Here is a 72089-nt window from a genome sequence, read left to right as displayed (position 1 = left end):
GCCTATGGATAAGATTGGTTCTGTTGCTGGAAATAAGCAGACTCTTTCTCTAATCCTGGGCAGCCCCTTAAAGGGGTTCTCTGGTGCTTACACATCTTTTCCCCTATCCAAATGATAGGGGATAAGATGCCTGATCGCAGGAGTCCCGCAGCTGGGGAACCCCCGGGATCATGCACGCGGCACCCCGTTTGTAATCAGTCCCCGGAGCGTGTTCGCTCCGGGACTGATTACAGGCGACCACCGGGCCAGCGGCGTGTGACATCATGCCTCCGCCCCTCAATGCAAGCCTACGGGAGGGGGCGTGACAGCTATCACGCCCCCTCCCGTAGGCTTTCATTGAGGGGCGGAGGCGTGACGTCACACGCCGCCGGCCCGGTGGTCTCCTGTAATCAGTCCCGGAGCGAACACACTCCGGGGACTGATTACAAACGGGGTGCCGCGTGCATGATCCCGGGGGTTCCCCAGCGGCGGGACTCCCGCGATCAGGCATCTTATCCCCTATCCTTTGGATAGGGGAAAAGATGTGTAAGAACCGGAGAACCCCTTTAAAAAGATAACACTTCCCACAATGTATACCGTTCATGTTACTTTGTAAACTTATATTCATTCTCCTTTGTGGCATATGGTCACACTATGGAATCTTGTTGGAGATTCCGAGGGCGGCCTGCACCGACTGAACCAGACATTGCCGGTCTACATAGACGGCGCGGTATATTACGCAAAAGAATTCCAGTTTTCGGAAAGCTCTGCCACTGAAATTCTGTAGTATGCACTGCGCAGTGGAATCCCATTGACAGCAGTGGGACTCTACTGCACCAGAATGTTCGTAGTGTGATCATATCCTTATAGAGTTTGGTTGTGACAGTTACTTCCCGGTTGTCACCATCATAAAACATTATGGGGGGGTATTTATCAATTTTGCCTGTTGACAGTTTCTTTTTACCCTTTTTTTTTTCACTTTCGTTTTCGTGGACACGCACCAAATTTATCACCAAATTTGGTGCAAGTTGTTAGTAATTTTGGCTCAAATGTTGAAATCAGCTGTTCACAGCGCCTTTTACACCGAACTTACTCCCACAGAGGACGCGTATTTTACCCCTTGTGCAGCCATTTCGGGAGTCCCTCCTGCAGTATATCAGCAAGCGACATGAGTTATTTTCTTTTGTGTGGTTTAAAGTCACCATGTGAAATGGATTTTATTTTCAACTTGAGTATTTTTTTTTTGGTTACTTTAGTGCAGTGGTCTTCAACCTGCGGACCTCCAGATGTGGCAAAACTACAATTCCCAGCATGCCCGGACAGCCAACGGCTGTCCGGGCATGTTGGGAGTTGTAGTTTTTGCAACATCTGGAGGTCCGCAGGTTGAAGACCACTGCTTTATATAATACATGGCAGGAGGTGACAGTGACTACAGGACATCTGAGGTGTCGTTACATTGTGTTATACTGGGATGCTTTATATAACATGGCAGGAGGTGACTGACTACAGGACATCTGAGGTGTCGTTACACTGTGTTATACTGGGATGCTTTATATTATACATGGCAGGAGGTGACAGTGACTACAGGACATCTGAGGTGTCGTTACATTGTGTTATACTGGGATGCTTTATATAATACATGGCAGGAGGTGACAGTGACTACAGGACATCTGAGGTGTCGTTACATTGTGTTATACTGGGATGCTTTATATAACATGGCAGGAGGTGACTGACTACAGGACATCTGAGGTGTCGTTACACTGTGTTATACTGGGATGCTTTATATTATACATGGCAGGAGGTGACAGTGACTACAGGACATCTGAGGTGTCGTTACATTGTGTTATACTGGGATGCTTTATATTATACATGGCAGGAGGTGACAGTGACTACAGGACATCTGAGGGGTCGTTACATTGTGTTATACTGGGATGCTTTATATAACATTGCAGGAGGTGACTGACTACAGGACATCTGAGGTGTCGTTACACTGTGTTATACTGGGATGCTTTATATAACATGGCAGGAGGTGACAGTGACTACAGGACATCTGAGGTGTCGTTACATTGTGTTATACTGGGATGCTTTATATAACATGGCAGGAGGTGACAGTGACTACAGGACATCTGAGGTGTCGTTACATTGTGTTATACTGGGATGCTTTATATAACATGGCAGGAGGTGACTGACTACAGGACATCTGAGGTGTCGTTACACTGTGTTATACTGGGATGCTTTATATAATATGGCAGGAGGTGACAGTGACTACAGGACATCTGAGGTGTCGTTACACTGTGTTATACTGGGATGCTTTATATAATATGGCAGGAGGTGACTGAGTGTGGGAGTTGTAGTTTTGCAACATCTGGAGGTCCGCAGATTGGAGACCACTGCTTTAGTGCTTATCTTTCCTGAACCTGTGCGGCCATGTCCAATGCTGGCTCAACGGAGGGTGAAGGTTCCTCAGAGACAACTATTTCGCAGGATAGTATTGCGCAGCCCCTGAGGAGTCGCTGCTTTCACAAAAATTTTTTTTTTTATGTATTTTGACGCCTTTACATTTTCTGACATTGTGTTTTCAAGTGTGTTTTCCATGTGCAAAATTTCTTGGCAGTGATTTGCGCCCCAAAAAAAACCTATAAGGCGCAAAATTGCGCCAAAGATCGATCGGCGCAAATGATGAATTACTGACTAAAGTTAAAATCACACACAGGTCCGTGTGATTTTGAGAAAGTTGTAAAAATGACAGTGGAGAAGAGGCGCCAAACTTTGGCGCAAAAAGACACTGCGCCAAAGCATTGCGCCAAAGTTACGTGAAAAAAAACACAGAAATCCTTTGATGAGATCCTGACCTGTCTGATTTTTTATCTTTGTTCCCCGGATCAGGCAGCAAGTACTAGAGACCTTGCCTTTCCTTCAGAAATTGGACGGAGAGACCACGAGAGACTCTGCCAGTAATGATGAGGAAGAGGAGGATGGGAGTATTAGTGATGACAGTGAGGAGACATGTCTGCCCTTTGATGCTTCAGGTACAGTAAGCGGTGTCAGGGCCACATCCAGACATTCACACATGTATCCGATAGTGCTAGACATTTGATACCGACCCATTATCGAGTACTGATGCTGATGTGAATCAGTCATTTTCATGCACTCTTCTCCTTAGGCGGGCTCTCATCTGTGAGTCAGGAGATAATACAAAGGTCCTATCAGAGAAGGCGCAGGGCGCTGAGAGAACATGAGGAGCGCCTATCTGAGCTCAGTGATATCCCAGATAAACAGCTACTCATTTCACCCAGAGATGACGCTGTTAATGCAGTACCTGAAGAATGTCCCTCCACGTCTCTGCAGCAAGGGACCAAGCCGCAAAATGTTATTGTTCATTCTGAACAGCAGCATCAGAGTTCTGCTTTAGTCAAAAAGCAACTTCGAGACCAGCGGAACAATGCCACCTGCATGCCAGCTTCCAAAACAATCACTAAAGATCAAGTGTCTGCCTCATCCTGCCGGTCTGGGCCCGAACGATCAGGTCAAGGACTGAACATTACCTCTTCTAATAAACGACCTCAATCAAGACCAGATACTCTTTCCACAGGAAAAACTCGCACAGTTACTATTTCTAAGGACAGACAGGCTATATCCGCTCCGTCCACCAGGATCATGCATGTTGTGCCCAACAAAAATACATTGCAGGCACCCATGAAGACCCCAGCTACACACAACCCAACCACTACTGCTGTTAGACCCCAAAATGTCAGACAGGCGACATCGGCGCCCACCAAGAAAACGTCACAATCAAAAGAGAAGCTGCAGACGACTCAACTCAAAGTCACTTCTAGTGCTCAGGGACCGAGAAGAAAGACATTGGGACTGTTTTGATTTTCAGACGGTTTTATAATTGGTGATTGTTGTAGCAACATGAGTATTAAACAGATCACTATCATTGTTATTACTGCCTGGAACAGTGATGTCACCACACGGTGCTATGTCACCACAGGGGGCAGCAGAGGGAGCTTCTTAATTGATTTCCTCTTTGTATAATGCAAGTTCCTTCTCCACGCAGACTAGAAATAGGTCAGACAGGTCTGAAGGGTCCGGAGTCAGTGTTCCACTGAGAAGGTTGTTGATCAGTGAAAGATGTTCAGCTTCCATCTTATTTTGCTTGTCCTTTAGGTTCTGTTCAGTATCCTGTATGAAGAAAATAAAAGCATTGATGCTCTGACTGCCTCGGTATTTACAGGTCCACTATATCATACGGTACATTCACACAGGCACAAAAAGCACTGTTTTTCTCCAGTTTTTTTTTTTTTAGTTTAGCACCGAAGTTCCCGACGATGGAAGCTTCATGGCGACCCCCACCTCCCACACGGCTTAGACATGCCCTGAATTTTTTGCACGTATGAACCTTCCTATATACAGTAAGGAATACCCTCATTTAAAATGGGAAGCTTCCTCCTTACACAATCCTCCGGATAGATTCCAAACAACATGGTCTCCCCGGATGGACTTTCAGATCACCCCAGTATACAATGCACTTTTTGCAGTTCATTTCTTCTTGTATGGTTTCATTTGGGAGGTCACCCTCAATTTGCCTCTGAGACTTCCCTTTGCTGATTACTCCCCCATCTTTATATCTTTTTCCTGAATTTTTCCCTATTCTGCTTTTTTTGGTTTCTTTCTTCTGCTGTTTGCCCTCCTTTTGTGTCTAGACGTAAAAAAATAAAATAAAAATAAAACAAAAGGGTGAGGCTAACCCCTTTTGTGTCGTACAGGTACTGATGTTTTCATTGTGTGCTCTTGGTTTTTTATGGAAATGTTTCCGGTTTAAGCTTATAAACTTTAACACATATTGTGCAATGATTCTATAGGTTGCTATATATATATATTCATCCTGTTCCTTCATGCACATTCACAACCTCCTCAGCTGAGTGTACATGTTTTCTGAATAGAGAAACTGGTGCAATATAAGCTTATTTCCCCGCTGAGAACCACAGCGTTGGACATGTTGATACCCAGCATGGATGACCCTTCCTTCCTCTGACAACTGCTGCCAAGGCAGAGCTGAGGGGCTTTCTTACGCATTAGATTGTTGGTCTATCTTGCCAAAATAATGTGGATGACCAGCTATAGTCTGACCGATTCCCAAAAAGTTTATACTTAGTACATAAGACCTATGGTACTGTAAAAGGAGACGTCCTACTCATGGGTATGACCAGACATCTTCAATAAATGTTATGAGTAGTGATGCAACAAATTTGCAAATAATATTTTACGATTTTATGTAGGGATCGACCGATATCGATTTTTTTTAGGGCCGATACCGATAATCTGTGACCTTTCAGGCTGATAGCCGATAACTTATACCGATATTCCGGTATAAGTTATCGGCTATTTCTCCAACAGCCCCGAAGAAGCGGCTGCAGATCATTGATTTAAAGCGGGCGCTTTAAATCGATGAACTGCAGCGGCTTTTGCGGGGCCAGAGACCGCCGCCACCCGCTTCTCTCCCCCTGCCTGTCCTGGCATCCTCCTGAGTCCAACCCCCCCCCCCCTCCTCTGTCCAGAGACCGCCGCTGCCCGCTTCTCTCTCCCTGCCTGTCCTGGTGTCCTCCTGAGTCCAACCCCCCCCCCTCCCCTATCCTCTGGCCAGAGACCACCGCCACCCGCTTCTCTCGCCCTGCCAGTCCTTAGTCCAACCACCACCGCTGTCCCATTGCCTCCCCCATCCCCGGTTTTATAATTACCGGGGTCTGCGCTACTTCTGGCTCCGGTGGCGTCCTGAGCTGTCACTTTGCGCACTGACGGTAACGTAGCGTTGAGGACGTCACTTGTCATTGCGCAGCACAGCAATAGCGCAGGAGCCAGAAGTAGCGCGGACCCCGTGCCCCGGGAGCAGGTAATTATAAAACCGGGGATGGGGGAGGCAATGGGGCAGGGGGGGCGGTGCATTATTGGATTATCAGCAAGGTAATTGCCGATACCGATAACGCCCAAAATTGTGAATATCGGCCGATAATATCGTCCAAACCGATAATCGGTCGATCCCTAATTTTATGTATATAGCTGCTGTGCAGGCCTGTGTCTCTCAGTGGTTACAGACTACATTTTAGCCCTGAGTATACTCTAAGCCTGTGGTCTCCAACCTGCGGACCTCCAGATGTTGCAAAACTACAACTCCCAGCATGCCGGAAATTGTAGTTTTGCAACATCTGGAGGTCCGCAGGTTGAAGACCACTGCTCTAAGTCTTTTCTCTGTAGGTAAGAAGACAGGGCAGTAGAGTTTCACATGACTGCAAGACCAGACTACAAAGGGTTTGTTTGTAGTCTGCAACCATGGAGACACACAGGTCTGCTAGGAGCTACATAAAACAGTAGGATATTGTTAACCTAGATTCTATGCAAAGTTGCTTAATTGTAATTGGACCAATAAGAATGGTTACAAAGCTGCAGGTATAGCATGAGAAGCGTGCCCTTTCTGTGTCCATTAGGATCCAGCAATCTTTCGTACCTTACTTCCTTCAGATGCCTCAAGTGCCCTCTGGTGATGCTTGTAGAGCTCATGTCTTCTGTCCACCTGTGTCTGAAAGCGAGGAATTTGCCTGAGAGGGTCGTTTTCTCCAAAAGTGGGTGACATCACCCAGGGCACTTGTGTCAAACGTGAACCAAACACAAAAGGCTTAAATACAGACCTGTGAGCAATGGGGACACGATCAGCCATACATTTTCTTTTAAAGGGGTTCTCCACCATAAGGTGATTTTAGTACGTACCTGGTAGACAGTAATGGACATGCTTAGGAAGGATCTGCGCTTGTCTTGTGGCTAAATGGCTATGTTGTGAGATTACCATTGTGGCTAGCTTTTTGTAAACTTGTATTTCCTGTGTGACTTTTCTTTTTTTGACTACAAATCCCACGATTCCATTTTCCTCCCTCCCACACATCAGCCACCCCACCCATTGAAACAAAAGACCTGTGGTTTTCAATCAGGGTGCCTACAGCTGTTGCATTAGTTGCAGATTGATCTCTCTCCCACCAAGCGATCGCTCCACCCATTGAAGCAGACAGGCTCCCTGTCATCAGCAAGAGACAACAGTCATTTTGTATGCTGTTAAAAATAAATAATGGGGTGAAAATCACAGAAGAATTGTGAGAAAACCGTCACACACAGGTACAACTTTACAGCCCCTGTAGCATAGTCAAATAAAAAAAAAATCCTGGAATACCCCTTTAAAGGGTTGTACAGGATTAGAAAAACATGGCTTCCTTTCACAACTGCATATGAGCAATACTATATAAAGTTTGTAGACAAGAGATTTCTGAACTTTTTATGTTGGTGACACAGTCCTTACCGCACCACCAATTGCACGTATCCCATTGGGTGCCCTACCACACATGACATGATACCAGTGTCAGCAATACAACTGTGGCTGTGCCATTTCACCTCTCCTTGATCACCCCCTGCCATTTCATTCCCCTCATGATCTCCCCCCCCGTGTCACTTCATTACATTGTTAGTATGGTTGAAAAAAGACTTACATCCATCAAGTGCAACCAAGGAATTGAAGGGAAGGGGTATGGTTGGATAAAAGGGGAAGGGATGTGATTCTATATTTCTGCATAAGCATTAAGGTTATATTGTTTTAGGAATGGATCTAACCCTGTTTTAAAGCTTTCAACAATTCCTGCTGTGACCAGTTCCTGAGGTAGACTGTTCCATAAATTCATAGTTCTTATGGTAAAGAAGGTGAGTCGCCCCTTGAGACTAAACCTTTAAGCAGTTTTTCCCCATATTTTTATAAGGGCCATTTATTTACTTATGTATGTTGACCATATCCCCTCTTAAACGTCTCAAGACTAAACAATTGTAATTCTTTTAATCGCTCCTCATAGCTAAGATGTTCCATGCCCCATATTAGTTTAGTTGCACGTCTCTGCACCTTCTCCTTATCCACAGTGTCCCTTTTATGAACTGGTGCACAAAACTAAATAGCACATTCCAGGTGAGGCCGTACCAATTCTTCATAAAGGGGGAGTATTATGTCCCTGTCCCTCGAGTCCATGCTTCGTCTGATACATGACAATATCCTGCTGGCCTTAGAAGCGGCTGCCTGACATTGTGCTGTTCTGTAGTCTGTGATCTACAAGTCACCCAGATCCTTCTCTACCAGTGACTCTGCCAGTTTAACCCCCCTAAGACATAGGATGCATGCAGGTTTTTAGCCAGATGCATAACTTAGACACTTAGTCTATCCAAGTCATCTTGTAACCTATACACATCCTCTATAGACTGTACCGTGCTACAAAGCTTGGTGTCATCTGCAAAGATAGAAACAGAGCTGTTAATACCATCCTCTATATCATTAATAAATAAATTAAACAACATCGGGCCCAGTACTGAACCTTGGGGTACACCACTAATTACCGGGGACCAATCAGAGTTCGAATCATTGACCACCACTCTCTGGATACGATCCATGAGCCAGTGTTCAATCCAGTTACAAACTAAAGTTTCCAAACCCAAAGACCTTAATGGGGTACTCCACTGGAATTTTTTTTTTTAGATCAACTGATGACAGAAAGTTAAACAGATTTGTGAATTACTTTTAAAATCTTAATCCTTCCAGTACTTATAAGCTGCTATATGCTCCACAGGAAGTTCTTTTCTTTTTGAATTTCCTTTCTGTCTGACCACAGTGCTCTCTGCTGACACCTCTGTCCATTTCAGGAACTGTCCAGAGCAGGAGAGGTTTACTATGGGGATTTGCTCCTACTGAATGCCTGAGGAAGGGGCAAGCTAGCCCCGAAACGCGTCACAATCTTGTATGCATCGGCAATAATAAAGCTCTTTGGTGATTATACCATTATGGACTTTGAATTATTCCTGGAAGAAGTAGCACTTGGTTCCCTGGTCCTTTTTTTCTACTTGTATCTGCATTTTACTTGTATCTGCAATAAACTCAAATGTCCCTGACAACTTAAGTGGCTCTTGAGCAACACGGCAGTGCTGGAGGTAGGTAACAGTATAGCATATTTGCTGCACTTTAATCTCATTGATCTCTCATTATCTTAGAAGTTGAGCTGCATGAGGAAGGTAGGTGATGTAGAATACTCAGAAGTGAAAATGGACTTTAGTTATTTTAGGAACACGGCAAAAGCCCCTGAACCAGTCTGCAGCATTTATAATTCAATGGTAACATCAGTGGTCTCTAACCTGGACGGATCAGGTGTAGCAGTCAGTAGATGGATGCACGGTAAATGAGGACAGCGAGGAAGCACAGACACCATGCTGGATGTGGTACGGAAGCCCCCCGAGTCCATACAGATCCCACTCTCCTTATTCCTCAAAAGCTGCATCATTGACTCGGCTGTGACGTGCCCTAGAAGATAAGGTTACGTGGTCGTTCCCGCTCTGTTCAAAAGGTTTTATTGATTCGATAAATTGAGAAATGTGTACAGAAAACAGTTGCTCAGCTGCATTCCCTAAGATTATGATGCTCCTATGTTTTCTCCTCCACTGTTATGGGGGCACTGTGGGATCTACCATGCCCAAAAAATGTTGTGCCATGTATCTACTAAAATCCACACTGTTACAGATAATAAGGTTGGCACTGCTTCTCCCCTCACCCCTATGAGTCTTCATGGTGCAGACCAGCGTTTCCCACCCAGGGTGCCTCCCGTTGTATAATAACTACAACTGAGAGCAGCGTGACTCACCGACCCGCAGGAAGCGGAAGAAGACAGGGACCAGAGAATGGGACACCGACATCGGAGCAATGGGGGAACATAGGCAGGTGAGTTAAAGTTTGTTTTGTTTTATTTTGCAGACCGGACATATATGGTGAATAAAAAAAATCGCCATAGTACTCCTTTAAAGACCCGTTACAATGTCCCGTTAAGAAAACCCTTAAAAATGTCCGTGAAAAAAATCCCATTCAAGTCTATGGGATTTTTGGATTATCCGTCATCACCCGTTATAGCCCATTATGAATAACGGACGTTATTTGTGATGGGAGAAAAATAAGTGCATCTAACGTTTTTTTCTCCCGTCACACATAACGTCCGTTATTCATAACGGGTGATAACGGATAATCAAAAAATCCCATAGACTTGAATGGGATTTTTTAACGGCCATTTTTAAGTTTTTTGTTTTTTTAACGGGACCTTGTAACAGCTGATAGCAGCTGTTTCTCACCGTCTATATAGTGCGTGCAGCTCCTGCAGTCACTGCATAGACAGTTAACGCTGCATGACGTAAATAGACGTAGGGCAGGAAAGGTTAATAGGGTATAGGAATATTGTTTTCTTGTTTGTGTCACTGTAGGTGTGATGGTGATGTGAGCAGCAGGATGGGCTATGTAAAAGCACACACAAGCGCAAAACAGCTGTCACCACTGGTACACACTAGCGTCCATGAATGCATAGGTGCTGCATTTTGTTTTTCTGCACCAGAAGGGATTTAATGAATGTTGAGTGGCACTTTATACATTTGGTATTGAAGTTTACCAATGTTGGGAGCAGCAACCCCTTTTTGTTAGTACACCACAACACTAAGGCTGTGTTGACACCACTGTCATGGTTTCCTTTATAATGAAAAGCATAACAGCAGTGTCAGAACCATCAAATGACAGAAACAGATTGTCCCTGATGACGTATACTAAGACCGTAGGGCTCCATTGACAGGAAGAATGGAATAGAGCTTAAATAGTCACTGTGGTTTCATACACGTTCCCACCACGTAGAACACCTAATTTACTAAAAATTACACCTTACCCCAGAAAAACATCTCTTGAAGGGGTACTCTGGTGCCAGAAAGTTAAACAGATTTGTAAATTACTTCTATTAAAAAAAAAAATCTTAATCCTTCCAGTACTTATTAGCTGCTGAATACTACAGAGGAAATTCTTTTCTTTTTGGAACACAGAGCTCTCTGCTGACATCTCTGTCCAATTTAGGAACTGTCCAGAGCAGCATATGTTTTCTATGGGGATTTTCTCCTACTCATGACACGCCCCCTCCCATAAACATGAAGGGAGGAGTGTGGTGTGACGTCACGAGGGGTCGTGGCCATGACATCACGATCACTGCCTCCGGCTCCGAGCGTTCTGAACAAAATGTTCAGAACGCTGGAGCATCGGAGTACCCCTTTAAGTGATCCAAAAAATATATATAAAAAACATTGGAGTGCTGCAGTGATCTTTGTTTTTTTGTATCTACCATTCGGAGAACTACAACCAAGGATCTCCGCACTGATATTGCACCCAGCTACACCGAACTTTTAATAGGAGTGCTGCTACCTTCTTCTTTTTTGTAAAAAAATTGTATATACTTTATGGATAATTGCTTTTTTTTTTTTTTTAACCAACTCACCTTCTTGTTTGTGCAGTAGTTCTTGCCCGGCTCTGTATCTTGCTTTTGCTGCCTCCATACGGACTGGTTGTGTCTTTAAAGAGTAGACAATTTTGAAGTTAAACTCTTCAGTGCCATTCCACCAACCCTGTGCCAGGGCATGTGAACGGAGCTGAGGGTGTTCCTGCCATATCCTCGTGCCTATGCTCAGCTGGTTAGAAATGTTCCGAGAACCCTCTGTGTAAGAAGATTACATTTTTGCTTATCATTTTATAAAGGGGAATGTTTTGTGATCTATTTAAATAAAGTTTTTAATGTACAGGAACTTTCTGCGTATAAAGAGATGGAAATGTAGAGTCTCCTCCTCCTCTGTATCTCTATGCACCATAGATGTTAGGCTCCACCCACCAGCTCAGGGAAAAGTAAAAGTTATAGATTAAAGGGGTACACCGGTGGAAAACTTTTTTTTTTTTTTTTTTTTTTTTTTTTAAATCAACTGGTGCCAGAAAGTTAAACAGATTTGTAAATTACTTCTATTAAAAAATCTTAATCCTTCCAGTACTTATTAGCTGCGGAATACTACAGAGGGAATTATTTTCTTTTTGGAACACAGAGCTCTCTGCTGACATCATGACCACATGGCTCTCTGCTGACATCTCTGTCCATTTTAGGAACTGTCCAGAGCAGCATATGTTTGCTATGGGGATTTTCTCCTACTCTGGACAGTTCTTAAAATGGACAGAGATGTCAGCAGAGAGCACTGTGGTCATGATGTCAGCAGAGAGCTCTGTGTTCCAAAAAGAAAAGAATTTGCTCCGTAGTATTCAGCAGCTAATAAGTACTGGAAGGATTAAGATTTTTTAATAGAAGTAATTTACAAATCTGTTTAACTTTCTGGCACCAGTTGATTAAAAAAATAAAAGTTTTCCACAGGAGTACCCCTTTAAGCCTAGAGAGAAGAAATCTGCTGGAACGTGCCATATTCAAGTTATACAATGGCAGAAATAGTGCTGATACTCATATATACATAATTAGGAGTTTATCCTAAAAAGTCACCTGAAACAACTGGTACAATTAAATAATTTTTTAAAGATTCTTTTCTAATTCCATTTTACTATCTATAATGCTGATATTTTAGACACTGCCCTTGCACTCCAACCTGTTCTGGGCCTGTTCAGCTCTTTTTCTTTTTGCACGGAACGGACCCAGAATGGCTCGGAGCACAAATGACACCACCGGGTCCTGACGGATCCTATTGACTTCAATGGGGTTCACTGGGGATCCGGTTGGTAGTTTTTTGTCTGCTCAACTTCCATCCGTCCAATGGACTGGCCAATAGAGCCTCTTTTACCGGGGCAAAACGGCAGTGTGAAGCCATAAGCCTAAATCTATACTGAGACTTCCTGTTTTATCTGTGATAAGCTGGACGCTGCTGTAAAGTGATGAAGTGATGTCTACAGCATTACAGTAAAAGGTGACACCAGTAGATAGATAAGAAAATATGTGATGTTCACAGCTCAGCCTTCCCCTTCCTGTAGAATTACCTCTGTAAAGGTCACAGGGCATGCCCAGAGACCTTTCCTATTTATGTGAATGTTTGTATATTGTTGCCTATGTTCATGGGGCTGGCTGAAAAGCATATTTCTAAATGCTGTTAAAACAGCTTATTCAAGATGGCTGCCCACATAACAAACACAATAAATAAAAAAACATCAGATGTCATCACGGCCATGCCCCTCGCAATGGCACACCACGCTCCCTCAATGCAAGTCTTTGGGAGGGAGCGTGGTAGGTGTGACATCACGAGGGGCGTGGCCTGACGTCACGACCCCCACAGCCCGCTCCCGGCATTCTAAATGAACACCGGGTGCTACACAGAGATCGCCGAGGTACCAGGTACCCCCCCGCGATCAAACATCTTACTTCTTTAGGGTCTATTCACACGTACAGTATTTTGCGCAGATTTGATGCGCAGGATTTCAAGCCGTGTTCAGTTTACATTGAAATCTGCAGCAGAAAATCCTGCGCATCAAATCTGCGCATCAAATCTGCGCAGAATACTGTACGTGTGAATAGACCATTAAAGTGCGATCAAAGAAATAACAAATCCTGCACTCACCGCACAGTACGGTTATCGCGGCCTCGGATTCCGGACCTCCTCGGATGGCGTGGGAGTAGCAGCCGCCGCTGACAGCGCTCAGAAATGGGCGGCATCCCGACACTTCCACAACAGGAGATGTTGGGGTAGATAAGGATCAGGCCTACCCAACCACCCAACCCTTTTTCACCCCCAACCTCTTTGTTCACTCTATGCCAGAGCTGCGTCGCCAGTTTCGGAAACCTCCGGGTTTCCGGGACTGGGGACGTGACGTCACACCACGCCCCCTCCATTTATGTCTATGGGAGGGGGCGTGAAGGCCGTCACGCCCCCTCCCATAGACATGAATGGATGGGGCATGGCGTGATGTCACGTCCCCAGTCCCGGAAAGCTGGAGATTTCTGAAACTGGAGACGCAGATCCTGCATAGAATGCGGGTGCTGCAGGAAGATCAGACATCTTATCCCCTATTCTTTGGATAGGGGATAAAATGTTTTTGGCCGGAATACCCCTTTAATGAAGCTTACCTGTAATTCTTTCGGCCGCCCAGAAAGGACCAGCAGTCTCCAGCACATATGCCTCTAAGCGGTCACAAAGTAAGTATGTATTGTGGTACATGAACGTCTGGGGCTCCTCCTTGCAGCTGCCTCCCTGTCCATACTGGGCGAGCAGATCGGCGATTACCTGGACAGCAGCTTTAGCAGAATGGGCACGCTCCAGAGCCAGTCTGCATTGCAAGAGAGAATGGGATATAAGCAGGGGTCAAGTCCTGGGGGAAAAAAGTGTGGGAACTCTTCCACTCAAGGGCTGGTCCTGCAGAACTCCTACTAATGGGAATGGTGTTCTTACTGTGGAAATAGTGCAGGAACTCAGTTCCCAGGCATTCCTGCAGGACTTGAGCCCTGGATATAGGGATAATATACAAGCACTGTAGTTCATGGTGTGAAATACATAATGAGATGAATACAAAAGAGTAATGGATACCTAAAGAGATCATATGCCAGTCAGCTCTAATTTTACAACCACCTGACTAATATGGGAATAATGTTTAAAGGGGTTCTCCGGTGCTTAGACATCTTATCCCCTATCCAAAGGATAGGGGATAAGATGCCTGATCGCGGGAGTCCCGCCGCTGGGGACCCCCGTGATCTTCCACGTGGCACCCCGTTTGTAATCAGTCCCCGGAGCGTGTTCGCTCAGGGACTGATTACCAGCGACTACAGGGCGGGCGGCGTGTGACGTCACGCCCTTGCCCCCGTGTGATGTCACGCTCCGCCCCTCAATGCAAGCCTACGGTAGCTGTCACGCCCCCTCCCGTAGGCTTGCATTGAGGAGCGGAGTGTGACGTCACACGCCGCCCTGTAGTCACCGGTAATCAGTCCCGGAGCGAACACGCTCCGGGGACTGATTACAAACGGGGTGCCGCGTGAATGATCCCGGGGGTCCCCAGCGGCGGGACTGCCTCGATCAGGCATTTTATCCCCTGTCCTTTGGATAGGGGATAAGATGTCTAAGCACTGGAGTACCCCTTTAAAGGGGTACTCCGGTGGGAAAAAAATTATTTCAAATCAACTTGTTCCACAAAGTTAAACAGGTTTGTAAATTATTTCTATAAAAAAATCTTAATCCTTCCAGTACTTATCAGCTGCTGTATGCCCCAGAGGAAGTTGTATCATTCTTTTTTGTCTGAGCACAGTGCTCTCTGCTGACACCTCAGGAACCGTCCAGATCATGAGCAAATCCCCATAGCAAACCTCTCCTGCTCTGGACAGTTCCTGACATGGACAGAGGTGTCAACAGAGAGCACTGTGGTCAGACTGAAGAGAACTACACAACTTCCTCTTTAGTATACAGCAGCTGATAAGTACTGGATGGATTAAGATTTTTTTAATAGAAGTAATTTACAAATCTGTTTAACTTTTTGGCACCAGTTGATTTGAAAAAAAACAAGTGTTTTCCCCGGAGCACCCCTTCAGTGTTTTAGGTCCATTTTCTTACCTGACCAAGTCCATGCCAAGGAGTGCATCACGCTCTTCTACTGGTTCCTTGGTCCACACAGCTTCATTACCGATGCAGACCCCCATTTCATTAGCACCCATTTCTGCACCCCATAACCAAGCCGGTCGACTTAACACTATAGCTAGTGTCTTTGGCGCTTGCTCCACTTCCACGTAGGTACACTAACCAGTAGACATCAAATACGAATTACACGTTATACAGTATATTTTTTTTAGCATTAGGTGTTGACTCTTCTTACCATAACCTTTGACCCTGGTGAGTGTGTGGCAGCCCCATAATACACAACCTCCTGAACCTCCGTGCGAGGTCGGTCCGAGTTCTTTGCAAAAACAACAACTGGCGAGCGGGAAGCTGGAGGGAGCGACACAAAGCAGTCACAGGAGCTGGGGGATTCTGGTATGGACATGCTGCTGTAGACAAATAAAAAGATGCGTTTAGTTGCTAATAGGACCCAATAAGTTAAAGGGGTACTCCAGTGGAAAACTTTTTTATTTAAATCAACTGGTGCCAGAAAGTTAAACAGATTTGTAAATTACTTCTATTAAAAAATCTTAATCCTTCCAGTACTTATTAGCTGCTGAATACTACATAGGAAATTGTTTTCTTTTTGGATCACAGTGCTCTCTGCTGACATCACAAGCACAGTGCTCTCTGCTGACATCTCTGTCCATTTTAGGAACTGTACAGAGCAGCATATGTTTGCTATGGAGATTTTCTCCTACTCTGGACAGTTCTTAAAATGGACAGAGGTGTCAGCAGAGAGCACTGTGCTCGTGATGTCAGCAGAGAGCTCTGTGTTACAAACAGAAAAGAATTTCCTCTGTAGTATTCAGCAGCTAATAAGTACTGGAAGGATTAAGATTTTTTTAATAGAAGTAATTTACAAATCTGTTTAACATTCTGGCACCAGTTGATAAAAAAAAATGTTTCCCACTGGAGTACCCCTTTAATCTACTACCAGTTAACCCCTGCACCTGGGTGAAAGTCAAAGGCGCGGTAAGCACTACACTCTTGGGTATTCAGTACAAGTCAAGTCCAGCAAGTCAGTCAGTCAAGTTAGTCAAGTCCAAGTAATTACAGTCTAGTGTGGGTGGCATAGAAGTCACGTCAGTCATATACAGCACAATCAACTACAAGTCCCAGCAAGCCAATAAGCTTCCCAAAGTTCACCCTGAATCTCCTTCACGTTAATCAGGGCTGTAACGTATTGTACCATCTTTCCAACCTCAGTAAGGGTGAATAGGAGAGGAATCCTCGCGTAAAAATTCAGCCACGGAATTTAGTTTTTTTTTTTTGCGCGCGAAATGTATGCAAAAATCATGCGGAATTAATGTGGAATATAGGCGGAAACTGTTTTTTTTTGCTGGACTACAATCACCATGTAGAATTTCCTTTTTTTATTTATTTATTTTTTAGTGCAGAATTTCTGCACAAATTCCACGCAAATTCCGTGCGGAAAAGATTTCAGGCAGGAAAATGTTTATCATTGACTTCAATAGACTTCTGCTCGCGTATTCCGCAAGAAGAATGAACATGTTCTTTCTTCTAGCGGAACCGAACTCCACGAGCGGAATTTACGCAGTGTGAACAGTGCAGAGTAAAATACATTGAAGTCAATGGCAAAGCAGATGTTAATTATTGATTATTTGCCCTGTGCCTGGCACAGGAGAAGCTGGTCTACCTCGGGTGCTGTATAGGTCAACCACGCCCTGGCATCATGAAAAGGTTAATTACACATAGTACCCTCACCCGACACCACAGCTATAACCCAGCTTTCCCAGTCTTTGCGGAAGTCTCTGAATTATCATCACTTAGCTAAAACCCAGCTTTCCCACTGCTGTAGTAGATACTGATATAAGGATATATAGGCTAGTGGATATATAGGGTTGTGCAACCTGTGTGGTTGTGCATTATATGCCCTGTGGGATGGGAGCAGCAAACCCCATACACCAGTGGTCTTCAACCTGCGGACCTCCAGATGTTGCAAAACTACAACTCCCAGCATGCCCGAACAGCCAATGGCTGTCCGGGCATGCTGGGAGTTGTAGTTTTGCAACATCTGGAGGTCCACAGGTTGAAGACCACTGCCATACACTATGGCCGAACGGAGTCACCTAGTGACTTCATTCGGGACGTATGCACTATATCAAAAGCAAAAGAGCCCCCACCATGAGTCTGCTTAAAATAGCAGATACTGTCATAGAAGGGAATGGGGTCTGCTGCTTTCATTAACAGTATACGTCGTCATATGATTAAAGGGGTACTCCATTGGAAAAAAAAAAATCTAAATCAACTGGTGCCAGAAAGTTAAACAGATTTGTAAATAACTTCTATAAAAAAAAATCTTAATCCTTCCAGTACTTATCAGCTGTTGTATGATCCACAGGAAGTTCTTTTCTTTTTGAATTTCCTTTCAGTCTGACCACAGTGCTCTCTGCTGACACTACGGTCCATTCTAGGAACTGTCCAGAGTAGAAGCAAATCCCCATAGCAAACCTCTCCTGCTCTGAAAAGTTCCTGATATGGACAGAGGTGTTAGCAGAGAGCACTGTGGTCAGACAGAAAAGAAATTCAACAAGAAATGAACTTCCTGTGGATCATCCAACAGCTGATAAGTACTGGAAGGATTAAGATTTTTTTTAAATAGAAGTCATTTACAAATCTGTTTAACTTTCTGGCACCAGTTGATTTAGAAAAAAAAAATGTTTTCTACTGGAGTACCCCTTTAAAGGGTACTGGCTGGTAGTGCCGGGGACGGTGATCAGTTTGATCCGTAATCTTCTATTTTTGGAATACGCAAATGAGGTGCTAAGTGGCACCGGCCGGGCTAACTGGCACTCTGACATCAGTGCTGCTGGACGCCCCTCCCCTCTCTCCGCCTGTCCCTCTTCTCCCCGTTTTGTAATGAAGAAAGAGGGGTGGAATATTGTTGAGCGGCACTGACGTCAGAGTGCCAGTTAGCCCGGCCAGTGCAAGTTAGCACCTCATTTGCATATTCAAAAAATAGAAGATTACGGCCGAACGTTGCGGCGGATCCGGGCACGGTAAGGACCAAACTGATCAGCGTCCCCCGCACTACGAGCCAGTACCACTGGTTAGTGCGGGGGGGAGAAAGCTGACAGTTTTCCTTTAATGAAGGCAGAAACGTAGTGTGATCGTACTCTTAGATTTAGGGTACGTTCCCACCTGGCGTATTTTGTTGCGTATTTGCTGCATATTTGCTGCTGCATATTTTCTAACCCATTGACTTCAATGGGAAATAAAATACGCAGCAGCAAATACACAGCAAAATACGCCAAGTGGGAATGCACCCTTAGGGTACGTTCACACGGGCCTATTTATTTGCGGGTTTTCCGCTGCGTATTTGAAAGTGGGCGGGCTCTTCTCGGCTGTCCGCAGCAGAAAATCCGCCGCAAGCCCCATTGAAGTCAGTAGGGACTGCGGTGGATTTTCCGCCCACTTTCAAATACGCGGCGGAAAACCCGCAAAAAAATCCGCCCGTGTGAACGTACCCTAAGGCTGGGTTCACACTGCAGAATTTCTGCCGGAGATCGAGACGGCGGCGCTAGGACCACGTGGACTGCATTGCTGCCCCCATAAACTGCAATGCATTTCTGGGTGCATCTTTTAGGAGATCTGCTCAGAAATGCATTGCCATCTATGGGAACGGCAATGTAGTCCACATGGTCCTAGTACCGCCGGCTCGATCTCCAGCAGAAATTCTGCCCAGAAATTCCACAGTGTGAACTTAGCCTTAAAGTGTAATGCCCAAATAATTGTGCAATACATTAGCCATATATTGCCCTTTACAATTGCCTATCACAGAACACACTGCAAAAATTATATCCTGTACAGTGGATACGATTAATGGGGGGCAGGAACGAAGTGTGATCATATGGCGGAACCCCAACACACAGGGCACTCTGCGGAGTATGACAGCCCCTGTCCATGATCACCAGAAAGCAGTGGTCTTCAACCTGCGGACCTCCAGATGCTGCAAAACTACAACTTCCAGCATGCCGGCACAGGTATTGATAAATATCCCATTAGGTCTCCATACTGCAAAACTACAGCTCCCAGCATGCCCGGACAGCCGTTAGTTGTCCGGTCATGCTGGGAGTTGTAGTTTTGCAACATCTGGAGGTCCGCAGGTTGAAGACCACTACTCTAAGCCTTCTCTCTGTAGGTAAGAAGACAGGGCAGTAGGTCTTCAACCTGCGGACCTCCAGATGCTGCAAAACTACAACTTCCAGCATGCCCGGACAGCCAACGGCTGTCCGGGCATGCTGGGAGCTGTAGTTTTGCAATATGGAGACCTAATGGGATATTTATCAATACCTGTGCAGAGTAAAGGTTGCCCAGTTACCGATAGCAACCAGATTGCTTCTTTCACTTTTCAAAGGCCTTGTTAAAAATGAAAGAAGCGATCTGATTGGTTGCTATGGGCAACTGCACCACTCTTCCTCTACACTGGTTTTGATGAATCTTCCCCCCCCCCCAAGGCTGTAAAACTACTAAACATATCTGTAACTGAAAGGGTTAATGCTCGTTTGTTATCGTCAGGTCGACGCCCACTTTTATTTACGTTCCCGCCCCGCAGGTAATAAATAGCACCGCCTCACCGCGCAGAAACACATACACGCAAGGCGTAGCAAAGGAAACTAAGAACGCAGCTGCCTGACAGAGACAGGTGACAAAAAAAGGCCAAAAAGTGAAATAAACTTCCTGTATTTTACTTGTTTTTACGTTTTACATCATTTCAATCTGTGCCCCCGCCCCGGGAAGGTTATAATACCTCACATTACGTTACCTTCTCCTCAGTCAGTATGGCTGGAGCTTCGTGTGTGCACAGCCTCCTGTTAACTAGAGTAAAGCTGTGACCAGGCTGAACTCTGGAACTGTCATGGCTGGTGGTGTAGGCCGCACGGAGAGTCACTGCCTCTAGAGGATTCATCTGGAAGTGCATACATTTTTTTTTTCTTTAAAGGGGTACTCCCCTGGAAAACATTTATTTATTTATTTTAAATCAACTGGTGCCAGAAAGTTAAACAAATTTGTAAATTACTTCTATTTAAAAATCTTAATCCTTCCAGTACTTACTACAGAGGAAGGTCTTTTCTTTTTGAACTTCCTTTGTGTCTGACCACAGTGCTCTCTGCTGACACCTCTGTCCAGTTTAGGAACTGTCCAGAGTAGGAGCAAATCTCCATAGTAAACCTCTCCTGCTCTGGGCAGTTACTGATATGGACAGAGGTGGAAGCAGAGAGCACTGTGGTCAGACAGAAAGGAAATTCAAAAAGAAAAGAACTTCCTCTGTAGTATACAGCAGCTGCTAAGTACTGGAAAGATTAAGATTTTTAAATAGAAGTAATTTACTGATTTACTTTCTGGAACCAGTTGATTTAAAAAAAAAATGTTTTCCAGGGGAGTACCCCTTTAAATGGCAATGGTCCCCTACCCCTAGCATGGTACTTTGACATTCAAGACGTCCTGGCGCTCTGCTCATGCGGTCACGCCAAATCACTCAACCTCTTGTGCCCCATTCTCTTCTAATGCTATGTTCACACAGTGGATTTCCGCCACACTATTATTGTGGGATTGATTTCAATGGGATTTTTCTGCGCTGTGCACAGGTGGGAATTTCCGCGGCAGAGATGTTTCTGCCACAGAAATCCCAATTTCGACGACCCATTTACGAGTGGTCCTAGTGCCTGCCAAATCATTCAAATGTGCAGAATGTCTGCCCGTGTTTTATGCACGTTTTCCTACCGTGTGAACCCTTAAAGGAGATCTGCAGCGGTATATAACTTATTCCCTATCCCCCGAATAGGGGATAAGTGTTTGATCTCCCATACCGGGACCTGCACTGCCGCGGTGTGGCTAGTACTCGTGTCGATGACCTCACTAAGGTTGACAGACACACCCCCTCCATTCAGCTCTATGGGAGAGGCGGGGATACACGAATATTCCATAGAGATACATGGAGGGGCACCGCGTCATGCTTCAGCAGACAGGCCTCTTACACAAGGAGAGCTGCGCCAGAGTCGGGGCCCCATACAGGAGATCACAGGGGGACGCCCCCGCGATCAAACACTTATCCCCTATCTGCAGGTTATATGCAGCTGCAGATCTCCTTTAACTTCCTAAAGGGGTACTCCAGTGGAAAACTTTTTTTTTTAAATCAACTGGTGCCAATAAAGTTAAACAGATTTTTAAAAATCTTAATCCTTCAAGTACTTATTAGCTGCTGAATACTACAGAGGAGATTCTTTTCTTTTTGGAACACAGTGCTCTTTGCTGAAATCACGAGCACAGTGCTCTCTGCTGACATCTCTGTCCATTTTAGGAACTGTCCAGAGCAGCGTATGTTTGCTATGGGGATTTTCTCCTACTCTGGACAGTTCCTAAAATGGACAGAGATGTCAGTAGAAAGCACTGTACTCGTGATTCAGCAGAGAGCTCTGTGTTCCAAAAAGAAAATAATTTCTTCCATAGTATTCAGCAGCTAATAAGTACAGTAACCCCCCGACCTACGATGGCCCCGACATATGATGAAATCGACATACGATGCTTTTATATGTCGGGGCCATCGCATTAATTGCTATCCGACAGCGCAAAATGCTTAAGCTGCTGTCGGATAGCAGTGTAATGTGCCCCAGCAGGTTCACTTACCTATTCCCGATGCTCTGGGTCCACTTCGCGCTCCTCCGGTGTCTTGCGCATCTTCTCCAGGGTCCGGGCCTTGCTTTCCGGCGACGTTATTACGTCACTACGCACGCCGCGCCGGCGCAGCAGCGTAATAACGTCACCAGAAAGCGAGGCCCGGACCCTGCAGAAGATGCGCAAGACACCGGAGGATCGCGAAGAAGACACCGGAGCAGCGGGACAGCATCGGGAGCCCCTGTGACAGCAGCGGGAGCGGTGAGGACCTGGTCGGCGGCGGGGACAGGTGAGTACAGCTTCCTATACTTTACATTGCACGGGTCCCTCAACATACGATAGATTCGACAAACGATGGGTCGTTTGGAACGAATTACCATCGTATGTTGAGGGACCACTGTACTGGAAGGATTAAGATTTTTTAATAGAAATAATTTACAAATCTGTTTAACTTTCTGGCACCAGTTGATTTAAAAAATAAAAGTTTTCCACCAGAGTACCCCTTTAAAGAGGAAGGGCATACCTGTATGCCCTTGTCCCACTTCCCTTCTATGACACACGCTCAGTAGCTAAGCGAGGGTCATAGCAGGGTGGTCCCGGCAGCTAGTGTAAAAAATGTGTAAAAAATGTGTAAAAAAAAGGGTTTATAAAAGTGATTTAAAGGGGTTGTGCGCTGCCCTGCCTTTCGGAGCTCCGCTCGCAGCATCCGGAAGTTCATTACTCCGAACGCTGTGTGCAGGCTTCCGTGTTCGAGGCCGCTCCCTCATAACGTAACGCCGCCCCCTCGTGATGTCACGCCCGCCCCCTCAACGAAAGTCTATGGGAAGGGGACGTGACAGCGGTCACGCCCGCTTCCCATAGATTTTCGTTGAGGGGGCGGGCGGGTGTGACGTCACAAGGGGGCGGGCACGAAGTCACGAGGGGGCGGCCTCGAACACGGAAGCCTGCACACAGCGTTCGGAGTAATGAACTTCCGGACGCTGCGAGCGGAGCTCCGAAAGGCAGGGCAGCGCACAACCCCTTTAACCCCTTCCCTAATTAAATTTAGAATCACCCCACTTTTCCCCTTAAGAAAAAAAAATTTTTAACAAAAAAAATAAACAATACCATATGTGGTTACACCGCATGCGTAAATGTCTGAACTATAAAAATATAATGGTAATTAAACTGCACAGACAATGGCGTATATGTGTGTGAAAGAATACCAAATCCATAATTGCTTATTTTTGATCACTTTGTATACCCTAAAAAAATGTATAGAAAGCGATCAAAAAGTTCCATAAAAACACATATGGTACCGGTAAAAACTATCACGGCGCAAAAAATTAGCCCCCATATACAGAAAAATAAAATTATGGGGGATTCAGATGAGGACATTTTTAAATGTTAATTTTCATACAAAAAGTTATAATTTTTTTAAAAGAAGTAAAACAAAACAAAACCTATACAATTTGGGTATCATTGTAATTGTATAGACCTGCAGAACAAAGATAATGTGTTATTTTTAACAAAAAGTTCACTGCGTAGAAGCGGAAGCCCCCAAAAGTGACAAAATGGCGTTTTTTTTATTTTGCCCCCAAAAATTTTTATTTGTCGTAGATTTTGTGGTGAAATAATTGATTTTATTACAAAATAAAATTGGTGGCGCAAAAAAACAAGCCCTCATACAGGTTTGTAAGATGAAACTTGGAAGTGTTATTTTTAGAAGGTGAAGTGGAAAAAATGAAAGTGCAAAACTAAAGGGGTTAAAAGGAAAAGACCAAAAAAAGGAGAAGACAATGCTTTGAGTAATTTAGTGGACTAATGGTTCCCTTGTGAGACCCCTGCAAAAATTGACTCTCATCTGATGTAACCCTTGGGTGCATATGGCCTCTGCGTATGTAGGAGATCCTGGGCTGCTGGCTGGCAGTGATCTGACTGGTATCCTAGAACACGGAACCCATATGAAAAGGAAGGAAGATGGCATTGCAATGGCGCTGCCTGCCATGGATCAGACCTGGAGGTTGTGGATATTAAAAAAATAATATAAAAAATAATAATATTAAAAAAAAATGATAATAAAATATACCATGAAAGTGACAAGACGCATTTCAGGAGGTATATCTCCCTTATATAGCTTGTTAAATACACAAAGTGGCGCCAAACAGGGCCAAAGATGGAGGGCGAGGCAAATAGTCATATAAAATGGTGATTATAAAATAAAGCCGGCACATTTACAGCAGTGAGGATACAAACAATAGGATATTTGCATTTATTGATATCAGATCATATATCATATCAAAAAGCAGATTTCAGTGTCAAATTTAAAGCAAGGCTTGTATGTAAACGATAACGAAATGCGTCTCATCACTTTTGTTATGTTTTGTTATTTTTATTTCTTTGTGTCAATAAAGTTATTCATACTTTAATCTTCTTTCTTCTTCAGATTCCCATCCTCTTCTACACATTTCCATTGAGGGTGGCATTTTGTTGGCAGAAGCTGGGTGTGATAGGGTGTGCTTGGGTAGGGACTGGGTGGGAGCAGAGGTATGGCTGTACAAAAACAAAACCGCCATAGCGCCCTCTTTCCGTTTACTACAACTTGGGAGGGTATGGTTTTGTATATTTATTTTGTATACAAAAGTGTAAAGGCTTTTTGAGAGATATTAGGACTTATGTGTCCCAGATGTTTTAGACTTCAGAACACACTCATCAGGGAACACGAGCCACATAACATTTTTTACAATAATTAGTCAAAGTTCTAAAAAATGTGAATAAACCCCAAACCCAATAAAAATTAAAACATATTTGGTATCGCTGGGCGTAGAAGTGTGGCCCCGTACGGTGAACAGCGTAAATATAAAAAAAAAAAAAAAAACCATAAATACCAGTGTACAGAGCCCTGCTTGTCCTCAGTGTACAGAGCCCTGCTTTTCCTCAGTGTGCAGAGCCCTGCTTGTCCTCAGTATACAGAGCCCTGCTTGTCCTCAGTGTACAGAGCCCTGCTTGTCTTCACTGTACAGAGCCCTGCTTGTCTTCACTGTACAGAGCCCTGCTTGTCCTCAGTGTACAGAGCCCTGCTTTTCCTCAGTGTGCAGAGCCCTGCTTGTCCTTAGTATACAGTGCCCTGCTTTTCCTCAGTGTACAGAGCCCTGCTTGTCCTCAGTGTACAGAGCCCTGCTTGACCTCAGTGTACAAAGCCCTGCTTGTCCTCAGTGTACAGAGCCCTGCTTGTCCTCAGTGTACAAAGCCCTGCTTGTCCTCAGTGTACAGAGCCCTGCTTGTCTTCACTGTACAGAGCCCTGCTTGTATTCACTGTACAGAGCCCTGCTTTTCCTCAGTGTCCAGAGCCCTGCTTTTCCTCAGTGTACAGAGCCCTGCTTGTCCTCAGTGTACAGAGCCCTGCTTGTCCTCAGTGTACAGAGCCCTGCTTTTCCTCAGTGTGCAGAGCCCTGCTTGTCCTTAGTATACAGTGCCCTGCTTTTCCTCAGTGTACAGAGCCCTGCTTGTCCTCAGTGTACAGAGCCCTGCTTGACCTCAGTGTACAAAGCCCTGCTTGTCCTCAGTGTACAGAGCCCTGCTTGTCCTCAGTGTACAAAGCCCTGCTTGTCCTCAGTGTACAGAGCCCTGCTTGTCCTCAGTTTACAGAGCCCTGCTTGTCCTCAGTGTACAGAGCCCTGCTTGTCCTCAGTGTACAGAGCCCTGCTTGTCCTCAGTGTACAGAGCCCTGCTTGTCCTCAGTGTACAGAGCCCTGCTTGTCCTCAGTGTACAGAGCCCTGCTTGTCCTCAGTGTACAGAGCCCTTCTTTTCCTCAGTGTACAGAGCCCTGCTTGTCCTCAGTGTACAGAGCCCTGCTTGTCCTCAGTGTACAGAGCCCTGCTTGTCCTCAGTGTACAGAGCCCTGCTTGTCCTCAGTGTACAGAGCCCTGCTTGTCCTCAGTGTACAGAGCCCTTCTTTTCCTCAGTGTACAGAGCCCTGCTTGTCCTCAGTGTACAGAGCCCTGCTTGTCCTCAGTGTACAGAGCCCTGCTTGTCCTCAGTGTACAAAGCCCTGCTTGTCTTCAGTGTACAGAGCCCTGCTTGTCCTCAGTGTACAGAGCCCTGCTTTTCCTCTGTGTACAGAGCCCTGCTTGTCCTCAGTGTATAGAGCCCTGCTTGTCCTCAGTGTGCAGAGCCTTGCTTGTCTTCACTGTACAGAGCCCTGCTTGTCCTCACTGTACAGAGCCCTGCTTTTCCTCAGTGTCCAGAGCCCTGCTTGTCCTCAATTTGCAGAGCTCTGCTTTTCCTCAGTGTACAGAGCCCTGCTTGTCCTCAGTGCACAGAGCCCTGCTTGTCCTCAGTGTACAGAGCCCTGCTTGTCCTCATTGTACAGAGCCCTGCTTTCCCTCAGTGTACAGAGCCCTGCTTTTCCTCAGTTTACAGAGCCCTGCTTTTCCTCATTGTCCAGAGCCCTGCTTTTCCTCATTGTACAGAGCCCTGCTTTTCCTCAGTGTACAGAGCCCTGCTTTTCCTCAGTGTACAGAGCCCTGCTTTTCCTCATTGTCCAGAGCCCTGCTTTTCCTCAGTGTACAGAGCCCTGCTTTTCCTCAGTGTACAGAGTCCTGCTTGTCCTCAGTGTACAGAGTCCTGCTTGTCCTCAGTTTACAGAGCCCTGCTTGTCCTCAGTTTACAGAGCCCTGCTTGTCCTCAGTTTACAGAGCCATGCTTTTCCTCAGTGTACAGAGCCCTGCTTTTCCTCAGTGTCCAGAGCCCTGCTTTTCCTCAGTGTACAGAGCCCTGCTTGTCCTCGGTGTACAGAGCCCTGCTTGTCCTCGGTGTACAGAGCCCTGCTTGTCCTCAATGTACCGAGCCTTGCTTTTCCTCAATCCACAGAGCCCTGCTTGTCCTCAGTATACAGAACCCTGCTTGTCCTCACTGCACAGAGCCCTGCTTGTCCTCAGTGTACAGAGCCCTGCTTTTCCTCAGTGTACAGAGCCCTGTGTGTCCTCAGTTTACAGAGCCTTGCTTTCCCACAGTGTACAGAGCCCTGCCTGTCCACAGTGTACAGAGCCCTGCTTTTCCTCAGTGTACAGAGTCCTGCTTGTCCTCAGTGTACAGAGCCCTGCTTGTCCTACCCTTACTTCTTGTATTTGGACTTCTTACAGAGACAAATATACAAATACATACATATATACAAATATACATATAATGGTGTTTTCTACATTATATAAAAAGTTGTTGCTAATGACAGGTACATTTTAAGTACAATGATAGTATAACTGTGGGAAACCTGCCTGTAACCAGTATCCATTCATATTTCTTTCTGCAAAATGAGTACATTGAGTGCTAGCAGCTTACTGTATATAGCTTTAATATAAAGATACCCTCATTTTTTATATATATAATTTTTTTGTATTACTTAAATTTTAACTTTTTTTCATAATTATTTCCAGATGACATTACATACCAACAAAAAATGTAAATACCCGTACAACACATCTTTTAATGCCAAATATTCACCTTTGAGGCCAGAAAAATTCATATCAATATAATTATAATGATTTGCTAACACAACACATTGAAAAAAAAAAACACAAAAACTGGAGTATCTTGTTTAAGTATTGAAAGGATCATCATCATATGTTTATGGATACAACATTATAATACATGAATCAGTTAGTAAACCAGTAGGGACCTGAAACTCCGCACACTGCCCTGTGGTGCCAACACTCCAACATGAATCACTGGGTTCTTCTCCAAGAATATCCTGTAGTGCCACGTTCACACAAAGATTTTAATCCACTACATCCAAAAGTGGATACTTTTTTGGTATGTAAATTGGGATTAGGAAACACAATGTATATGCTGCTGGGGAAAAAAAATTTGAGGAATTTACACCCTGCTACAGATTTTAAAGGTGTAAGGGTAGGTTCATAGTAGGTTCGTGCCCCCGTTAATTGTATCTGCTGGCACCCCACCGAAAAAAGGATGCCAATGTATACTGTTACCAGGAGCAGTGGACCCCATTGATTTGGCCTAACGTAGTTACCTAGTGACTCGGTTTGGGAACTTTGTGCTATTTCCAGTGAAAATAACGTGGGCTCCGATGCTTTTAAAATAGCGCATAGGTCCTGAATGGAGTCACTAGGTCCTCATTGGTGCCCACTGCTCCTAACAGTATATATCGGCATCATTTTTTGGGGGCCAGATGCCAAAGGATATGATTAATGGGGGCACGAACGTAGTATGAACCTAGCCTTACACTGTCAAAATATTGCAGCCATTGACCCCTGCATGTGGGTGTGCCTTTATCAGCAGGCGGTACTTGACACATGGGAAAGAAGGGCCACACTGAGGCATTTTGTAGTAACCCAGCGGACCATATATATCAATCTGGTTGGTTGCCATATCATATTGCCAGAGCTTGTTACAATATGAAAAGTAAGCTGTGATTAGTTGTTATGAGCAAAACCAGACAGATTGATAAATCTGGGCTGTAATGGATTGTAGCCCGATCTCAGTATTTTAAAAATATTATGGAATGTTAAATTATAATACTCAGGCATGATGTTAGGTGAATAAAGCCATGCATTATCTCACATGCTGCTGTAATTCTTTGTTTATGGTCTGCCTAGGATTTTGGACTTATGTCTACTACAGCTTGCACCACCATATTGATTTCAAGTGGAATCTCTGGATAGATAGATAAGAGATAGATAGATATGAGATAGATAGATAGATAGACAGATATGAGAGAGAGAGATAGATAGATATTAGATAGATAGATAGATATTAGATAGATAGATAGATAGATAGGAAATAGATAGATATTAGATAGATAGATATGAGAGAGAGATAGATAGATATAGATAGATAAATATAAGATGGATAGATAGATAGATATGAGATAGAGAGATAGACAGATATGAGAGAGATAGATAGATATTAGATAGATAGATATAGATAGATAAATATGAGATGGATAGATAGATATATAGCAAAAAGTAGGTTCCCACAGCCCACATATTAAGGTGAAAAAACTTCGGTGTTTATTCCATAGAAAAGTGTCTCACAGCAAGCAACGTTTCAACCAGCTCGCCTGGTCTTTCTCAAGCATCTTGAGAAAAACCAGGCAAGCTGGTTGAAACGTCGCTTGCTGTGAGACATGTGGTGGCCCAGTACGGGAGGTGTTACCCCGTGTTCCTGCTGTCCTGTCAGGCAGCCTCCTTCAGTGTCCCCAAGGCCCCCTGCACTTGTTTCCCCAATGTAAATATGTTTTACCATGTAAAGTGTTATAAAATGTAATGTTGCTTTAAGAGTTATACCATGTGATATGTCATGTGATTGTTACCCAGGAGACCAGTGACCAGGTGATCCCAAGAGTGACCTATGGGCTCCCTGCTAGTCTCCCCATATAAGCCCTGGGTGAAGCTTCTCTCTCTCTCTTCGGCTGAGGTCCAGTGCAGTCTTGTCTAGTGTGTGTGTCCAGAGTGTTTGAGGCCTCAAAGTCCAGTCCTGCAGCCACCATCAATTCAAGTAAGATAAAGTCACAGCTTTATGTGTCAAGTCAAGTCAGTCCCTGTCATCTGTCAAGTCAGCGTGGTCTGCATTCAATTGTCCAGTCCTACTACAAGTCCCAGCAAGCCCTTAAGGTCTCAGCGTCACTGATCCCCTCCTTGGGTCCTGGCTGAACTGTATAGACTTTACCATCTGTCTACCCTCAGTAAAGTTGCCGTTGTCCATAACTTGGTGTCGGAGTCTTTATTGCCCCCGTCCCTAGCCCAGGATCCAGCGGTATACCTTCGGGTGGTTTTAGGCTAAACCACGTCCTGGCGTCACAAATACAAGGGGTTAATGCCATCCTCCCCTAGGGTAACAACATCTGCCCTCATCACACCCCCGCTACCACCAACACTTTTCTATGGAATAAACACCAACGTTTTTTCACCTTAATACGTGTGCTGTGGGAATCTACTTTTTGCTGTCTGAAGTTGGAGTCCCTAACCCTGATTCGTATACCTGCGTGTACCACATGCGACTATTGCATCTATTTGGGTTGTGCTGTTCTTCTGAAATATTTTCTTTCTAGATAGATATGAGATAGATAGATAGATATGAGATAGATAGATAGATAGATATGAGATAGATAGATATGAGATAGATAGATAGATAGATAGATATGAGATAGATAGATAGATATGAGATAGATAGATAGATAGATAGATATGAGATAGATAGATATGAGATAGATAGGAGATAGATAGATATGAGATTGAGATAGATAGATATGAGATAGATAGGAGATAGATAGATATGAGATTGAGATAGATAGATATGAGATAGATAGATAGATAGATATGAGACAGATAGATAGATATGAGACAGATCGATATGATATAGATAGATAGATATTAGATAGATAGATATGAGATAGATAGATAGATAGATATTAGATAGATAGATAGATATGAGATAGATAGATATTAGATAGATAGATATGAGATAGATAGATAGATATGAGATAGATAGATAGATAGATAGATAGATAGATATGAGACAGATAGATATGATATAGATAGATAGATATTAGATAGATAGATAGATATGAGATAGATAGATATTAGATAGATAGATAGATAGATAGATATGAGATAGATAGATATTAGATAGATAGATATGAGATAGATAGATATTAGATAGACAGATAGATAGATAGATAGATAGATATGAGATAGATAGATATTAGATAGATAGACAGATAGATAGATATGAGATAGATAGATATGAGAGATAGAGATAGATATAGATAGATAGATAGATATGAGATAGATAGATATAGATAGATAGATAGATAGATATGAGATAGATAGATATGAGATAGATATAGAGATAGATATAGATAGATAGATATGAGATAGATATAGAGATAGATATAGATAGATAGATATGAGATAGATATAGAGATAAATATAGATAGATAGATATGAGATAGATAGATATTAGATAGATAGACAGGAACCATTGTCAGGCTGTGTTTAGGTTTTTAATTGCAATTGTTGAATACAAAGCCAGGAATTGAACTGAAAAGTATATTCATTATATTTTTGTTCCATTCATGATCTGTTTCTGGCTTTAAAATCAAACCTGAATGTATGAACACAGCCTTGGTATTGGTATCTATGCATATAACTTTTATCCCAGGTGCCGCTGCTCCTGTCTTTCCACACTCTAGCTGATGGTTATGGCTCCAGCTGGTACTCACCATACTACAGTCCTGCCAGCCTATCCCAGGATCACAGCCGCAGAGGCCACAAATCTCACAAGAGACGCTGATTCATGGATTATACAAAGCACTCACCATCCCGACGCCTGTAGAGGAGCAGACTGTGACCAACCTCCTGCCCCCTCCCTGTGTCTGCCCCAAATAAACACACAAACTCATCACAAATCACACAGAAGTTTTTTTTGTTCTTGTTTTTTTTATTAATTCATATTCTTAATGTCATCACAAATTCATTGTTTTCAACAGTGTGAGATACAACGTGCGATATCACCTGAATGGATGATCAGAGTTGCAGAGGTGTAATTTGGGCTCCAAAAAGAAGAAGGTTTGGCAGGAATTCCCATATGTGTCATTTGTAGTAGTGGTTTGGTTATGTAGGGGAGATACCTCTTGGCAACTCTGCACCCTCTAGTTAGCCCCTGTGAGGACCTATGTAAGGGTTCGAGATAGCAACCCCAGGCAGGCATCCTAAACTGACAGAAAAATACATACAGCAAATGGACTTTATTGAGTGAAAAGACGATGTACGTATATCCTTATCCCTTTTCTTGCTTCTTTCCTTATGTTAAAAATGACTGTTCGTTTGGTCTTGCTTTATACTGTAGATCAGGGGTTCTCAACCAGGGGTACACCAAGGGTTATCCGGGGGTACGGCAATTCGCTGACAAATACCGGCCATGCATTGGCCAGTATTTGTCAGCGCAGAGCGGGGATTGGACGCCGCAGTCACCGTGGCAGCTCACTAGATTGTACCTATGGCCGTGCCCACTTTATGTGAGCTGCAGTGGCTGCCGGGCCTAAAGTGTGACATCCTTGACATTGCGCGGAGGTGTCGGCACACGCAGAAGGATGTCACCCATCAGTGCGGCCCTCCAACTCCCCCCGAACGGGATAGACAAAGGCCTTTTAAGCATGTTAAACTACACTGCAGTATGAGAGGGTGTTATTGTATGTATCTCATGTATTGGCCCAGGGGGATCGGAGAGGGGGATGGGGATAATGGCAAACTGGGATCAGAGAAGGGGGGGGGGAATAATAACACAAGGGGATTAAGATGGAGGGGAGAATAATAGCACAAGGGGATTAAGTATTGCATTAGTATCACACTAGAAAGCACACGCCATTATGAAATTAAGTACTTTTATGACTTATTTTGTCCGCGGGTACCCCTCGTGCAAACTTACGTGCGAGTGGTACCCGTGGAGATACAATCGTTCACCCTTTTGGGGTACAGTCAGGAAAAAGGTTGAGAACCACTGCTGTACATGGTTATTAACTCACCTTACAGACATATGGGGCACAGAACCAATACTTTATTTATTTAAGCTTGTGATTTGCTTCAGCCATCCAGATGGTTACTACTTCAGGCCAAGCCCACATCTAATGAGGGTTGTTTGGTTCCATAAATACATTTGCTAATATCTCATGAATGAACTATGAGTTAAACAAGTTGTGCAGCTAAAAGTAACAACTTATCCCCTATCCACAGCATATCCACAGACAAAGTGTCTGATCGCGAAGGGTCAAACTGCTCGGACCCCCCGGGATTTCCTGAACGGGCCCCGGCTCCATTCATTCTCTATGAGAGCACCGAAGAGACCTGAGAGCTGTACTTGGGCATTTCTGGTGCTCCCATAGAAATGAATGGAGCTTGTGCCGTCCCCAGCACGCACTCCTCTCAGAGAGCTGAGGCCCGCCGGGTCCCAGCGGTCAGACCCCCGCGATCAGACACTTATCCTCAATCCTATGGACAGGGAATAACATAGCAGAGGGGTCCACTATTCAGGATCCTCATATCTTGATCAGGATGCTTAGCAGCTACAAAATGTGTCTCTTGCTCTGTACTGTGTAAGGCTGGGTTCACACTACGTTTTGTCCCATACGGGAGCGCATACGGCAGGGGGGAGCTAAAAGCTCGCGCTCCCGTATGTTACCGTATGCGCTCCCGTATGCCATTCATTTTAATGAGCCGACCGGAGTGAAACGTTCGGTCCGGTCGGCTCATTTTTGCGCCGTATGCGCTTTTACAACCGGACCTAAAACCGTGGTCAACCACGGTTTTAGGTCCGGTTGTAAAAGCGCATACGGCGCAAAAATGAGCCGACCGGACCGAACGTTTCACTCCGGTCGGCTCATTGAAATGAATGGCATACGGGAGCGCATACGGTAACATACGGGAGCGCGAGCTTTTAGCTCCCCCCTGCCGTATGCGCTCCCGTATGGGACAAAACGTAGTGTGGACCCAGCCTAAGGCTGGGTTCACATCACATTTTTGCCATACTGTTTTCAATCCGTTTTTCTAAAGAAAACCGTATGGCAAAAAAAACGGATGGAACAGTATGGAAAAAAGTAAACCGTATGCGTTTTTAAACAGTATACTGTTTTTAAAAGTGCATACAGTTCCGTCAGTTTTTATAGAAAATAAACCCATACGTTTTTGAAAATTTTGTCCATTTTTAATGGGAGGGGTCTTCGGTGGGGACTTTAGGATTCAAATGCGCATGTGCAAAGTAAAAACGTATACATTTTTCCCATATGGAACCGTATACATGTGCGTTTCCCATTGACGTCCATGTTAAAAAAAAACGTATGCGGTTGCAGTACGGTTTTTAAACCGGAGACAAAATCGTGGTCCACCACGGTTTTGACTCTGGTTTAAAAACCGTACTGCAACCGCATACGTTTTTTTTTAGTGTGAACCCAGCCACTGATTTGATTGAGTAGTGTGCAATACTTGTTTTCCCCAGTGGTGGCGCTGCAGGGAAATTGAACACTTACAGGTTTTTTCCACAGATTACAGCTAATCGCTTGGGGTCCCAACAGGGGAACAATTTGGGATCTCCTTATTGTCTAACAAATAGAGATTGTCCACATTGGAGAACCCCTATTTAAAATGATTACAAAGCAAAGATGAATCTTCGTGGACAGAGAGTTTTTAACTTAAGATTAAAACTACCTATAAATACAGCCTATTTACAATGCAAAAACAATGTGATGAACTACAACGGATCCACCATCTTCCCCTTGGTTGGTAAAGCAAGGGGGACCCCATTGGACGTCCATCGTCTCATTGTTATGCGAAATTAACAAATAAATCTTCAAGTGACAAATAAATCATAGGAAAATGCATACGATTAGTTACTGGCCACATCCCACTCCAGGCCTCCTGCTGGACTGGTTCTAATAAATAATATAAACCTGCAAAAAACTAGGCAGGAGACTGAGCCATACATTAAGGGTCATCTAAGATCTGGCTTGCATTGCTTGCATAGAAAAGTTATGGAGCAGCTTTTAGGGTTTACAAAACTCTTTATCATGCTGTCAATTGGCACTGTATAGACCCCCTATTTATAGAAATGATAGCCCTTCAGGGTCTGAGCAACAAAGGCCTCCTGTGTAAGAACATTATATGGATTGCTCCATTACAAGCTCCAGAGGAAGGGTTCACATAATAATGTACAGTGATCCTTCAACTCACAATGGCCTCAACATACAATAGTTTCAACATACAATGGTCTTTTCTGGACCATTGTAAGTTGAAGCCAGACTCAACATACAATGCTACGGACAATCCAGATCTGTGCAACGTGTCAATGGCCGGAAGAACCGACCAATCAGAATGGGCAATTTACTGGTGAAACACCTGTATTACTGAAGCGTATGCACTGACTGATGTCTGGTAGCGCCCCCTACAGTACAGGGAGGTATTACATGTTCTGTACGCTTTACCTGCTCCAGGGTTACCTGCTCCTTTGGACACCAGGTGAGGGCGACTCAGTTTTACTTTTTTAGGACATTGCATGTACTGTACAGGACCCTGAAGAAGCTCCTGTCCTCTACATAGACCAGTGTTTCCCAAGCAGGGTGCCCCCAGCTGTTGCAAAACTACAACTCCCAGCATGCCCGGACAGCCTTTGGCTGTCCGGGCATGCTGGGAGTTGTAGTTTTGCAACAGCTGGAGGCTCCCTGCTTGGGAAACACTGATATAGACAGTGATTACAGCTTTCAGCAGATCTTTATTACTTTTATATGTAAGGACTTGCTTTATCTGTATTATTTATCTACTTATTTTTCTTTAATCCTCACTTTTTCCTATTTTTGGCTGACATTTTGGTGGCTTCAGAACCAATTACCAGGTTTCCCTAGAGTTCTGGTCTCAACATACAATGGTTTCAACATACAATGGTCGTCCTGGGACCAATTAATATTGTAACTTGAGGGACCACTGTACAGACACACATACAATGCCAAATACATTTAGAAGCAATGTTGTCACAAGACACAAGACAGCTACATTTTGCATTCACCTAAGCAAGCAGAGTCCTTGGCAGAAGAAACACCATGAAAGCACCATGTGGTTAGTGCATTTGCTTACAGATCACCTGGGTTCAAACAGGATAAACAGAGAAAGAGTTAATAAAGCACCCTACAGGTCCCCTGGGTGCAGCCAGTGCGTGCCGGTGCTTTTCTGGGCGTGGAGGTGTTCTCTGCCCGTATCCTTCCACACCCAGTTTTATAGAGACATTCCCCCCATAACACGAGGAGACTCAAAAAAACCAACAAAAAAAAAAAAAACAGATTAACAGCAAAGAACAGTGGGTGTTCCCTATAATCCATGTACTCTGGAAGCTAAAGAGTTAAAACAAAGCTTTTGAAAAATGTATAAAATTCAGTGCATGCCGTATCTTATTTTAAACAAGACAAAATCTATAAAACCATTTTAAGCATCTTGTGATTATCTAGTATTGCAGAACTACAAGCTCTACGGAGGATTCTCCTTTGTTATTTGCCTATTGTCTGTTCTCTTATTCTGCCTCTATAATGTCCTCTAGATTATCCTGGCTCAATGTCTGTCTGCTGCGTCTATTGGCCCATCTCTCTACCTCCCCCCTCCGCTCCTCCACCGTGGTATGTGGTTATTTTGGAGGCAATGGTCTATCTACAAATAAATTAAAACACGATGGAACCTTCCCCACAATACTGTACTGTGGAGGATCACGTTGGAAAAGACACCTCGCACCCCTACAGAACTTTCTTATCAAGACGGGAAGGAGTCTCAGTTTGTATGACTACTAGTACTCTCTTCTGGCTCCCTTTTGGCCTTACTAGTCTCTGTTGATCCCCGGGTCTCTCCGTCGTGGGTCTTCATATGTTTGGTAAGATGATCGCTCCTCATGAACACGCGGCTACAAGAAGGGCAAGGGTATTTTTTTGCCCCTGTATGGGTTTGTAGGTGTCTTTGCAGCTCATCACTCCTGGTGAATCTCTTGCCACAGAACAGCCAGTTGCAGACAAAAGGACGGTCACCACTGTGCCAGCGTAAGTGAGCCTTTAGATGGGAGGTCTTGGCATAGGCTTTTCCACATCCGGGGATGTGGCAATTGTGCATGGTTTTTCTTTTAGTTACATCTCCACTGGTGCCAATACGTTCTGCTTCCTGGCAGTTAGGGCAACGACAGGCGGTTTGGGCAGCACTACGTGGCATTGCTCGTCTGGCACCCTTGGGACGAGGAGAACCATCTGAACTTTGTTCAGCAGCATGAGATTCCATCGTGGCTTCTAATGTTCCCATGAGATGAGGTGTGGGAGGCAGCATGTGCACAGGGGGAATACACAGCTCAGTGCCATATCCACCCAAAGGGGCCTGGTGGGGTGAGGTTGTAGCAAAGCCTCCAGGTCCAGGCTGCATATCCATCCAACCGGAACCAGCATGGAGATCCCACCATGAAGGAACACCGGTCTCTTCACCAGGACCCCCTGAGGCCGGAGGTCTCATCCATGATTCGTATGGATGAGACATCTCAAGAGATGGGTGCAGAAATTTGGTGAATGAAGTGCTTTCGGCAGATTCCCTGCCAGCAAAGGTTTGACAGGGGATTCGAACAGAGGAAAGAGAGGTGTATCTCTCCGAAGGGCTGTAGGGTGGTTCTTGGGGAGGCTCTTGTTGAAGAGATAATCCTGGATCAGGGTCTGATGGGATGGTATATGATTTAAGGGACAGCTCAGAGGTGGCTGGTGATCCAGGAGCCTCCGATTGTTGGTTTCCCAAAGAGCTACATACAGCAGTCAGCATTGCAGATGTGGTTGTCCAGGCAAGGGTTAACTGTGAAAAAAATCAATAAGAAAGAATTTAGAAGAAAAAGTTTTAGTTCTCCCATACAATAAAAATGAGTGTTCTGCCTTGTATACCTAAACATAGCTTAGGACACGGATTATAAGAGGTAGAGCACCGAGGACCCATGACTTCCTGTAATGAGAGGACATCTTGTCCAGATATTCCTCTACCCTATGATTAGTTTTATTGCAAACTATAAATGTGGGTAACAGTGGTGACTTTATTGTCTATCTAATGCCTAACCATAAATGTACTAACCTAACTAGGCACAAGTCTATAGACACACAAACAGAAAAGATTCCATAGTGTCCCAGATCTACGGAAATTGTAGCAAGGATAGTCATGATCTTGATAGTCTTGATAGTCATGATAGACTAATCTTTTGTTGGATTTTCTTCTTTTGCTGAATACTGTGTTCACTGGAACATATTCTCATACATTATGTCCTTATTCTTAGCTCATGTTCTTCTTGCCCTTTATTCATGAGTGCAATGGAACCCATCTCCACCCATACATTATGTTTAGCAGAACCCTTGCCTAACTAGGTGAACACAATAAACTCTATTATATGCCATAATGTATTCAATGCAACCTCTTCCCTCTCATAAAAACACTACTCTCTATCAAAATAATCACCAAAAAGAATATGGCTCGAAGATCTGTTACCTATGGTCAACATAAGGATCACCAAGATAAGGCCACAAGATAACGATAAGTATAAGACACATTATAGTTTACTTTATTAAACATATATTAAAAATACACACTATTTAAAATAAATGATAGGCATCAGAATAGCAAAAATGAGGGGTATACTCGAGAACAATGTCCATATGTATTAGGGGACACAGATGTAATCATTTGGAAAACATAGTGCATATCACAAGGAAAAGCTGCATAAAGCAAGCAAAACAAGGAATAAAAAGCACTGGGAACCAAACAGAAATAAATACAGGACTAGCTAGTAACAGACTGTGCACCCTGTAACCAGATCCCTCACCTCCAGCCCCAAACGCACGTTCTCGCCCTTCGCTTCTTCAGGGGGCTTGTGAGGATCATGATAGATTTCCTAGAACCTCTGTCTTTGATAGTTCAAGAAGTTTTTATTGGTTTGAGCAAGATAGCAAACATACATATGTATATGTACGAGGGGGCGTGCCCTCTGAGAGTAGAGAATCACATTAACGTACTAGATGGCATAAATACAAACATAATAGTATATGAAAGTAATTATGTCAGAGGTCCTGAGCTCCTCCATACACATCATGGAGTCTAAAGCCTCAACCCACATGACCCTAGTTGGATGACAAGGTAGGAATGACTTTCCCTGTAGCACGTTGTCTTTACAGACTTTTAGGAATCTTAGGAATGGGGCCAAAGAACACTGGGAGAATGGACATCTCTTGAGAAATGTGTAAAGCACAAAGCCTGTAGATATTTTTTACAAAAGGTGGGTTATGACTGGGTAATCCCACCAAATGTGTAATTCGGCACTTGGTGCTGAAGAGCACTTCTAGCATAGGCATGATACCAAGGGATGTATTTGGTATAATGCCGCAGACCAAAGAGGTCATGAAGGTTGGGTGACACTGCATTGAAGCTTCAGTTACATAGTTAGTATGGTTGAAAAAAGACATATGTCCATCAAGTCCAACCAGGGAATTGAAGGGAAGGTGTAAGGGGATAAGGGGAAGGGATGTAGTTTTATAATTCTGCATAAGCATTAATTTTATTTTGTTCCAGGAATGTATCTAACCCTGTTTTAAAGCTATTAATTGTTCCTGCTGTGACCAGTTCCTGAGGTAGACTGTTCCATAAATTCACAGTTCTTATGGTAAAGAAGGCGTGTTGCTCCTTTAGACTAAACCTTTTCTTCTCCAGATGGAGGGAGTGCCCCCTCGTCCTTTGGGGGGGTTTAACCTGGAACAGTTTTTCTCCATATTTTTTGTATGGGCCATTTATATACTTATATATGTTTATCATATCCCCCCTTAAACGTCTCTTCTCAAGACTAAACAATTGTAACTCCTTTAATCGCTCCTCGTAGCTAAGATGTTCCATGCCCCATATTAGTTTAGTCGCATGTCTCTGCACCCTTTCCAACTCCGCAGTGTCCCTTTTATGGACAGGCGACCAAAACTGAACAGCATATTCCAGGTGAGGCCGTGCCAATGCTTTATAAAGGGGGAGTATTATGTCCCTGTCCCTTGAGTCCATGCCTCTTTTTATACATGACAATATCTTGCCGGCTTTGGAAGCAGCAGCCTGACATTGCATGCTATTCTGTAGTCTGTGATCTACAAGTACACCCAGATCCTTCTCTACCAGTGACTCTGCCAGTTTAATCCCCCCTAAGACATACGATGCATGCAGGTTATTAGTACCCAGATGCATAACTTTACATTTATCCACATTGAACCTTATTTGCCAGTTCTTAAAGGGGTATTCTGCTGCCCCAACGCTTGGAGTGGGCAGTGGGGGTCGTGATGTCACGACCACGCCCATCGTGACATCACACCACGCCACCTCAATGCAAGTCTATGGGAGGTCACCACGCCCCTTCCCATAGACTTGCATTGAGGGGGGTGGTCGTGACGTCACGACCCATGCCGCCAGCATCCAGCGGTTTAAACAAACGCTGGGTGGTGCAGAGAGATTGTGGGGGTCCAAGCTGCAGGACCCCCACGATCAGACATCTTTTCCCATATCCTTTGGATAGGGGATAAGATGTCTAGGGATGGAGTACCCCTTTAAAAGGAAAAAGTTGAGAGGGGAAAATAGAAATGGGGGCCAAGGAACTAATTTACCTGCATTGAGGAAAATATTGAAGTCAGGTACCTGGAGATGGGCCAGGACTGACCACAAGTACAACTTAAGTGCATCTTCAAATTATATCAAACCAACGTCTACAGCTAAAAGAAATTTAGGGACATCCCAGAGAATGGTCTGTAATAAATATAGAAGCTTAGGAGTGTCCATTTTAAGGCCCTGCTGAGCCGCAAGAGTGGCAAGGTGGAACCTTGCGATATCTACAGAAAATGGCATACACATCTGATACACCCTGGGACCCAGAGCTATGTACAAAAAAGGGTCCCCACCTGGTGAAGAAGCCGCCATTGAGAATGAATGGAGTGGTGGCCACACGTATGGGGGACTGACTTCATTCAGTACTATGAGAGTTGAGAGTCAAGGCAGGCTTGCTAAGCTGTTACCGTATCTTCCATAGAACTGAAAATATGCAACACATTTCCATTTATTCAGCACCTGGCCTTTGCCTTACTAGGTCAGAAGACCCCCATTCTGGAGATAGGTATGGGACTTACATCTATTAGACATTTACAAAATATCCTATAGATATGTTATACATGGAGGAATACACTTTAACCTTTAAGTTATCATACTGGATGCACATGAACAGCTACCCTTTTCCATTTTGAATATAGTAGCACATGTACTCTCTGTTATTCTACTGTACCCTGTAGAATCTCTACCCTTCCTCATGCTGAATGCATTAGTATCTGCTTTAAGTTGACCATTGGTTTTGGCCAACTATTTTATATACATTCCAAAGGAATTGGGCAGTGGAATTTTAAAGGGTACCTCTCATCAAAACAACTTTTGATATATTATAGATTAATGTATGCAGAATAACTTTACAATTGCACGTTATTAAAAAATATGCTTCTTTCTATTTAATTTTCCACTTTGAAGAAATGACCACTAGGGGTCTCCCTACCAGTCCTGACAGCAAGCATTTCAGACTCATGCTGGAGTCCTAAACACTACGGGCTGCCAGTCTGCTTTGTTCACAAAGGAGAACACTCAGAGCTGCCAGCCTGCTTTGTTCACAGCCTGTTTGGCTGTGAACAAAGCAGGCTGGCAGCTCTGAGTGTTTAGGACTCCAGCATGAGTCAGAAATGCTTGCTGACAGGACTGATCGGGAAAAATACAATAGAAAGAAGCATATTTTTCATTAACATGCTATTGGAAAGTTAGTCAACATTCATTAATCTAAAAGATATCAAAAGTTTATTTGAGGAGAGGTATCCTTTAACTACGTCCGAAGGAAGATAAGCTTTCGCCAGTGGATGTTCCACCAAGCCAAGTGTGCATGTATATGGGAGGGTTGGGTCAGATAAATAGCTGACAGCTATATAATGTATATGGCCAACCTTACTACTAGGGTCTACATGCCCTTGGGTCAATACTACCTCTTGCCTGCTGGCCCCGATCTGGGTAACTCTAACTTCTGATGTATTCACCTGGGTCCTGGTGCTTTTAGGTAGTAAATTACCAGATCGGGATCCCACGTCACCCACTCTGATTAGATGTTTTCAGATATACAGAGGAAATGTAAATACAGTTTATCTTTCATCCTAAATATTCCAGGAGCCAGCAGCCGTAATAAAGGGCTGCTGGATGCAAATTACAGTAATTATCGTCTGAGTTGTAACGAGCACTGGAGGCACAGAGACCCCAAGGATATTAGGTTCAGAAAGTCTGGGGAGCAAATGCTTAACCCATGCACTACTGGAAATTCTTAACTGTGATAACATATTAAGTGAGAAATGAACATGTAACTATTTTAATATGACCCCAAAAAAGTGACATCTAGTACACTGTGCACGCATGTGAATTTCATGTGAAGCAGTAACCTTAAAGGGGTACTTCACCCCTAGACATCTTATCCCCTATCCAAAGGATAGGGGATAAGATGTCTGATTGGGGGGGGGGTCCCGCCACTGGGGACCGCCGCAATCTCCCTGCTGCACCCAGCGTTCATTTAGAGAGTCTGGTGCAGCGCCCGAGGTTTCGTGATGTCACTGCCATGTCTGTTCCTGACATTACGGCCACGCCCCCTCAATGCAAGTCTATGGGAGGGGGCGTGACGCCCCTCCCATAGACTTGCATCGAGGGGGCGTGGCTGTGATGTCACAAATGGGCGTGGCCATGGCATCGCGAGCCTTCACCCCGCATCGCCAGTCCTCCGGGACGGATTATTGTGATATAAATAAAAAAGAAAATCCAACATGGCTGATCCTAGTTTTGGAAGACATACGTATGCTGACAGGTACCACGAATGATTGTTCTTGTGCAATCTACAGATGATGGTTTGTCAAAATTGGCCATTTTGGTCAACCATTATCTTGTGTGAATGACCAATCTAAGATCTGTTTCCTTCAGACTTACAGGGGTTGTTCAGGGAGCAGAACAGGTATTACTTGTTCTGCTCCCCCAAGCATCACTCATGCCAGGTCACGATCATCATTGTGCAGCTATTGGACATTGCGTGTGAGCATCGTTTCCTCTGCAACCAATGTTAGCGACTTGGCACCTGCCCCCTCTCATCTCAGAAGGTATACTTCCGAAACATGCAGAGGGGAGAAGTAAGTGCCAGGTAGCAGAACAGAAAAAACCTTCTGCTCTCCCTACAACACCTTTAAGACGCCCATAAACAGTCAAAGACCAATGAATGGAACTGCAGCACACATACTTGACCACCACGCCATTCACTGTCTATGGGGCTTCTAAACATAGCATTAGGAGACAACTGACCTCTGTTCTTGCAATTGGTGGGGGTCCAGTAGTCGGACACCCACCGATCAGCTAGGTACCCACTATCCTGGAAGTTGGAACATGGCACTACAACCAGTCAGAGGCTCAGGGGTCACTTTCAGTATTACTGACATCACAGCTCACAATGGATAAGCCATGATGCCAATAGTGCGGCACATGATGGCTGAGACCACTAATTGGCTGCAGCGGTCCTGTTCTGGCCACTAGTATAGAAAGATGGGGGTGTCCACTGGAGCTTCTATGCTGAATCATTTTGGTATTGGAGGAGGTATCAAAACTATCATGTGCCTTTCAATGTGTATGTCTATGCCTGTGTAAGAATCATTCATTTAATGGTTGTTCAGTCATCGGACTACTTTTTAATGCGCATGGCTACCTTTAGTAATACATTTCTTCTCATGGGTATAATGTGTTATTCAGTAAAATGAAATGGGCGGATAACGGTGTAAATGGAGTCCAGGGACCCTGATAGAGGCCATCAGAGGCTTTTCGCACCTCACTTAAAACCACAAAAAAATCTAACTAAACCTACCCAGCTGTTTTCTTACAATAGACACTGACATATTGTTAAAAGGCCACTCAGCACTGCGGCTTAAAGGGGTACTACCGTACTGACAACTTATCCCCTATCTAAAGCATAGGGGATAAGTTGCCTGATCGCGCGGGGTCCCGCCGCTGGGGACCCCCGCGATCTCGCACGCAGCACTCCGCTGTCATCAGGCCCCGGAGCGAACATCCACTCTGGGTCTGATGATGGGGCCGGTGATTGTGATGTCACAGCTCCGCCCCGTGTGATGTCACACTCTGCCGCCTCAATTCAAGTCTATGGCAGGGGCGAGACAGAGGGGGCGGAGCCATGATGTCACGATACTCCGGCCCCGTGATTGGCTGTCATCAGACCCAGAGCGATGTTCGCTCCGGGGCCTGATGAGAGCTGGGTGCTGCGCGCGATACCCCGTGCGATCAGGCAACTTATCCCCTATCCTTTAGATAGGGGATAAGTTGTCAGCACTGTAGTACCCCTTTAAAGTATAAGCCAAGCAATAAATGGCATGCAAAAAGGAGTAGTGTAGTGAAAAATAACTTATCCCCTATCAAAAGTATAGGGGATAAGTTATTGATTGTGGGGGTCCGACCGCTGGGACCCCCCGCGATCTCCTGAACGGGGCCCCAGCAGTCTGCTAGAAGGGGGCATGCCGACCCTCGCACTGAGCGGCAGCCAACACGCCCTTCCATGTATCCCATACAGCTACATGGAGGGGACCTGTCTGCGCGGCTTCCTGCGGGGGTCAGAATGGCCGCTTCCAGCAGACTGCTGGGGTCCTGTTCAGGAGATCGTGGAGGGTTCCAGCGGTCGGACCCCCCTGAGATCTATAACTTATCCCCTCATTTAAAGTTCAAACCCCCCTGATCTTGGTGCAGACCCTGGTATTCTGTGCCGGGCGCTGCCTCCAAGACCAAGATGTGACGTCACGACCACGCCCCCTCAGGATGTCACACCACGCCCCCTCAATTCATGTCTATGGTGGGAATGGCTGTGACGTCATGTCCAAATAGGTGAATGACAAACCTGACTCCATGGGTACCCGAAAAGCTGGATAGGGGATAAGATGTATAAGGCTGGAAAAAAAAACCTTTTAACTGACAAACAAGCAGAGGTTTATACACAAAATCAATGTACAAAATAATAGACTAAGGCGTGTAAAGTTCATCTGTGGTGGCGGGGTGTGTGGTGCAGGGCAGATGTTGTTACCCTAGGGGCAGGTGTTAACCTCTTGTATTCGTGATGCCAGGGCATGATTTATCCTATAACCACCAGAAGGTAAACTGCTGGATCCTGGGCTAGGCATGGGGGCAATAAAGACTCCGACGTCAAGTTACGGACAACGGTAGCTTTACTGAGGATAGACAGTGGATAAAGTCTATACAGTTCAGCCAGGGCCCAAGGAGGTGATCAGTGACCTAGAGACCTTAAGGGCTTGCTTGGACAATTTGGTGCAGGCCATGCTGCTTGACAATTTGACAGAGACTGACTTGACTTGACTGATGACGGGCAATGCTGCAGGTTAAAGGGGTTATCCAGGAAAAAACTTTTTTTATATATCAACTGGCTCCAGAAAGTTAAACAGATTTGTAAATTACTTCTATTAAAAAATCTTAATCCTTTCAGTACTTATGAGCCTCTGAAGTTAAGGTTGTTCTTTTCTGTCTAAGTGCTCTCTGATGACACGTGTCTCGGGAACCGCCCAGTTTAGAAGAGGTTTGCTATGGTGATTTGCTTCTAAACTGGGCGGTTCCTGAGACACATGTCAGAGAGCACTTAGACAGAAAAGAACAACCTTAACTTCAGAAGCTCATAAGTACTGAAAGGATTAAGATTTTTTTAATAGAAGTAATTTACAAATCTGTTTAACTTTCTGGAGCCAGTTGATATATATATAAAAAAATTTTTTTTTTCCTGGATAACCCCTTTAAGCTTACTTGCACTTGACTGTGCCTGCAGGACTTTACTTGAGACCTCCAATACTCTGGACACACACACTAGGCACGACTGACTTCAGCAAAGACGTGGTGCAAAAGAGCAAGAGGCTAGCTCCTCCGAGGGCTTATATGGGGGAGACTAGCAGGGAGCCCATAGGTCACTCTTGATCAGCTGGTCAGATACCTTCTGGGTTTCAATCACATGACATATCACATGGTATAACTCTGAAAGTGATAACACATTTTATACAGTACAACATATTTACAATGGGGAAACTAATGCAGGGGGCCCTGGGGACACTGAAGGATGCTGCCTGACAGGACAGGGAAGGTACGGGATAACACCACCTGTACTGGGCCACCACACATCTATATCTGAAAACCACTAAAACAAGAACCTAAGCAATGTTTGTCTGTCATCCACAAAGGTGTTAAAAATATATACTGCACATCACAAACCGCTTATGTGCTACCCAAATCTTTTTGAGAACCCCCAGCATACCCTTTATAAAAATATTAACTCTTATTTGATGCAAAGTTGTACGAAGGTTGTTGTGTATATTAGTTCTTATACATACAACCTTTTCACACAACCTTGTACCAAACTGTAATTAACTTCCAAAAGTTCATGAAAAAATTCAAATTTCCAACTAAAAGGTTTACATGAGAAGACCTGCCATGCAAATAAAATGTACTCTGCAAAAGATTGTAAGATGTGAGGCATTCATACACACCACACATATGTTTTTTGTTGTATGTGTTCTGCACCACACTGCACGTTTAAAGGGTTATTCTAGGATTATTTTTTATTTGACTATGCTACAGGGGCAGTAAAATTAGTGTAGTTCATAACATAGTGTCTGTACCGGTGTTTCATGCTGGTCTCACAATGCTTCTGTGATTTTTGGCCCAATGTTTATTTTTAACAGCATACAAAATGAGTGTCGTCTCAGGTTTTCCAAGGTTGCAGTGCGGCCCGAGACATACATCACTAGTCAGGTGTCCAGAGGGAGCCTGTCTTTGCTTCAATGGGTGAAGCGACCGCTGGGTGGGAGGGAGATCAATCTGCAAGAATTTTTATTTAGCTACAGCTGGAGGCACCCTGGTCACAAAACACTGGTCTGTTGCATAGAAAGGATCACAGGTGTGTTTCAATGGGTGGGGTGGCTGATGTGTGGGAGGGAGAAAAGGGACCTCACACTAACAAACAAGGCAACATGGGATTTGTAGTTCGAGATAATGAACTCCAACAGGAAATAGCCAGTTCACAAAAAGATAGTCACAGCATTATGGTACTTTTGCAACACAGCCATTTAACCCCAAGACAAGCACAGATCCTTCCAAAGCATGCCCATTACTGTCTGGCAGGTACGTATTTAAATCACCTGATGGTGGTTAACCCCTTTAACCCCTTAACGACGCAGGACGTATATTTACGTCCTGCGCCGGCTCCCGCGATATGAAGCGGGATCGCGCCGCGATCCCGCATCATATCGCGTGGGTCCCGGCGCTAATCAACGGCCGGGACCCGCGGCTAATACCACACATCGCCGATCGCGGCGATGTGCGGTATTAACCCTTTAGAAGCGGCGGTCAAAGCTGACCGCCGCTTCTAAAGTGAAACTGAAAGTATCCCGGCTGCTCAGTCGGGCTGTTCGGGACCGCCGCGGTGAAATCGCGGCGTCCCGAACAGCTGATCGGACACCGGGAGGGCTCTTACCTGCCTCCTCGGTGTCCGATCGACGAATGACTGCTCCGTGCCTGAGATCCAGGCAGGAGCAGTCAACCGCCGATAATGCTGATCACAGGCGTGTTAATACACGCCTGTGATCAGGATGAGAGATCAGTGTGTGCAGTGTTATAGGTCCCTATGGGACCTATAACACTGCAAAAAAAAAGTAAAAAAAAAGTGTTAATAAAGGTCATTTAACCCCTTCCCTAATAAAAGTTTGAATCACCCCCCTTTTCCCATAAAAAAATAAAACAGTGTAAAAAAAAATAAAAATAAACATATGTGGTATCGCCGCGTGCGTAAATGTCCGAACTATAAAAATATATCATTAATTAAGCCGTACGGTCAATGGCGTACGCGCAAAAAAATTCCAAAGTCCAAAAAAGCGTATTTTGTTAACTTTTTATAACATTAAAAAATGAATAAAAAGTGATCAAAATGTCAGATCAAAACAAAAATCATACCAATAAAAACTTCAGATCACGGCGCAAAAAATGAGTCCTCATACCGCCCCGTACGTGGAAAAATAAAAAAGTTATAGGGGTCAGAAGATGACATTTTTAAACTTATAAATTTTCCTGCATGTAGTTATGATTTTTTCCAGAAGTGCGACAAAATCAAACCTATATAAGTAGGGTATCATTTTAACCATATGGACCTACAGAATAATGATAAGGTGTAATTTTTACCGAAATATGCACTGCGTAGAAACGGAAGCCCCCAAAAGTTACAAAATGGCGTTTTTTTTCCGATTTTGTCGCACAATGATTTTTTTTTCCATTTCGCCATGCATTTTTCGGTAAAATGACTAATGTCACTGCAAAGTAGAATTGGCGACGCAAAAAATAAGCCATAATATGGATTTTTAGGTGGAAAATTGAAAAGGTTATGATTTTTAAAAGGTAAGGAGGAAAAAACGAAAGTGCAAAAACGGAAAAACCCTGAGTCCTTAAGGGGTTAAAACATACAGTTGAGACCATGCTGCAGTAGGTGGGATCAGAGATAACTTAGATCCCGGCCATTTAACCTGCTAGATTTACATAGTAGTCAGGGGCCTTATAAAGCCTCTCAGTTCTGCCATCTTTGCATGCTTCTTCGTCCCTGATAGGATGCCTGTCATTTTTACCCTGATAGGCATAAAACACTGCAACAGAGTACAAAAAAAGTAAAACTTATTTACGAGAAAGAAAACAAGCATTCAAACTTGGTGTCAGTGCATCCACTGATACCAAAAAATATTACTAAATAAAAAAATTTAAAAAACTACTCTAGAATTGCTTTTTTCGTACCATCATGCCTCACCCCCAATCACCTCCCCCCCCTGCCCCAAAAGTTGTCTATATTACAAAATGGCTACGACTCAAGCTCAAGGTTGTTAAATTGCATTGTTAAATTTTGCTGCAAATTCTTAACATTTTTTTGGGACTTACATTTACTTATGTCATCAACTATTAAAGGAATGATCTTAGTATAGTGCTATCTGCTGTTCCTTATCAATAGCTTTACTGGGCCTACCTGAGTAAATGTCAGAGGGGATGGTGAGCAGGGTTTTAGCAGTATCTGTCTCACATGCCAGGGATCCCTTCGACTACCCAGAGGAGAAGAGAGAGAAAAGGTGTCTGTCACGCCGAGCGCTCCGGGTCCCGCTGCTTCCCCGGGGTGCTCGCGGCGTGCTTCTGTATGCAGTGCTCCGGTCAACACAGCTGACCGCGAGCGCTGCTTCCATGTTCCCGGAGGGGACGCGATCCGAGGTGAGGGACATGCCTGCTCTCGGATCGCGCCCCGTGTCTCTAACCTGCCCCGTCCTCCTGCTGAGTCCCACCACGCGCGGCCCCGCTCTCTAGGGCGCGCGTGCGCCGGGTCTCTCAGATTTAAAGGGCCAGTGCACCATTAATTGGTGCCTGGCCCAATTGGTTCCTTACACTCCCTACTCTATATAAACCCACTTCCCCTTCCTGTCCCTGCCGGATCTTGTTGCCTTGGGCCCTGTGAAAGCGTTTCTGTGTGTTCCATTGCCTGTGTACCCAGACCCTTGCCATTGCCCCTGACTACGAACCGTTGCTGCCTGCCCAGACCTTCTGCTACGTCTGACCTTGCTCTTGCCTTGTCCCTGTGTACCGCGCCTGTCTCAGCTGTCAGTGAGGTTGAGTCGCTATCGGGTGGAACGACCTGGTGGTTACCTGCCGCTGCAAGTCCATCCCGCTTTGCGGCGGGCTCTGGTGAAAACCAGTAACCCCTTAGATTCCGTTCCCCTGGTACGGCCCACGCCATCACCTCACTGACACAGAGGATCCACCACCCGTGATACCAGTCCGGATCCTGACAGTGTCCACTTTGACGGGCACAGTAAAGCTAATAAAATGAAATAGCAGACAATGCTATACTAACAGTTGTGAACAAAATGTGGAAAATTGCCAGCTCACCACCTCGTGATAGTGCCGGCTGGGCACTTCCAACATTGAACATAAGAGCAATGATCCAGCACTTGAAATTACGAAAAGCTTTGTTGAAGATCACTGGACACAAGTTAAACCAACTATACCATCAGACGCTCTTCGAGCACATGCGCTATTCTTTGGTGATCACCGAAGAAGAACGCATGCGCTCGAAACGTGTCTGATGGTATGGTTGGTTTAACTCGTGTCCAGTGATCGTCAACAAAGCTTTTCGCAATTTCAAGTGCTGGATCATTGCTCTTTTGTTATACTAACAGTTGGCATGACATATTATTCAATAAATGTAAATAAATAAATAAACGCAAATGCAACAAAATGTTCCAAATCTGGGGCATTTCACTAAACCATATTTAATTTGGCCTATAATGCACAATTGACTATACCATTGTTTCCAAACCATTGTGCCTCAAGCTGTTGTAAAACTCCTAACTCCCAGCTTGCCCAGATAGCCAAAGGCTGTGGTTTTTATTTTTTCCCCCCTTTTTTTGGCACATTTAGCCCCACCTCTTTAAAATAAAGCCACCCACTTTTTACTAAGCCCCGCCTCCTTGGTGAGCATGGTGCAAAAACAATTTTTTTGGGTCTAATTCTGTTCTAAAAAATTTTAATAACACAACAAACAACTAAAGAAATTCTGGTGCACACACTTTTCTTTATCACCCCAATAGTATTTTGTTCAGTACTTTTAGCCAAGTGGGTACAAAACTCATAAAAAGAAGTCCACATCTTTTACTTTTATTTTTTTTTTCTTTGTCAGTTTCACTACAGGTTTTGGCAAAAAAAAAAAAAAAAAAATTAAATTTTAAATTACGTTTTTTTGGTCCCATAATTTTTCCACAAAAAATGGACAATGTTTTTTAATGTAGTCGTCTTTTGCTCAAAAAAGTCTGTATTTTTCTAAAATAATGGCTATTAAATAAAAGAATGTAAGCATTGATTCCCCCCCCCCCCCCCAAAAAAAAACATGATGTTTTATTGGTACGATGAATGCTGTAAAGATGATGTGTAAACATAGCCTTAAAAAAACTTTTTGAAAGAAAATGCAAACCACTGTCAAGCACATAATATAAGAAACATATGACGTTCATATGTTCTAAAAGGATATATATAAAAAAAGACCTTCATTTTGGGGAGATCTGTGAACGATACATTTAACCTCTAGAGGACAACGTGATTTATTTTTGCGGTTTCATTTTTTTCTCTTCACCTTTTAATAGCCATAAGTCTTTCAATTTTCCACCTTTTTTTGCATTATTGTACAATTATACTTTGTACTGACATAAATATGACATTTGACATAATACTGACATAATAACCACAAAATATATGTTGGGGGTGGGGGGGGGGGTTAGGTTTTTATACAGTGCACTTTACCATTAAAGTGACATATTATCGCCACCCAATTTATATAGGTTTTGTTTTATTTTACTACTTTTTATTTTAAAAATGATTGATAACTTTTTGTATGATAATAAGTAAGATTGAAATTGTCCTTTTCCTACCCTTTTCCGAACACTTTTATTTTTCTGAATTTGGGGATGTATGAGGGCTCCTATTTTCACCATGATCTGTAGTTTTTATCGGTACCATGTTTGATCGCTTTTTATTCATGTTTTTCTGATATAGGAAGTAACCAAAAATCTGTGATTCCGGTTTTCTTTTTTTTAGGTTTATGCCATTCACTGTGCAGTTTTCTTAATGTTATATTTTAATAGTTCGGACATTTACACATGCGGAGATACCACATTTGTTCATGTGTGCTATTTTTGTTTACATTAATTTATAAAAAAATTAGAAAAGGGGGGTAATTTAATCTTTTATTAGGGGAGGGGCTTATTTACATTTATTAACACTTTTTATTTACTATTCACTACTAACACATTTTATTCACTATATTTTAGTCCCCACAGGGAACTCTTTCACATTCGCATTCACACAACGGAAATTCTGCAAGAATTTTTTGTGCAGAATTCTGCCTAAATTTATTGCCCATTAACTTTAATAGGATTCCGCACTGTCATTCACATAGCAGAATTTACATAGTTCATAAGGTTGAAAAAAGACCAGAGTCCATCAAGTTCAACCTATAACCCTAATGAGTCCCTACTGAGTTGATCCAGAGGAAGGCAGAAAACCCTCATCTTAGTGGTAAAAATTCCTTCCCGACTCCAATATGGCATCAGAATAAATCCCTGGATCAACGTTCTGTCCCTATAAATCTAATATCCATAACCTGTAATGTTATTATTCTCCAAAAATGCATCCAGACCCCTTTTGAACTCTTTCTCCAAGTTCACCATGACCACCTCCTCCGGGAGAGAATTCCACAGTCTCACTGCTCTTACAGTAAAGAACCCCCGTCTGGGCTGGTTAGAAACCTTCTTTCCTCTAGACGTAGAGGATGCCCCCTTGTGATAGATACAGTCCTGGGTATAAATAGATCATGGGAGAGATCTCTGTACTGCCCCCTGATATATTTATACATAGTTATTAGGTCAACAACGGGTTTCCCGCTGCGTATTTGAAAGGAGGTGAGCTCTTTTCGGCTGTCCACAGCAGATTTTCCGCAGCGGAAAATCCGCCGCAAGCTCCATTGAAGTCAGTAGGGTCTGCGGCGGATTTTCCACAGCGGAAATTCCACCGTGGAAAATCTGCTGTGGACAGCTGAGAAGAGCTCACCCCCTTTCAAATACGCAGCGGGAAACCCAAAAATAAATCCGCCCATGTGAACGTACCCTAAGCCTTCTTTTTTCTAAACTAAATAACCCTAATTCTGATAATCTTTCTGGGTACTGTAGTCCTCCCATTCCCTCCCCGTATTACTCTGGTTGCCCGTCTTTGAACCCTCTCCACCTCCACTATATCTTTCTTGTACACCGGAATTCCGCTGCTAAAATTCTGTTATAAGTTATAAGTCTGGTCTTATATTTTTCCGGACTTCGGCTGCGGAATCCCATTGAAGCCAATGCCGAATTTGTGCGGAATGCATGCGGAATAAATAAGGGTTCTACAGATGCTAGAAATCTGCACAAACTATCACTGTTCAATTGAAAAAAAATCTTTTTACTGAGATACGGAATCATGCAGAATCCGTGCGGAAATTTCTGCAGGGATTCTGCACAAATTCCGCATGTGTTTTAAAACTGCAGAATTCTGCACCGAACCAATACAGATGCAGAATTGATGCAGATTGGCGGCATTTCTGTCATGTGAATGCAGCCTTAGGCCGGGCAGAATTTCTGCATTGAGTTCTGCATGCATTTATAGCCAATTCACTTCAGTAGAATTCTTGCAGCGGAAATTCTGCAGCAGAAATTCTGGTGTGTGAACAGGACAGTGGAATCCCATTGAGGTTTATTAGCTATAAATGCATGCAGAATTTTCAGAATTCCCTGCAGAAATTCTGGCGTGTGAACATAGCCTTGCATACCATTGATCAGTGTTATCGGCACTCTGCTAATCTAGCCTGCAGAAGCAAGCTGAAGAAGCAGAGAGAAGATCGGCACAGAGGCCGGTATACGCTGTGCATAAAACCACAATTTATTACCCCATTCCTGTTGCAGAGGTAGAACATTGTAACATCTTACAGCCATAGATCGTTGACATTGAGTTTCACAAAGATTTTGTGACGTCCTATTTTGCTACCATGAAATAGAATATACAATATTTCATATGACTAAAATAGACACAACCCCATTAGTACTGATCAGTCTTTTTTTGTCAGGTATTCCTAAGCTGACTGAATTCCAGTCATTGACAGCAAACACTTTGTTCTGGCAATTTGTTCGGATGATGAGGGATTAGATCCATCATTATTCAAACTTCAACTTGAAAATGGAATCCTGGCAGCTGATCTACGAGAAATGATTAATTGTAATAATTATACAAGTATCGCCTAGAACTTAAGTGTGGGCCCAACCATCCTGCCGCCCCGGGGCTCCTCTCATTAGTCACGCAGGAGCATATAATGTACATTACTAGAATGTTCTCCCCTCCGAATATAAATCAGTCCCCCTCCCTAGCTGTCCACTCTGCCTGGTGTAGTCACTGGATATAGAAGGGTTTTACTATATTGAATGTGGCTGATTCTATTAGCATACATTGTCTGACATACAACAGTGCATTCAAAAGCAAAAACTCCTTATTTAATACTTAACATGACCAGTTACAGATAAGCATAGGAATCGATTTTAGCATCTATATTAGTATTTCACAACCAGTCTGCCTCCAGCTGTTGCAAAACTACAACTCCCAGCATGCCCAGACAGCCCTTGGCTGTCCAGGCTTGTTTACAGTTGTGGTTCTGCAACAGCTGGAGGCTGCCCACAATGACCTGAGATAATAGTATTATAGATCCCTATGATGTGTTTAGTTATAGTAGTTAGACCCATAGTTGGGCTTAAAATGGGCGCCCACCTGAAACCAGATGAACACACAAATATCTTTGCCCAGTCTTCTTACCTAAACCTTGTGGGAGAGGAAAAGCAACAATAGCGCTCCTCATACCCTGTCCTCATATCCTGTCCTCATATCCCGTCCTCATATCCCGTCCTCATATCCTGTCCTCATATCCTGTCCTCATATCCTGTCCTCATATCCCGTCCTCATATCCCGTCCTCATATCCCCTCCTCATATCCCGTCCTCATATCCCGTCCTCATATCCTGTCCTCATATCCTGTCCTCATATCCCCTCCTCATATCCCGTCCTCATATCCCGTCCTCATATCCCGTCCTCATATCCAGTCCTCATATCCCGTCCTCATATCCCGTCCTTATATCCCGTCCTCATATCCTGTCCTCATATCCCGTCCTCATATCCCGTCCTTATATCCCGTCCTCATATCCTGTCCTCATATCCCGTCCTCATATCCCGTCCTCATATCCGTCCTCATATCCCGTCCTCATATCCCGTCCTCATATCCCGTCCTCATATCCCGTCCTCATATCCGTCCTCATATCCCGTCCTCATATCCCGTCCTCATATCCCGTCCTCATATCCCGTCCTCATATCCCGTCCTCATATCCCGTCCCCATATCCCGTCCCCATATCCAGTCCTCATATCCCGTCCTCATATTCCAACCTCACATCCCGACCTCATATACAGTCCTCATATCCCGTCCTCATATCCCATCCTCGTATCCCGTCCTCATATCCCAAACCCATATCCCACCCTCATATCCCATCCTCATATCCCATCCTCATATCCCGTCCTCATATCCCAAACCCATATCCCACCCTCATATCCCATCCTCATATCCCAAACCCACATCCCACCCTCATATCCCATCCTCATATCCCATCCTCATATCCCACCCTCATATCCCAAACCCATATTCCACCCTCATATCCCATCCTCATATCTCGTCCTCATATCCCACCCTCATATCCCAAACCCATATCCCACCCTTATATCCCATCCTCATATCCCAAACCCATATCCTATCCTCATACCCCTGACTCATATCCCTTTCCTCACACTAACTATCCTCTGCACCATCCTGCTGGACAATCATCAGCAATGTTTAAAATTCCTGGGCAATCTTTGTGGGAAATGCGATCAGGAGATGTACTGGAAGTCCCATAGAACAGCACTGTACTTCAGATATATAAAAAAATACACCCTCACATACTATATTTCTAGTTGACATATAAATAGCATTTGTACCAAGTTTAATCTAAATACATACATACATGAACATATTTGGGGAGATTTTAATTATGCATAGGAAAAGTGGTGCAGTTGCCCATAGCAACCAATCAGATTGCTTCTTATTTTTCAGAGGATTTATCAAAAATGAAAGAAGCTGATTGATTGCTGTGAGCAACTGCTCCACTTTTCCTTTGTACAGGTTTTGATAAGTCTCCCCAATTGAGTTTTATATATATATATATATATATATATATATATATATATATATATATATATAATATAGATAGATAATGAAATGTATGTTGCATTCCTTAAAGGGGTATTCCAGGAAAAAACTTTTTGTTTTATATCAACTGCCTCCAGAAAGTGAAACAGATTTGTAAATTACTTCTATTAAAAAATCTTAATTTTTCCAATAGTTATCAGCTGCTGAAGTTGAGTTGTTCTTTTCTGTCTGGCAACAGTGCTCTCTGCGGACATCTCTGCTTGTCTCGGGAACTGCACAGAGTAGAAGAGGTTTGCTATGGGGATTTGCTTCTACTCTGGACAGTTCCCGAGACACGTGTCACCAGAGAGCACTTAGACAGAAAAGAACAACTCAACTTCAGCAGCTCATAAGTACTGAAAGGATTAAGATTTTTAATAGGAGTAATTTACAAATCTGTTTCTGAACTTTCTGAATCCAGTTGATATATAAAAAGTTTTTTTTTTTCCTGGATAACCCCTTTAACAATGTTCAAAATGCATGGCTATGCAAAAATTAATCAACTTCACAAAGAATTTTTAATATATATCTATATAATGATTAAATGTAACATGAATGCAAATAGGTGGGTCCCAATTATCCGCACAGCTCCTTCAATATGCGGATCATGCACTCTAAAAATGTTGCTGGTATAAGTATATTCTGTAATACTAACTATTCTGTCTGTAAGAAATATAAGCTTCCTAATTCTGAAAAATGTGTTAACACCTGTCTCAGAATCATTAGCATTGACTAAAGGTTCCTCAATTGTCATGACAGCACATGTGATTTGTGTAATATACTTCTATGGATTGAATTGGTAAGATCTAGAAATATTACTAAAATAAAGATAGCATACTTCTTAGATGGTAGGCACTAGAGATGAGCGAACTTACAGTAAATTCGATTCGTCACGAACTTCTCGGCTCGGCAGTTGATGACTTATCCTGCATAAATTAGTTCAGCTTTCCGGTGCTCCTGTGGGCTGGAAAAGGTGGATACCATCCTAGGAAAGAGTCTCCTAGGACTGTATCCACCTTTTCCAGCCCACAGGAGCACCGGAAAGCTGAACTAATTTATGCAGGAAAAGTCATCAACTGCCGAGCTGAGAAGTTTGTGACTAATCGAATTTACTGTAAGTTCGCTCATCTCTAGTAGGCACCTACTAAATGGCTCACACCAACAATGTGAATTTAACTAAAACCAGAGCCAAGAAACCGAGAATAAATATGCGCCAAGCGATCTAAAAAGTGTGTTGGGGGGGAAAAGTGAGATTCCGTACATCAACTTAATTTTTTACTGTGCACCATTATTCGAACTCATGACACCACAATATTGGCCCAGTTACCTTAGAATAATTTAGCTATCATAACAGGCATACTTAACATTGGCGGTCAAGGTGGCTTTTATATTTGAAGATTAAAGGGGTACTCTGATGGAAAACAATTTATTTTAAATCAACTGTTACCAGAAAGTTAAACAGATTTGTAAATTACTTCTATTAAAAAATCTTAAAGGACAACTGCAGCTTAATATACACTTATCCCCTATCTACAAGACCCCCCGCGATCAAACACTTATCCCCTATCTTGTAGATAGTGGATAAGTGTATATTGCGCTGCAGTTGTCCTTTAACCCTTCCAGTACTTAACAGCTGCTGTATGCTCCACAGGAAGTTCTTTTTCTTTTTGAATTTCCTTGCTGTCTGACCACAGTGCTCTCTGCTGAGACCTCTGTCCATGTGAGGAACTGTCCAGAGTAGGAGAGCAAATCCCCATAGCAAACCTCTCCTGCTCTGGACAGTTCCTGACACAGACAGAGGTGTCAGCAGAGAGCACTGTGGTCAGACAGAAAGGACATTTAAAAAGAAAAGAACTTCCTCTGTAGTATACAGCAGCTGATTAAGTACTGGAAGGATTAATATTTTTAAATAGAAGTCATTTATAAATCTGTTTAACTTTCTGGCACCAGTTGATAAAAAAAAAAAAAAAAAAAAAGTTTTTCACCAGAGTACCCCTTTAACAGCTGCTGTATGCTCCACAGGAAGTTATTTTTCTTTTTGAATGTATTTGTTTTTTACCAGAGTACCCCTTTAAGTCACTGGATCTTTTGCAGCTAGATAAGGGGTTATAAAGTGTGGGTCTCTTGATGCAGTTTATGGGCATAAAGGCATATACCCTTTACGAAATTGATTACCGATGCACATCTGACACCAATAGATCTTTGGACCAGGGAAGGTATCAGTTATTTAACCTTTCTAAAGTCATGGAAGAAAATATGTCAATCTAAAATAAAGATGTTCTCCCATGACACAACCTCTATAACTTATAAAAACCCATTTAAGAATAAAAATCTAGTCTTCTAAAGACTCAAACTAATGTGCTTTACATTCTCGTCTATTGAAATCCTGTTATCATCAATGACCTAGTTAGGCCAAAGATTAGTTCTATTTGCATAATAAGTAATTAGGTATTGTCATTGATAGAGATCATTCCCTAAAGTGTAAGTAAACTTCCCGTCTGGAATTTGATACACTTTGAGATAGTACACTTGTCTAAATCATTGGCCAGGGAAGGCTTTACCAGGCATTGCCATGTGCATATGTTTTCATTGGTTATAGAGCAGTTTGGTCATTTGCCAGTCAATTCACCTTTCAGAGTTTATTGCTAGTAAAATGACCAATAAGCATTAACAGAAGGATGGCACCGACCACATTTAGTGCCCCCTTGACCAACAACAGGTGAAAGCCATATACATATAAAACATCCAGTAAGAAGAAAATAGAAGAAGAAACACAAGGTGTAAACGGCACCGGTATTAAAGAAAACCGCACTGTGTGAGCTGGAGCAATATGATGAAACAGGTGTTGCTAATAAGCCAAACCCTGTATAGGCTAGAGGAAACCAAAAAAGGGGGGTATCTGAAGGTGCTCTCGTTGTAAAGTTTTATATACAATGTAGCAAGAAGAAGAAAAAAGAAGCGGAGCACTCACCTTCTTGACCTGTATCCAAAGGCAGGAAAAGCCGACTTCAGTCGTGGTCTTCCATAGCGGGGAGGCGGTAGATGGTACGGGGGGAGTCTCGGACGCCGGCCACGGACCGTATCACACCCACTGGCGCTTCGTCAGGCCGTGTACACGGCCTGACGAAGCGCCAGTGGGTGTGATACGGTCGGTGGCCGGCATCTGAGACTTCCCCCGTACCATCTACCGCCTCCCCACTATGGAAGACCGCGATTGAAGTTGGCTTTTCCTGCCTTTGGAAACAGGTCAAGAACGTGAGTGCTCCGTTTCTTTTTTCTTCTTCTTGCTACATTATATACATATAAAGCTGGAGAATGGCCCCGTTGAAGAGTTGAAATGTTGCATTGAGTATGGGTGAATAAAACAACATTTGAGAGCGGCTTCTTCTCGACATATAGGATCTAGTAAAAGACATGACGTCTGGCTTTGGAAGCAATTACACCCTTTTCTGTGAAGCTTCTGGCTACTAAGCTGTTCCATTTTTAGCTTTGTTATAACAGAGATACCTGAAGGGATTTCCACTCGCTATAGAATTTCAGAATTTCTAGATTTTTGTATATGGGATCCAATTCTGTCCCGGGTGCTAAATATACAGCTCCTGTATGGAGCCATAAGACGGCCATGCAGACGAAGCAATTGTGCACTAAGCAAAAAATGTTCAGATTTCTTATACACTATTGCAGTTAAACTAATCGAAGGACAGACATAAAACCTCTATTAACATAACCACACTATAAATCTAAAATGTGAGGACTTTTTAAAAAAAAATTTTTAAGAGCTGAGGCAAGTGCTCTCTATCGCCCAAAGTGCAAGAAAAAGTGCAAACGTGTCACACAAAAAAAAAGTGCACAAAGGATGCGGTCTATCGCTAAGCCCTTCTCCAACAGGAGAGAGGCCCCCCCCAACAAACCTACCCTTCACCTCCGGGCTAAAAGGCACCTGCAAGGATCCAGGTTCAATGCCCTTTTTCGCCGAAGCTACTTAGGGGCTGAAAATGCACCTGGCTTCAACCTAGGCGTTAACCAAGGTATCAGCCAAGGAGCCGTATACTGATGGCATCTTGACCAAAGCCAAGATGCTCAGGGGTTGCAGGGAGGTGAGGAACCTAATGGCCACACACACCTCCATTAGACCGCCAGGAGGGACACCCAGAAGGGCTACCGCATCCTGACAATCCTGTGTACAAATAAAAACATGCAACATGGCACAGTGACATACAAAAATAATAAATAAGTGAAGATATACTGCCCGGTCATCCAGCCAGATCTATAAAAATTTCCCTGATGCTAGCCAGAAGGCCGGGATAACAAGGGTGAGGGCCAAAGGTGAAGAGTATATGGTGCAGTGCGTTCACTCAGTGAGCTATAATACCCAGTGAGTTTTGGCAGCTCAGGGTCACCCCTCCCCGAGGCACAGAAGTACCTCGGCTCTACACCCCCCAACCTAATGGCGAGACCTGGAGGAAACAGGTCACATCAGGGCAGCCGTTGAGCTGGTTACGTGGCACCAGGCCCGGAACGCCCCGGTACACCTGCCCCCTACCATGCAGCACCCATCCCCGCCAGCTCCATACTGGTGTTGTATGGCCCACCAGCATGAAACTGATAAGAACAGACACTACACTTGATCTTAGCCAAAAGGCCAAGAAGGGTGAGGACTCCTTGCATTTACAAATGAAACTAAATACAAACTATAAGAATGAATGATTCATAGAGGTGGGCTGAGCTGAGGTGGGCACATTTACCTTCCCAACTTGAGGAGGGAAATCAGTTTTAATTTCCAGGAGACTGGAGAGCAAGGGGTGAGCGAGAGGGTGAACAAGTTTTGGGCCTCCTCTCTTGGGACTGTGGTTGTGGTGTTACGAACCAGTAGTGGCAACAGAAATGGAAACGTTACATTATTTTGTCTTTTATTTACCTATAGGGAATGCATAGTTACGTCCATTGGTTTTTCATTCTTCCAAAATTTATGTTCAATAGAAAGTCACAGGTTCTTACATTTTACCTGGATAAATCAGAACAATTGGGAGCAGCTGGGGTACTTTCATTTAACCAAATAAACCCCCACAACCTCAAGCAACTGCGCCAGTTTCTCAATGAAACGTCTTGAGTTTGCAATGGAAACATACATGTCCTGTATTGATGGAGGGTGGGTGCTTAGTATCATTTATCTAGGTGGCCTTCAGAACCCCAGTTTAACACTGTCTAAAAAATAATTCAAAATATTTATCAGTGGTAATTTTGGCTTTCAACATGGATTTTGTGCAGCTCCATTGGGGAGGAAGGGTAGTTATCAATGACTGACACCAGATTAGTGCAAAAAAAGGTTTCAATATTTAATGCAAACAATGTAAAAGGCGCAAACTTTTCCGCTAAAATGAGGCTTATGCTAACATTTGTGACTTTTCACGCTAGTTTTCTGGTGTCAAGCATTGATAAATTCCCCCGTGAATGTTTCCAGGCCTGTGTTAGTCCTTGTGAATAGGGATTTGCATGACATGCAAATCACGGAAATTCCTCACATTGACTACACCTCTTTTAGTACCTGTAGCACATGGCAAAACCTCATTTTTTTACGCTTAGACAGGTGCATAATTGCTATCAGATAATATCTCTATGGAAATTCCTTATCCCCACTTATCAATCCTCAAGGGCAACATTTACCAAATTCTAGTGTCGCCATAATGCTGTGAAATCCAAAATCCACATGCAATTGTTGAGTTGTCACAACACCTATTAGACCCATGCTGTCCCACTACAAATCTCCCTTAATGCCTATAGCTCAGTGAGACGATCGGCATGATGCTTTTAAGATTTCAATGTAATCTACGTAATCATCTACAAATAAGCAGCTAATTAAGTCAATGTCCTACAATGGAGAGAGATGAAGGCTTAACATCGGAGTAACAATACTGTTACGCCGAGCGCTCCGGGTTCCCGCTCCTCCCCGGAGCGCTCGCTTCACCTCCTCCGCTGCAGCGCCCCGGTCACGTCCTCTGACCCGGGGCGCTGCGATCCTGCTGCTAGCCGGGATGCGATTCGCGATGCGGGTAGCGCCCGCTCGCGATGCGCACCCCGGCTCCCCTACCTGACTCGCTCCCCGTCTGTTCTGTCCCGGCGCGCGCGGCCCCGCTCCCTAGGGCGCGCGCGCGCCGGGTCTCTGCGATTTAAAGGGCCACTGCGCCGCTGATTGGCGCAGTGGTTCCAATTAGGGTTATCACCTGTGCACTCCCTATATTACCTCACTTCCCTTGCACTCCCTTGCCGGATCTTGTTGCCTTAGTGCCAGTGAAAGCGTTCCTTGTGTGTCCCTTGCCAGTGTTTCCAGACCTTCTGCCGTTGCCCCTGACTACGATCCTTGCTGCCTGCCCCGACCTTCTGCTACGTCCGACCTTGCTTCTGCCTACTCCCTTGTACCGCGCCTATCTTCAGCAGCCAGAGAGGTGAGCCGTTGCTAGTGGATACGACCTGGTCACTACCGCCGCAGCAAGACCATCCCGCTTTGCGGCGGGCTCTGGTGAAAACCAGTAGTGGCTTAGAACCGGTCCACTAGCACGGTCCACGCCAATCCCTCTCTGGCACAGAGGGTCCACTACCTGCCAGCCGGCATCGTGACAGTAGATCCGGCCATGGATCCCGCTGAAGTTCCTCTGCCAGTTGTCGCTGACCTCACCACGGTGGTCGCCCAGCAGTCACAACAGATTGCGCAACAAGGCCAACAGCTGTCTCAACTGACCGTTATGCTACAACAGTTGCTACCACAGCTTCAGCAGTCATCTCCTCCGCCAGCTCCTGCACCTCCTCCGCAGCGAGTGGCCGCTCCTGGGATACGCTTATCCTTGCCGGATAAATTTGATGGGGACTCTAAGTTTTGCCGTGGCTTCCTTTCCCAATGTTCCCTGCATCTGGAGATGAGGTCGGACCTGTTTCCCACTGTAAGGTCTAAGGTGGCTTTCGTAGTCAGTCTTCTGTCCGGAAAAGCCCTGTCATGGGCCACACCGCTCTGGGACCGCAATGACCCCGTCACTGCCTCTGTACACTCCTTCTTCTCGGAAATCCGAAGTGTCTTTGAGGAACCTGCCCGAGCCTCTTCTGCTGAGACTGCCCTGTTGAACCTGGTCCAGGGTAATTCTTCCGTTGGCGAGTATGCCGTACAATTCCGTACACTTGCTTCAGAATTGTCCTGGAATAATGAGGCCCTCTGCGCGACCTTCAAAAAAGGCCTATCCAGCAACATTAAAGATGTTCTGGCCGCACGAGAAATTCCTGCTAATCTACATGAACTTATTCACCTAGCCACTCGCATTGACATGCGTTTTTCTGAAAGGCGTCAGGAACTCCGCCAAGATATGGACTCTGTTCGCACGAGGCGTTTCGTCTCCTCGGCCCCTCTCTCCTCTGGTCCCCTGCAATCTGTTCCTGTGCCTCCCGCCGTGGAGGCTATGCAGGTCGACCGGTCTCGCCTGACACCTCAAGAGAGGACACGACGCCGTATGGAGAACCTCTGCCTGTACTGTGCTAGTACCGAACACTTCCTGAGGGATTGTCCTATCCGTCCTCCCCGCCTGGAAAGACGTACGCTGACTCCGCACAAAGGTGAGACAGTCCTTGATGTCTACTCTGCTTCTCCACGTCTTACTGTGCCGGTGCGGATGTCTGCTTCTGCCTTCTCCTTCTCTACAGTGGCCTTCTTGGACTCTGGTTCTGCAGGAAATTTTATTTTGGCCTCTCTCGTCAACAGGTTCAACATCCCAGTGACCAGTCTCGCCAGACCCCTCTACATCAATTGTGTAAATAATGAAAGATTGGACTGTACCATACGTTTCCGCACGGAGCCCCTTCTTATGAGCATCGGATCTCATCATGAGAGGATTGAACTTTTGGTCCTCCCCAATTGCACCTCGGAGATTCTCCTTGGACTTCCCTGGCTTCAACTTCATTCCCCAACCCTGGATTGGTCCACTGGGGAGATCAAGAGTTGGGGGTCCTCTTGTTCCAAGAACTGTCTAAAACCGGTTCCCAGTAACCCTTGCCGTAACTCTGTGGTTCCTCCAGTAACCGGTCTCCCTAAGGCCTATATGGACTTCGCGGATGTTTTCTGCAAAAAACAAGCTGAGACTCTACCTCCTCACAGGCCTTATGATTGCCCTATCGACCTCCTCCCGGGTACTACTCCACCCCGGGGCAGAATTTATCCTCTCTCTGCCCCAGAGACTCTTGCCATGTCCGAATACGTCCAGGAGAATCTAAAAAAGGGCTTTATCCGTAAATCCTCCTCTCCTGCCGGAGCCGGATTTTTCTTTGTCTCCAAAAAAGATGGCTCCCTACGTCCTTGCATTGACTACCGCGGTCTTAATAAAATCACGGTTAAGAACCGCTACCCCTTACCCCTCATCTCTGAACTCTTTGATCGCCTCCAAGGTGCCCACATCTTCACTAAATTGGACTTAAGAGGCGCCTACAACCTCATCCGCATCAGAGAGGGGGACGAGTGGAAAACGGCATTTAACACCAGAGATGGACACTTTGAGTATCTGGTCATGCCCTTTGGACTGTGCAATGCCCCTGCCGTCTTCCAAGACTTTGTCAATGAAATTTTTCGTGATCTATTATACTCCTGTGTTGTGGTATATCTGGACGATATCCTAATTTTTTCTGCCAATCTAGAAGAACACCGCCAGCATGTCCGTATGGTTCTTCAGAGACTTCGTGACAACCAACTCTATGCCAAAATTGAGAAATGTCTGTTTGAATGCCAATCTCTTCCTTTTCTAGGATATTTGGTCTCTGGCCAGGGACTACAGATGGATCCAGACAAACTCTCTGCCGTCTTAAATTGGCCACGCCCCTCCGGACTCCGTGCTATCCAACGCTTTTTGGGGTTCGCCAATTATTACAGGCAATTTATTCCACATTTTTCTACCATTGTGGCTCCTATCGTGGCTTTAACCAATAAAAATGCTGATCCCAAGTCCTGGCCTCCTCAAGCAGAAGACTCCTTTAAACAACTCAAGTCTGCCTTTTCTTCGGCTCCCGTGCTCTCCAGACCTGACCCTTCCAAACCCTTCCTATTGGAGGTTGATGCCTCCTCAGTAGGAGCTGGAGCTGTTCTTCTACAAAAAAATCCTTCCGGGCATGCTGTCACTTGTGGTTTTTTCTCTAGGACCTTCTCTCCAGCGGAGAGGAACTACTCCATCGGGGATCGAGAGCTTCTAGCCATTAAATTAGCACTTGAGGAATGGAGGCATCTGCTGGAGGGATCAAGATTTCCTGTTATTATCTACACCGACCACAAGAACCTCTCCTACCTCCAGTCGGCCCAACGGCTGAATCCTCGCCAGGCCCGGTGGTCTCTGTTCTTTGCCCGATTTAATTTTGAGATTCACTTTCGTCCTGCCGATAAGAACATTAGAGCCGATGCTCTCTCTCGCTCCTCGGATGCCTCAGAAGTTGATCTCCCTCCGCAACACATCATTCCACCTGACTGCCTGATCTCCACTTCTCCTGCCTCCATCAGGCAGACTCCTCCAGGAAAGACCTTTGTTTCTCCACGCCAACGCCTCGGAATCCTCAAATGGGGTCACTCCTCCCATCTCGCAGGTCATGCGGGCATCAAGAAATCTGTGCAACTCATCTCCCGCTTCTATTGGTGGCCGACTCTGGAGACGGATGTTGGGGACTTTGTGCGAGCCTGCACTATCTGTGCCCGGGATAAGACTCCTCGCCAGAAGCCCGCTGGTTTTCTTCATCCTCTGCCTGTCCCCGAACAGCCTTGGTCTCTGATTGGTATGGATTTTATTACTGATTTACCCCCTTCCCGTGGCAACACCGTTATTTGGGTGGTCGTTGATCGATTCTCCAAAATGGCACATTTCATTCCTCTTCCTGGTCTTCCTTCTGCGCCTCAGTTGGCTAAACAATTTTTTGTACACATTTTTCGTCTTCACGGGTTGCCTACGCAGATTGTCTCGGATAGAGGGGTCCAATTCGTGTCTAAATTCTGGAGAGCTCTCTGTAAACAACTCAAGATTAAATTAAATTTTTCCTCTGCATATCATCCCCAGTCCAATGGACAAGTAGAAAGAATTAACCAGATCCTGGGTGATTATTTGCGACATTTTGTTTCCTCCCGCCAGGATGACTGGGCAGATCTCCTTCCATGGGCCGAATTCTCGTATAACTTCAGGGTCTCTGAATCTTCCTCCAAATCCCCATTTTTCGTGGTGTACGGCCGTCACCCTCTTCCCCCCCTCCCTACCCCCTTGCCCTCTGGTCTGCCCGCTGTGGATGAAATTTCTCGTGACCTTTCCATTATATGGAGAGAGACCCAAAATTCTCTCTTACAGGCTTCTTCACGCATGAAGAGGTTCGCGGATAAGAAAAGAAGAGCTCCCCCCGTTTTTTCCCCTGGAGACAAGGTATGGCTCTCCGCTAAATATGTCCGCTTCCGTGTCCCTAGCTACAAGTTGGGACCACGCTATCTTGGTCCTTTCAAAATTTTGTGTCAAATTAATCCTGTCTCTTATAAACTTCTTCTTCCTCCTTCTCTTCGTATCCCTAATGCCTTTCACGTCTCTCTTCTCAAACCACTCATCCTCAACCGTTTTTCTCCCAAATCTGTTCCTCCCACTCCTGTTTCCGGCTCCTCGGACGTCTTCTCGGTCAAGGAGATTTTGGCTGCCAAAAAGGTCAGAGGGAAAAATTTTTTTTTAGTAGACTGGGAGGGTTGTGGTCCTGAAGAGAGATCCTGGGAACCTGAGGACAACATCCTTGACAAAAGTCTGCTCCTCAGGTTCTCAGGCTCCAAGAAGAGGGGGAGACCCAAGGGGGGGGGTACTGTTACGCCGAGCGCTCCGGGTTCCCGCTCCTCCCCGGAGCGCTCGCTTCACCTCCTCCGCTGCAGCGCCCCGGTCACGTCCTCTGACCCGGGGCGCTGCGATCCTGCTGCTAGCCGGGATGCGATTCGCGATGCGGGTAGCGCCCGCTCGCGATGCGCACCCCGGCTCCCCTACCTGACTCGCTCCCCGTCTGTTCTGTCCCGGCGCGCGCGGCCCCGCTCCCTAGGGCGCGCGCGCGCCGGGTCTCTGCGATTTAAAGGGCCACTGCGCCGCTGATTGGCGCAGTGGTTCCAATTAGGGTTATCACCTGTGCACTCCCTATATTACCTCACTTCCCTTGCACTCCCTTGCCGGATCTTGTTGCCTTAGTGCCAGTGAAAGCGTTCCTTGTGTGTCCCTTGCCAGTGTTTCCAGACCTTCTGCCGTTGCCCCTGACTACGATCCTTGCTGCCTGCCCCGACCTTCTGCTACGTCCGACCTTGCTTCTGCCTACTCCCTTGTACCGCGCCTATCTTCAGCAGCCAGAGAGGTGAGCCGTTGCTAGTGGATACGACCTGGTCACTACCGCCGCAGCAAGACCATCCCGCTTTGCGGCGGGCTCTGGTGAAAACCAGTAGTGGCTTAGAACCGGTCCACTAGCACGGTCCACGCCAATCCCTCTCTGGCACAGAGGGTCCACTACCTGCCAGCCGGCATCGTGACAAATACTCCTTTAACCTTTAAGGGCTGTGAATACACTGGATTTGTGGGAAAGGATTCCATTACTATTTTATTGGAGAAATTTTACATTTATCAAGTGACTCTCGAATGAGCAATTTTGTACATTTTAGAATTTGAAAATTGACTTTTTTTGCCAACTTTTAGTCCTTATGCTAGTTCTGTGCCTTGCTTAATATCCATATACCTAAAATGTAACTTCAATTTATAGCAATCAAGAAAGAAACTAAGTGGCACTGATACCTTCAGCCCGCAGCTACTCGAGATGGACACGAACAATCCATGTAGGATAACCAGCCGTTTCCAGTAGCGGTGGTGCTAGGACAATGTAGACAGCAATCAATAATAGAAAAGCCAAAAGGATGAACAGGCGTCCTGCACTCACTGCATAGAACCTGGTTAATCAGCTCCCATCTTGGGTTGCTCCTCCGGCAAGGACTTCCAAACGATGTGGGGCGCTGAGCGCCCCACATCGTTTGGAAGTCCCTGCCGGAGGAGCAGCCCGAGATGGGAGCTGATTAACCAGGTTCTATGCGGTGAGTGCAGGACGCCTGTTCGTCCCTTTGGCTTTTCGATTATTGATTGCTGTCTACATTGTCCTAGCACCACCGCTACTGGAAAGCCCGAGATGGGAGCTGATTAACGAGGTTCTATGCGGTGAGTGCAGGACGCCTGTTCGTCCCTTTGGCTTTTCTAGCTTCAATTTACGATCATAAAATGCTACTTTCCAAATAAAATAAAAATGTCATTTAAGACCTTCAAGTTGGTCTTGTCAGAGTTGTAAGGTCATGAAGGGTCAGTGGCTAGACTATTACACCTACATACCTTTACAATCTGGACACTTCCAATGCAGATGTCTTCAAGATGCGAAGAAAGATCACCAGTCTGGCCCCTCTTGGAATATCATGTGGTCAAGAATGTGAAGTCCATTTGTGAGTGATTCTCCCGATATTTGGTCTTTAAAGTTGAGGGTACCGAGGCGCATTAACCTTATGTGCCCTTTCTGTCTGTTCTTGGAGATGCTTCTTCTTTCGTCTTCTTTTTCTCCAGTCTAAGGAATCAGGATTTTTGTTATGTCCTTAGAATGAAGAGACTTTGTATCGTCCATTGACACATTGACAATCTCAATAGTAGGACTGCAGCTGATCTGTAGTCTATGGTTATAGGGCAGTCATTGCCTTGAGAGGAGATGTTTGGGGACATCCAGTAACCAAGTCTCCTATGGAGATCTCAGAATGGCTTTTGTTATAAGTCTTCTGCACACATCCATGCTTAGAGAACGCAGCAGCAGCATCTGTTCCCATCCACACTCGGCTCCTGAAATACTTTCAGTTCCAGGCTGCTCCTCTCTCACACCTAAACTTTCCAGGTTGCACCTCTGCCTTTTTCCCAGTGGGGCTCCACCTCCAGCTCTCTGATGACTTTAACCCTTCGTGTGGTTCGCAATGCTTTCCCCTGTGAAGTTCAACTCACTAAAAAGGAGGGGTGTGTCACCCAGCAGACTGCTGAAACACACAAGAAAGGAAGAGGGATTTGAAGGATTACCTGTGAGATGTACATTAGTAAAGGAAATGTAAAAAGCGCCTGATAGTCTGCAGGATGTATGGTGTGCTTAGGAAGGAAGCAATGACAGCATCCACAGTAATCGTGTGACACCGGGAGAACACCTGGATTAGACGGTAGACCATCGGCTGTTCACACTCCGAGTGTCTACTCAAGGTGGAACACATAAGCTAGTGCGTCTGCAAGAAATACTGGAGGTCACAATTAGTCATTAAAGTGCTGTAAAATAACCCGGCCAGACTGCAGTTAAACTGGTACAAGTTGTTGTCTTTAAATACTGCATCACATTTTTATGTACAATGGGTCAGATTTATCAAAACTGGTGCAAAAGAAAGCGGAGGAGTTACCACCAGCCACCGATCAGATTGCTTCTAAATTCTGGAATTCAGATGGCTCTTCAAGGGGTACTCAGGCCCTAGACATCTTATCCCTATCTAAACGAACGCTGGGTGCAACAGGGAGATTACGGGGGTCCCCAGCAGAGGGACCCCCGCGATCTCCCTGCTGCACTCGGCATTCTTTTAGAGCGTCGGGTGCTGCAACTGAGGCTCGTGACATCACGGCCATGTCCCGGTTGTGATGTCACGGCCATGCCCCCTCAATGCAAGTCTATGCAATGCAAGGCCATGCCCCGGTTGTGATGGCACTAGCCACGCCCCCTCCCATAGACTTGCATTGAGGGGGCATGGCCGTGACATCGCGAGCCGGGCGTAACCATGACATCACAAACCTCTGCCCCACATCGCCAGTCATCTGGCACGGAGCGAAGTTCACTCCATGCAACGGATGTCTGGGGTACCGCAGCTGAGATCGTGGGGGTCCCCAGATCAGACATCTTATCCCCTATCCTTTGAATAGGAGATAAGATGTCTAGGGGCGGAGTACCCCTTTAAGAACCAATTACCTTAGTTCTGACTCTCTCCGCATTATTTGCGTTGAACAAATTTGCGCCATTATACACCATAGTACTAGCCAAATATATGTTTTTATTAACATCAGTTGAATTGCTAGCACTGAACACCCAAGACACATGTCCCGAGCAGTGACGTAGCGTGGGTTGTCAGAACCCGGGGCAAAGCAAGTAATTTGCGCCCCCTAACCCGTGGATTTTAGCACTCGAGTCTCTTCCACTAGATTAGTTAAAGAAACCCTTACCCCCTAAGCACATGTATTGTTTGTTATGAAAATATTGATGTAATTAAAGTAAAATGCATCTAAATACAAGTTTATTTTCAAACACTTTATTGAGTGCGAACATGCATTACACATTCTCCACATTATCAGCAGGTCTATGAATACAAATCTACAAATGTAGTAACCTAGCATGGGCCGCGCTATTATATGTCGTCTCACAACCATCGTAAACGACAAAAAATATCAAGAACAAAAACTAAACATCAAAATGGAACCATACCCTGGAGATGATCCAAGACTGGGCTAGATGGCAGCTCCCCCACATTAGGTCAGCAGTTCCCCCACAATAGTAGGCAGGTTCCTCACAATAGTAGGCAGTTCCCCCACAATATTAGGCAGCTCCTCCCCCCACAATATTAGGCAGCTCCCCCACATTTGTAGGCAGCCCCCCCCCCCCACATTAGGTCAGCAGTTCCCCCACAATAGTAGGCAGCTTCCCCCCCACCCCACAGACATACAGCTTCCAGCCATATACAGTGTATGGCTGGAGGCTGTATGTCTGTACTGCTGCCCCCACAGTGATCCGGTCACCGCTCCTCCGGCCCGGGGTCACATCTACTGCTATGGCCTATGGAACATAGCGGTAGGTGCCGGGACCGGGGGAGCGGTGACCGGAACACTGAAGAAGATGACGCGCCGCCGGTCACTTACCAGGCCCCGACCAGCACGCGTCCTCCTGGGATGATCCTGCGGTCCTCCTGCGTCTCTATGGTTGTACGCACGGGACGTCAACCATAGAGGCGGAGAAGCGAAGGAACGAAGGAGGACGTGCGCTGGCCGGGGAATGGTGAGTGACCGGGGGACATCCTTATGTCCCGAAAAGATTTTTCGGGACACAGGGATGTCCAGGATAGGAATACTTCTTTTTATGTGCCCGGGCCGGCTCCTGTTTGTGTGGGGGCAGGCGGGGGCCGACCAGAGCATATAAAAACTAATACTGTATACTAAAAACCAGGGGGCCTCCAGCTGTTGGGAAACTACAACTCCCAGCATGCCCGGACAGCCTTTGCTGGTCCGGGTATGCTGGGAGTTGTAGTTTTAGAACAGCTGGAGGCCCCCTGGTTTTTAGTATATAGTATTAGTTTTTATATGCTTTGGCTGGCCCCCACCTGCAGCCACACACGGGAGCCGGACCGAAAGTATTCCTATCCCAGAGAGCACGCCCCCCCAGATGTTGTGCCCGGTGCGGCCGGCCCACCCTGCACCCCCCACACTACGTCTCTGGTCCCGAGTCTTCAGCTCGGCACCATTGTTTTCCTGGCACGAGTAATTACAAAAATCTTTGCATTTGCCTTCCCCCCCTTTTCCCGTTGCCCCATAGTAGAGGGTTGCAATGGGATTGGTATCCAGCAGATCCCACAGGACCCAGTATAAAATTTGCAGGAGCGGGCAGTCAAAGAAAATAGAGTGGGTCCCGCAAAATCCAGCGCAGTTCCCCAAACCTCTGAAATGTCACAGGGGGCTGATGAAACGGCATGGGGGGGAGTAATGAAATTGCACAGGGCGGACTATCTCTAATAACTGTGACGAAATGTTTGCGGGAATGGGCGGGATTGGACACACATGTTGCGGGAGCTGGCAGGAGTTGGATGCACACCTTGCGGCAGCGGGTGTTAATGGTCAGAAATACTGAGGGAGCGGAATTAAGAAAACTGTCCCATGCAGCCCCATAGTGCCCCTGTCATCTTCAGAGTCTACCAAAAGCCCAGTGGTATTGCTAGCACTGGGCAACCGTGACACATGCCCCAGGTCTTGGGACCACTGTTTTCCTGGTACCAGTAATCCCCACATTCTTTGTATCTGCATTCTTCCCCTTGTTACAACTAGATGGCAAGCGCTCTCCTGCCCCGTTCTCCTCTGCCGGCGGTGCAGCAGTTCGCATCGCGGGACGCACCCGCATGCGAACGCCAGACCGTTACTCACTTCTTGCCTCCTCCGCTGTCCCAGCATGTGTGTACCTGCCCTCTGGGGCGTGCGCGCACTGGCTCTCTGTGATTTAAAGGGCCAGTGCACCCTTAATTGGTTACTGCTGTTCGCTGACACTATCAGTGTCAGCACTTCCTGTGTTCCCTTGCCAGATCTTTGCGCTCATTAGCCAAGAGAAAGCGCTCCTGTTCCGCATTGCCTTGCTGTATTCTAACCTCCTTGTTTCCTTCCTT

The 72089-nt window shown here is 44.9% G+C and overlaps 3 protein-coding genes and 1 pseudogene across 5 annotated transcripts in view; 1 reads left to right on the top strand and 3 right to left on the bottom strand.

Moving 5' to 3' along the window:
* LRRC46 (leucine rich repeat containing 46) overlaps positions 1 to 3994 on the top strand; it is an 18372-nt gene extending 14378 nt beyond the window's left edge. The window contains exons 8-9 of the mRNA XM_056548265.1: positions 2866 to 3008; positions 3143 to 3994. Of these exons, the coding sequence (XP_056404240.1) occupies positions 2866 to 3008; positions 3143 to 3855 (856 nt within the window). The 3' untranslated portion in view covers positions 3856 to 3994. The remainder of the gene's footprint in view (positions 1 to 2865; positions 3009 to 3142) is intronic.
* On the bottom strand, positions 3858 to 20376 carry SCRN2 (secernin 2). 3 transcript variants are annotated; one of them, XM_056548267.1, is made up of 8 exons: positions 20249 to 20376; positions 15677 to 15848; positions 15418 to 15599; positions 13947 to 14146; positions 11343 to 11558; positions 9187 to 9352; positions 6485 to 6665; positions 3858 to 4164 (listed from the first exon to the last, which is right to left on the bottom strand). In XM_056548267.1, exons 2-8 carry the CDS (start codon positions 15842 to 15844, stop codon positions 3994 to 3996), a joined length of 1284 nt encoding a protein of 427 aa, XP_056404242.1. In that variant the 5' UTR covers positions 15845 to 15848; positions 20249 to 20376; the 3' UTR covers positions 3858 to 3993. The 3 variants fall into 3 exon arrangements, with proteins under 3 accessions (XP_056404242.1, XP_056404243.1, XP_056404244.1); XM_056548268.1 differs by having other exon boundaries at positions 15677 to 15845; positions 20249 to 20359; XM_056548269.1 differs by having other exon boundaries at positions 20234 to 20335.
* A 14948-nt stretch (positions 20377 to 35324) lies between these two features.
* Positions 35325 to 68023, bottom strand: SP6 (Sp6 transcription factor). Its single transcript, XM_056548400.1, has 2 exons — positions 67999 to 68023; positions 35325 to 37443 (listed from the first exon to the last, which is right to left on the bottom strand). Exon 2 carries the CDS (start codon positions 37411 to 37413, stop codon positions 36397 to 36399), a length of 1017 nt encoding a protein of 338 aa, XP_056404375.1. The 5' UTR covers positions 37414 to 37443; positions 67999 to 68023; the 3' UTR covers positions 35325 to 36396.
* LOC130297191 (U2 spliceosomal RNA) lies at positions 60190 to 60272 on the bottom strand (annotated as a pseudogene).
* Positions 68024 to 72089: the final 4066 nt, after the last annotated feature.

The sequence above is a fragment of the Hyla sarda genome, chromosome 12, assembly GCF_029499605.1.
Source record: "Hyla sarda isolate aHylSar1 chromosome 12, aHylSar1.hap1, whole genome shotgun sequence".
Classification (NCBI taxonomy): Eukaryota; Metazoa; Chordata; class Amphibia; order Anura; family Hylidae; genus Hyla; species Hyla sarda.
Note: the sequence above shows the minus strand (reverse complement) of the source record. Positions and strands in the feature narration are given on the sequence as shown.

Coding starts and splice junctions, on each gene's coding strand:
- SCRN2 (XM_056548267.1), bottom strand. CDS start 15,844: ATGTCCATACCAGAATCCCCCAGCTCCTGTGACTGCTTTGTGTCGCTC. Junction 14,147..15,417: donor CTTGGCATGGACTTGGTCAG/GTAAGAAAATGG, acceptor CTTGCAATGCAG/ACTGGCTCTGGAGCGTGCCC. Junction 6,666..9,186: donor GCTACACCTGATCCGTCCAG/GTTAGAGACCAC, acceptor CATTGCTCACAG/GTCTGTATTTAAGCCTTTTG.
- SP6 (XM_056548400.1), bottom strand. CDS start 37,413: ATGCTGACTGCTGTATGTAGCTCTTTGGGAAACCAACAATCGGAGGCT.